Source organism: Megalobrama amblycephala, linkage group LG6 (genome assembly GCF_018812025.1).
Source record: "Megalobrama amblycephala isolate DHTTF-2021 linkage group LG6, ASM1881202v1, whole genome shotgun sequence".
Taxonomy (NCBI): Eukaryota; Metazoa; Chordata; class Actinopteri; order Cypriniformes; family Xenocyprididae; genus Megalobrama; species Megalobrama amblycephala.
In genome coordinates, this window is record NC_063049.1 from 13,127,148 (window position 1) to 13,199,236 (window position 72,089).

At 37.8% G+C, this 72,089-nt stretch overlaps 2 protein-coding genes across 5 annotated transcripts; both read left to right on the forward strand.

Annotated features, from left to right (window-relative positions):
• Nucleotides 1–4,158: 4,158 nt before the first annotated feature.
• On the forward strand, nucleotides 4,159–38,831 carry akap11 (A kinase (PRKA) anchor protein 11). 4 transcript variants are annotated; one of them, XM_048193006.1, is made up of 12 exons: nucleotides 4,159–4,296; nucleotides 10,741–10,837; nucleotides 10,940–11,050; nucleotides 18,586–18,639; nucleotides 19,357–19,488; nucleotides 19,961–20,201; nucleotides 20,848–25,006; nucleotides 25,140–25,295; nucleotides 29,205–29,315; nucleotides 30,990–31,036; nucleotides 31,410–31,591; nucleotides 36,179–38,831. In XM_048193006.1, exons 2-12 carry the CDS (start codon nucleotides 10,775–10,777, stop codon nucleotides 36,344–36,346), a joined length of 5,424 nt encoding a protein of 1,807 aa, XP_048048963.1. In that variant the 5' UTR covers nucleotides 4,159–4,296; nucleotides 10,741–10,774; the 3' UTR covers nucleotides 36,347–38,831. The 4 variants fall into 4 exon arrangements, with proteins under 4 accessions (XP_048048963.1, XP_048048964.1, XP_048048965.1 ...); XM_048193007.1 differs by having other exon boundaries at nucleotides 29,229–29,315; XM_048193008.1 differs by having other exon boundaries at nucleotides 29,232–29,315.
• Nucleotides 38,832–50,311: 11,480 nt separating this feature from the next.
• tnfsf11 (TNF superfamily member 11) lies at nucleotides 50,312–62,201 on the forward strand. Its single transcript, XM_048193011.1, has 4 exons — nucleotides 50,312–50,700; nucleotides 54,962–54,997; nucleotides 59,668–59,800; nucleotides 59,963–62,201. Exons 1-4 carry the CDS (start codon nucleotides 50,515–50,517, stop codon nucleotides 60,388–60,390), a joined length of 783 nt encoding a protein of 260 aa, XP_048048968.1. The 5' UTR covers nucleotides 50,312–50,514; the 3' UTR covers nucleotides 60,391–62,201.
• Nucleotides 62,202–72,089: the final 9,888 nt, after the last annotated feature.

Consider the following 72,089-nt stretch of genomic DNA (forward strand, 5'->3'; position numbering starts at 1 on the left):
GGTATATGATTTTATCATCTCATACTCTTTTGTAAGTGTAACCATAACCAAATATTGTCATTGAACCCTTTTATTACAAATGATGTGCTAACTAGTATTGATTTGGTATTAACTTTGAACTGCTACCAATTGCAATATAATATTGTCACACTATAGCAACGCTCTCCCTCATATTTTGCTATTGTAACCGTGCTTATTTCCGTCGTTGGTATAAGCAGCAGTGGGTGGTAATAGACAAGATCTTGCTGATAACGTTTCTTAAATCATTCGGCAACCCTACAGCCTGAACCCCTGTAGGCGAACCACCCTTGCAATATAAAGGCTATTAATTTGCCCATTTATACCTATACCTGTTCTCTGATCTCTTATCCATACTTTAGACACTTCAGCTGAAAACATTTCATTTCTGTACAAATAAAGTTTCAGATTAAACAGATTCATGTTAGAGATGGAGACATACATCTGGTAGAAAAATTAATGTAAGGAATAGTGCAATAGAGTGTAACAACTGGGTTCAGAAAGTAAGAAACCACATTATTTCTTTTTCTTCATAGACAAACTCATATTAAGGAAAGTATTAAGTAAAAGCCATTATGTTGATAAATAGCTTAAAGGGATTGTTCACCCAAAAATGAAAATTCTGTGATCATTTACTCACCCTCACCCTTAAGTATGAATTACTTTCTTCTGCTGAACATTATGAGGCAGTTTCCCAGACAGCGTTTAAATTAAGCCAGGAGTAGGCCTTAATAGTTAGTCGTGGTTTAAAATATGGCTTTCTGAAACACAGATTAAGTACAGATTACTAAAACCTGCATTATGGAGTCCTGAATTAAAATAAACCAGATTAATTTAAACCCAACTGTGCTAATCTGAATTAGCATGAGAGAAGTTGCCTGTAAAATATGGAATGAACCAAGAAAAGCTTAAAATTGCATTGAACTGAGAAGCAAATCCAAGGAAAACAATGGCAGCAGAAGAAGACTGCAATAATAATAAAAAACTTTACTAAACAAGAGACAGTTCTTTTAAAGCAAGCAAAAAACGTCAGCTGTGAATAAAATGCCTGAAAAAGAAAGAAAGAAATGCCTTGAAATCTGTTTGTAATGAATTATATATCTATAATAATCCTATTATTAATACTTCTTGTTTTGTCCGGTGATTTACATAGCAACAAACTAAATGTAACTAGAGGCAGTCTAGAAATGATACTGGTTTAATCCAAAGCACCATCTTAGTGGTTACTTTATCATATATATATATATATATATATATATATATATATATATATATATATATATATATATATATATATATATATATATATATATATATATATATATATATATATAAACGCAAATATAGTTAGCAGGTCCTTAACCCAACCACAAGCTCTACACTTCACCACAACAGTACATAACCACAACACTAACATAACAGGAGCTTTTAAATACCTCCATAACAGAACATTAAACATTAAGAATTTTCTCCTCTTGCTAAAAATGCATGAAATAACACTTTATTTCAACATTTACCCTCCCAATTCAAAGCATAATGGGAAGTGAAAGTCCTGTTTGATTGGGTTACTTGATTGCAACATGTTATTTCATAATGAAAACATCAAGTTAAGTCAAATATTAAACATTTCAAGTCAATTTAACATGAGTGAGGCAATCACATTTAATCCATATATATATATATATATATATATATATATATATATATACACACACACACACACACACACATACACAGTGTATATCAATATTGATATTTCCTACCAGTTTAATTTAAGCCTCAATTTAGTCCTGGAGTAGCTCTACACTGTAAAAAAAAATCCCAGTAAAATTTACGGTTAAAAAAAAGGCAGCTGTGACTGCTAGAACTTTACCGTAAAAAATACGGTAGCAACATTTTAGGTTTTGCGGGACAGCTGTCTATTTTACAGTTCAAATCCGTATAATTTAAAGGTTTATATTGTAATAATTATGGTTCATAATTGTTTATTTTACACACTGTAAAAAAAAAATTCTGTTAAATTTACGGTAAAAAACTGTATTTCATGAACTGATATAATGATAATTTTCCAACCAAATGAAGTACTAATATCTGTTTTGTACCTTTGTAATACACTGACAACCACCAAACATAGTGGTGATGAGAGTCACATGATGAATCAACGTTCATCACAAGCAGCTTTTCCACAAGCTGAGAAGGACAATACTAATAAATAGAAGGTGCACACAGTGTCATTCACACAAACACTAAACACCATCATGGTAAAACACATGCAATTTTAAAAATGCAATAAACATTAATTTAACAACATTAGATATAACATAAAACCCTTATGTACATAAAACCCTTCTATGTACCCTTATGTACATATAAGAAATAGTTATTTCAACGAAAAAGTGTCACGTAGGGAATTGTGGCAATGTCAATTTACGGTTTTTCATGCTTCAGGAAGATTCGGAGCACAAATGAATCAGTGTATCGAATCATGATTCGGATTGCGTGTCAAACTGCCAACGGCTGAAATCACGTGACTTTGGCGCTCCAAACAGCAGATTCGATACGCTGATTCATTTATGATCCGAAGCTTCCTGAAGCAGTGTTTTGAAATCAGCCATCACTAAATAAGTCGTTATTTTGTTTTTTGTTTTTTGGCACATCAAAAATATTCTCGTCGCATATTGAACCACTGAACTCACATGAACTGATTTAGATATGTTTTTAGTACCTTTATGGATCTTGAGAGAGGAAATGTCCTTGCCCCCTATGGAGGACTCACTGAGTCATCAGATTTCAACCAAAATATCTTAATTTGTGTTCCGAAGATAAACAAAGGTCTTACAGGTGTGGAACGGCATGAGGGTGAGTAATAAATGACAGAATTTTCATTTTTTGGTGAACTAACCCTTTAGTCTAGGACTATTTAAAACCATGATAGAGAAAGCAGATTTCTGTTAATCTGGTTTAAAGGAACACTCCACTTTTTTTGAAAATAGGTTCATTTTCCAACTCCCCTAGAGTTAAACAGTTGAGTTTTACCATTTTCGAATCCATTCAGCCAATCTCCGAGTCTGGCGGTACCACTTTTAGCATAGCTTAGCATAGTTCATTGAATCTGATTAGACCGTTAGCATCTCGCTCAAAAATGACCAAAGAGTTTCGATATTTTTCCTATTTAAAACTTGACTCTTCTGTAGTTACATCATGTACTAAAACCGACAGAAAATAAAAAGTTGCGATTTTCTAGGCCGATATGGCTAGGAACTATACTCTCATTCCAGCGTAATAATCAAGGAACTTTGCTGCCGTACCATGGGTTCAGCAGGTGCAATGATATTACGCAGCGCCTCTCACTAATTTAAAACTCAACTGTTTAACTCTAAGGGAGAGATTGAGTCTATTTTCAAAAAAAAAGTTGAGTTTTCCTTTAAAGAGCCATTTTATTCTAGGACTAGGCTTAATCTCTGTCCGGGAAACCGCCCAAAAAGAAGATATTTTGAAGAATGATAGTAACCAAACAGTTGATGGGCCTCATAGACTTCCATAGTATGGGGAAAAAAAATACTCGGACAAGAAAAAATGTAGGACAGGACTTGATTTTGTCCATGGGGACAAAAACGATTGGATCATTGAATCATTACCTCATGTGAGTGACAGGTTGTGCCGCCCTCGTGAAGGGATGTCACTGCAAGAACGAGGGGAAGTTATTTTGATTAAAGAATTTGAGGGCACATGAATTATATATATATATGCACCAATAAATCATTTATAATAAATACTGCAATTTTCCATAAAAACAAGTATGTGGTTCCATTTTGATTTCATGGTAACTGCAGAACTACAATACCCATAATCCTGAATAAAGTTCAACCAATAAGAGAAGCTGGTGTTACCATTACATAAATCGATGTATTTAATTGACAAGAACGTAACTTAAATTTTATAGTGGTCATAAAAATTGTTTTTGTTTTTTATAAAGCAAAATATATCATAATTGTCCAGTACATTCATCAAATTGTTACCTCATATTTCATCATAACCTCATATGGTAATCTATCCCAAAGACAAAGTGAAACGACGGAAAGGATATTAAAATAATAAAATACTACATTAAATTGTATTTATTTATATTTTAAATGCGTATTTTACTGCCATCAGTGACTCTGCGCTCAACTGCCCCGCCGCTCGAGGTTTGATTATTTCTCCTGCTCGTCTTGTTTTCATGAAATGAACGGACGTAAGAGCAGCTAGCTGCCCACTGCACGGCTCTGTCACTACGAGGTGAGGCGCGCTTCCTTTTCATTTGCATGTCATTTTCCAGCAAAAATAACTTATCACGGAGCAGTTATAAACCCATCGATTGGTGTCAAAGATGCGGATCACGACTGATGTTATCACAGGCCTGATGCTAATGCGCGAGCCAGCTGCGTCTGTGGTGACATCATCAGGCTTTAGCATTAACTGCACATAAACATATGACTAATAATGCTTTTACATGCTTTATTACTAAATAAAGTCTGCGGTAATTCATAGAAGTCATATTGCCTTTTCTGCGACGATGCCTGAAAACGAAAACAATGAATCATCAAAACAAAAATGACAGAGAAATATCAGATATGACATATACGTGACTGCAGATCAACTGACATCGTCAAGAGCTTTAAAACGTGTCTTATAATAGTCAAATGGCGGTTTGTCATGGTAAACTGCGACTGTCAGAGCTGGAGGATTGTGTTGGGTCGTATTTTAAGACGTTTGAAGCGTTAATGACAGTTGCAGATAATGAATATTGTGATCAGTGTATTATTAGCAAGAATGATGTGCATGAAGTTTTGTACACAGCCACTCCCCTTTATAAGCTGGGAACAGTGTGTGAGAACAGTGAGATCTCATAAACATCTGTTGATTTCAGGAAATCATTTGACCCTGCTGATGCTCTCAGCACAGATCACATGCAGCAGCAGCCAAGCCATCACTTGCTAATGTTAAAGTCACCATGAAAATTGACTATTCTTATTTCTTATGGAATATTGCAGTATTTATTGTAAATGATCTGTGCACATCATTTCTTTTTAAATTCATGTGCCCATCAAAATAACTAGCGACATCTCTTTCTCTGATGATGTGTTTACTGGCGTTGAGGACGGGACAAGCTGTCACTCACATGACATCACAGCAATAGCAAACCATAACCAATCCAATTCCCAATTGACAAAATTCTGTTCACTCAGATATATGTCACAAGTAAAGGAAGAAGAGACTAACACAACTTAGGTTTTGTGTCAACTTTAATGTTCTCTTTCTTTTAAAGCTACCGTTAGGGTTCAGGATTGTAGTAAACTTGTTCTTTTTGTGTGCTGAATTCTTAGAAATAATGTTTACCTTTGCAGCCCCCACCCACGCACAGTAATGCTGAAATGCATCAAAGTCTGACCTATTTCAGCATTCAGGTGTGAAGCTTGTTTAGTGAGAAAGACTAACTGTGCTAAGCAGTCGTTTCAGTCCTGTGGAAATGCTCTGGGCCAATAGAAATGAACTCATTTTGCTTTTATCAAAGGCCTGCAACCAGTTGCAACACAACTCTTAAGATAGAAGGAGTTTTTCTTTCTTTTCATTATTTACTCACTCTCATGTCGTTCCAAACCTGTATGACACAGAAGAACATATTGTGAAGAATGTTGGTAACCAATTTTTCCTCAAAATATCTACTTTTTAATTTTTGTAATTACCATTGACAATAATGACTATTGGAAAAGAATGCAAATAATGCATCCAGTTAGAATTTAATCATCTTGTCATATTAGTTTTTTGTTGTTGTTTTGAGTTTGTATATTTTTACCTGGATTTCATGATGTAGATAACCATGTAAACAGGTATGAAATAGTGTGCAACAGTCGGGTTCTTCTGGACGTAAAAATACCATTAATTTTCTCCATAGGGAAGTTGATTTTTAAAGTTAATAAGTAAACCGTTAAAGACAGAACTACTGTGAGCTATGAGATTGTCAATTGATGGTATTTGTTTCTGTTGAAGCCATCAGTCTGCATTATTTCAGCTTATTTTTAAAATAACTGTTTAACAGCAGAATTCCTGGTGAGAAACTACATTACCTATAATTCTGCAATTATATATATATATATATATATATATATATATATATATATAAGAATCGTGACAAGCAAATTGCAATTGCAACGTTACTTCATTGTGAAAAGTCATTTAGTGCTTTGGAGTACAGGAGAATATTGCAGAATGCCTTGCTTCCCACAAATGAAAAGTTTCTATCTAAAGAGGAAAGATCAGATGTTATTTTCCTGTCCAAACTGCAAAGACAACCAAGAAGTGGTTTGAGAACAAGTCAATCAGGCTCATGTTTGGGCCTGGTCAGAGTCTAGATTTGAACCCTATGGTGAATATTTGGTCTCACATTAAACTGGGAGACAGATTTCAATCACTCATGAACTGTTCAAAGCCATTAACATTGAGTGAAATAACACTATTGGGAAATGATAATTGGGAAGTGACTAAGAGGAGGGCTATTCCATGCTAAGTTACTGTAATATCTACTGTATATCTACCCATTTTCAGACCAGTGATTTGTGATTAAAATGGTTAAGACCATTAAAATACCACTCATATATATATATATATATATTTTTTTTTTTTTTTTTTTTTTTTTGTGTGTGTGTGTTTGTGTGTGTGTCATATATACACTATATACCTTTGTGTGTGTGTGTCATATATACACTACCATTCAAAAGTTTGGAAACAGTACTATTTTTAATGTTTTTGAAAGAAGTCTCTTCTGCTCATCAAACCTGCATTTATTTGATCAAAAATACAGAGAAAAAAAAACAGTAAAATTGTGAAATATTATTACAATTTAAAATAATCGTTTTCTATTTTAATATACCTTAAAATATAATTTTGTTTCTGTAATACAAAGCTGAATTTTCAGCATCATTACTCCAGTCTTCAGTGTCACATGATCCTTCAGAAATCATTCTAATATGCTGATTTGATACTGTTACAGTTATTATCAAAGTTGGAAAGAGTCGTGTTGCTTAATATTTTTTGGAAACTGATACTTTTTTTAGGATTCACTGATGAATAAATAGTCAAAAAGAACAGCATTTATTCGAAATAGAAATGTTTTCTAACAATATAAATCTTTACTATCACTTTTTTATTAATTTAACACTTCCTTGCTGAAAAAAAGTATTAATTTCTTCCAAAAAAAGGAAGAAAAAAAATACTGACCCCCAAACTTTTGAACAGTAGTGTATATTGTTACAAAAGATTTAATTTAAATAAATGCTGCTCTTTTTTTAACTTTTTATTCATCAAAGAATCATGAAAAAAAAGTATCACGTTATAAAGAAATATTAAGCAGCACAACATTTGTAATAAATCCTCATATTAGAATGATTTCTGAAGGATCATGTGACACTGAAGACGGATTTAATGATGCTGAAAATTCAGCTTTGCATCACAGACATGAATTATATTTTAAAGTATATTATTAATAGAAAACCATTATTTTAAATTGTAGTAATATTTTACATTATTACTGTTTTTTTCTGTATATTTGATCATGTATATATAATTTGCGATACCCATAAAATATATTGTTTCTATATTTATAATCAACATTTAAAAAAAAATAGTTTTATGTTTCTCTATTATTTTTCATACATTTTTTTGTTTTGTGTAGTTTTGTACATTTGTCTTTTTGTTCTGATATTCAATTACTTTTTTGCTTCAAATCAAAGTGTGCAATGTTGTGATTTACCTCGAAGCTGGTTGGTGCGGTTCATGGATTATATCACTTTAATGAAGACTTTTTTAAAATTCTTATGAGGAAATGATTGGGAAAAATGCCTCTGGAACCAAGGCTGCTATGAACTGATGGCATTTGTGTTTTCTAGTAAAAACAAACATGCTGTCAGTTCATAGGCCTTGAACAAACTTGTTTGTCAGGCCGTAAACAAACGGTGTATCATAATTAGTCTGGGCAAGCATTCAGGGAGAGATTTAGTTGTTAGGCCTTATTAACCCACAATAACGGATGGATACACTTACCTAAAGTAAAACTGCTACTCAAGAGATAACCTTCTGCATGTGACACTTGTTCCTTATTTGTTGTTTTCTATAGTTTATCAGATTCTGTTTCAAATCCCTCTTCGCTTCTTTGACACAAGTTTCTGCAGTAACTGATAAGATCTCATTGCTAAAGCACACTGTTTCGGTTCAGGTATGTGAGAATGTGATAACAGCCTGACATTGGGCCGTCATATAGCCTTGACCTACATTTCTCCATCATATTGGTGTACCGCACAAACACAGATGGCCCAAGATAATTTGCCTGCAGTATGCTGTATAACGTTAAAGATACGGACTGTTCAACTTTCACTGTTTAGGTAGTTTTCAGGCTTCTCATATTTGCCCCTGTGTTTCTATCTTACTGGAGTAGCTGGAAAGCCCTTATTTTACCCACAAGTCATGTGATCTCCAACATAACCCAACTTAAAGGCATAGATACCTCAAAAATGAAAATTCTGTCATTTACTAACACTCATATTGGTCCAAAAACTTTCTTTCTTGTGCAAAATGATTAATTTGGGGTACAAATCTTCATTACACTTAAATTTTTTAATATTGCAAACCTTGTTTACACTAATTGTTTACATGCACTAATTTTTGTCTGATTTATCTGAATGAATCCAATCTGATTTCTATTTATATGAACCATAAATGCTGTGAATGGAAAGCCACTGTGATGTCATTAGTGTAATTGTTTTTTTGTTTTTTGCCTTGATGACATAACTAAAAAAAAAGACAGATATATACAAACCCGATTCCAAAAAAGTTGGGAGACTGTACAAATTGTGAATAAAAACAGAATGCAATGATGTGGAAGTTTCAAATTTCAATATTTTATTCAGAATACAACATAGATGACATATCAAATGTTTAAACTGAGAAAATGTATCATTTTAAGGGAAAAATAAGTTGATTTTAAATTTCATGGCATCAACACATCTCAAAAAAGTTGGGACAAGGCCATGTTTACCACTGTGTGGCATCCCCTCTTCTTTTTATAACAGTCTGCAAACGTCTGGGGACTGAGGAGACAAGTTGCTCAAGTTTAGGAAAAGGAATGTTGTCTCATTCTTGTCTAATACAGGCTTCTAGTTGCTCAACTGTCTTAGGTCTTCTTTGTCGCATCTTCCTCTTTATGATGCGGCAAATGTTTTCTATGGGTGAAAGATCTGGACTGCAGGCTGGCCATTTCAGTACCCGGATCCTTCTACGCAGCCATGATGTTGTAATTGATGCAGTATGTGGTCTGGCATTGTCATGTTGGAAAATGCAAGATCTTCCCTGAAAGAGACGACATCTGGATGGGAGCATATGTTGTTCTAGAACTTGGATATACCTTTCAGCATTGATGGTGCCTTTCCAGATGTGTAAGCTGCCCATGCCACACGCACTCATGCAACCCCATACCATCAGAGATGCAGGCTTCTGAACTGAGCGCTGATAACGACTTGGGTTGTCCTTGTCCTCTTTAGTTCGGATGACATGGCGTCCCAGTTTTCCAAAAAGAACTTTTTGATTCGTCTGACCACAGAACAGTTTTCCACTTTGCCACAGTCTATTTTAAATGAGCCTTGACCCAGAGAAAACGCCTGCGCTTCTGGATCATGTTTAGATATGGCTTCTTTTTTGACCTATAGAGTTTTAGCCAGCAACAGCGAATGACACGGTGGATTGTGTTCACCGGCAATGTTTTCTGGAAGTATTCCTGAGCCCATGTTGTGATTTCCATTACAGTAGCATTCCTGTATGTGATGCAGTGCCGTCTAAGGGCCCGAAGATCACGGGCATCCAGTATGGTTTTCCGGCCTTGACCCTTATGCACAGAGATTGTTCCAGATTCTCTGAATCTTTGGATGATGTTATGCACTGTAGATGATGATAATCCTCTGCCCATCTTGACTTCTGAGAGACACTGCCACTCTGAGAAGCTCTTTTTATACCCAATCATGTTGCCAATTGACCTAATAAGTTGCAAATTGGTCCTCCAGCTGTTCCTTATATGTACATTTAACTTTTCCGGCCTCTTATTGCTACCTGTCCCAACTTTTTTTGAATGTGTAGCTCTCATGAAATCCAAAATGAGCCAATATTTGGCATGACATTTCAAAATGTCTCACTTTCAACATTTGATATGTTATCTATATTCTATTGTGAATAACATATATAAGTTATAAATTATTGCATTCCTTTTTTATTCACAATTTGTACAGTGTCCCAACTTTTTTGGAATCGGGTTTGTATGTGAGAGAAGATTTTTTAGCAAATAGCAAATATTCAGTCTCATCCATTGACCATTTCGCAAGACATGAGACATGAACATGCTCATATTCGTATGACATAAAACGTATGTAAACACGCACATCATTGTACTGCGTGTACAGGCACGTTTGAATTTACAGGCATGTTTGAAATAGTCAGATTCAAGCATTTACACTACATGCTTTTTTTTCCTGTATCTACACCATCCTTTTCAATCTGATCGAAATTCAGTCGGGTTGATTGAGGTTTGAAGGCTTATCAGTCCTCTTTAGGTGCATGTAAGGGTAACTACTATGTGGAGTGGATTGAATTGTTGGTAGCTAAAATGAAAATGGTAAAGACATATTTAATTTTCTCTTAAAGGAGAGGATAACCTCCTGTCCAGCCCTGCAACATCATGGATGCCTGTGCACGGATCAGAGGGGTCCCTTTAAAGAGCCGTGCCACTATGAAGAAAGAGGTATAATGTTGTCTACTGTTTTTCCGCTCAAACATTTCTGTTGCATTCGTTTTTTTTTTAATCTCCTGCAATTTACAACAAGCTTTCTGTTTGTTTGAGCAGACCATCCGTGAGGGCTCAACCCCGTGCCTGAAGAGTCTGTTGAAACACAAGAAGGAGCTATGCAATGTTGTAGTGGAGCTGCATAATAAAGAACCACAGTGTTTATCAGAAGTAAGAGTCACACACTGCCATGCATTTCAAAGTTTCATATGCATGTTTTTATATGCATGCATGGGGAATCTATGTAACATTTAGGGTTAGTTCACCCAAAAATGAAAATTCTGTCATCATTTACTCACCCTCATGTCGTTCTACACCCAAAAGACTTTCATTCATCTTTGAAACACAAATGAAGATCTTTTTAATGAAATCTAAGAGCTCTCTGTCCCTCCATTGACAGTCTACGCAACACTTTGAAGCTTTAAAACGTTCATAACAAGAACGTAAAACGAATCCATATGAATCGAGCGGTTTATTCCAAATTTTCTGAATAGACTCAATCGCTTTTTGAGATGAACAGATTGAATTTAGGCTTTTATTCACAAACATTAATCATACACATCAGTTGTGGTAAACAGAAGCTCAAGCATGTTTGCTTGACATGCAAGAACCATTGAGGTTCATTCTCGTGTTACACAGCATGTTTGAGCTTCAGCAAGAACCAATGAGGTTCATTCTCGTGTTACACAGCACGTTTGAGCTTCCACAAGAACCAGTGAGGTTCATTCTCGTGTTACGCAGCACATTTGAGCTTCCACAAGAACCAATGAGGTTCATTCTCGTGTGTTGCGCAGCACATTTAAGCTTCTGCAAGAACCAATGAGGTTCATTCTCGTGTTACGCAGCACGTTTGAGCTTCCACAAGATCCAATGAGGTTCATTCTCGTGTGTTACGCAGCACGTTTGAGCTTCTGCAAGAACCAATGAGGTTCATTCTCGTGTTACGCAGCACGTTTGAGCTTCCACAAGATCCAATGAGGTTCATTCTCGTGTGTTACGCAGCACGTTTGAGCTTCCACAAGAACCAATGAGGTTTGTTCTTGTTACGCAGAACGTTTGAGCTTCCACAAGAACCAATGAGGTTCATTCTCGTGTTATGCAGCACGTTTGAGCTTCCGCAAGAACCAATGAGGTTCATTCGCGTGTTAAGCAGCACTTTTGAGCTTCCACAAGATCCAATGAGGTTCATTCTCGTGTGTTACGCAGCACATTTAAGCTTCTGCAAGAACCAATGAGGTTCATTCTCGTGTTACGCAGCACGTTTGAGCTTCCACAAGATCCAATGAGGTTCATTCTCGTGTGTTACGCAGCACGTTTGAGCTTCCACAAGAACCAATGAGGTTTGTTCTTGTTACGCAGCACGTTTGAGCTTCCACAAGATCCAATGAGGTTCATTCTCGTGTTGCGCAGCACGTTTGAGCTTCCACAAGATCCAATGAGGTTCATTCTCGTGTGTTACGCAGCACATTTAAGCTTCTGCAAGAACCAATGAGGTTCATTCTCGTGTTACGCAGTACGTTTAAGCTTCTCCAAGAACCAATGAGGTTCATTCTCGTGTTACGCAGCACGTTTGAGCTTCCGCAAGAACCAATGAGGTTCATTCGCGTGTTACGCAGCACGTTTGAGCTTCCACAAGATCCAATGAGGTTCATTCTCATGTGTTACGCAGCACATTTAAGCTTCTGCAAGAACCAATGAGGTTCATTCTCGTGTTACGCAGTACGTTTAAGCTTCTACAAGAACCAATGAGGTTCATTCTCGTGTTACGCAGCACGTTTGAGCTTCCACAAGATCCAATGAGGTTTGTTCTTGTTACGCAGCACGTTTGAGCTTCCACAAGATCCAATGAGGTTCATTCTCGTGTGTTACGCAGCACGTTTGAGCTTCCACAAGAACCAATGAGGTTTGTTCTTGTTACGCAGCACGTTTGAGCTTCCACAAGAACCAATGAGGTTTGTTCTTGTTACGCAGCACATTTAAGCTTCTGCAAGAACCAATGAGGTTCATTCTCGTGTTACGCAGTACGTTTAAGCTTCTGCAAGAACCAATGAGGTTCATTCTCGTGTTACGCAGCACGTTTGAGCTTCCACAAGATCCAATGAGGTTTGTTCTTGTTACGCAGCACGTTTGAGCTTCCACAAGATCCAATGAGGTTCATTCTCGTGTGTTACGCAGCACGTTTGAGCTTCTGCAAGAACCAATGAGGTTTGTTCTTGTTACGCAGCACGTTTGAGCTTCCACAAGAACCAATGAGGTTCATTCTCGTGTGTTACGCAGCACGTTTAAGCTTCTGCAAGAACCAATGAGGATCATTCTCATGTGTTACGCAGTACGTTTAAGCTTCTGCAAGAACCAATGAGGTTTGTTCTTGTGTTACGTAGCACGTTTAAGCTTCCGCAAGAACCAATGAGGTTCATTCGCGTGTTACGCAGCACGTTTGAGCTTCCACAAGATCCAATGAGGTTCATTCTCGTGTGTTACGCAGCACATTTAAGCTTCTGCAAGAACCAATGAGGTTCATTCTCGTGTTATGCAGTACGTTTAAGCTTCTGCAAGAACCAATGAGGTTCATTCTCGTGTTATGCAGCACGTTTGAGCTTCCACAAGATCCAATGAGGTTTGTTCTTGTTACGCAGCACGTTTGAGCTTCCACAAGATCCAATGAGGTTCATTCTCGTGTGTTACGCAGCACGTTTGAGCTTCCACAAGAACCAATGAGGTTTGTTCTTGTTACGCAGCACGTTTGAGCTTCCACAAGATCCATTGAGGTTTATTCTTGTGTGTTACGCAGCACGTTTGAGCTTCTGCAAGATCCAATGAGGTTTGTTCTTGTTACGCAGCACGTTTGAGCTTCCACAAGAACCAATGAGGTTCATTCTCGTATGTTACGCCGCACGTTTAAGCTTCTGCAAGAACCAATGAGGATCATTCTCATGTGTTACGCAGTACGTTTAAGCTTCTGCAAGAACCAATGAGGTTTGTTCTTGTGTTACGTAGCACTTTTGAGCTTCAGCAAAAACCAATGAGGTTTGTTCTCACGTGTGAATCAATTACGGTTGAGCTTCTGTTTATATTTGCTGATCAATGTTTATATGTGAATAAAAGCCTAAATTCAATCGGTTCATCATATAAAGCGATCGAGTCTCTTCAGAAAATTTGGACTAAACCGCTCAATTCATATGGATTACTTTTATAATCTCTTTATGAACTTTATGAAGCATCAAAGTGGTAGATGTCAATGGAGGGACAGAAAGTTCTTAGTTTAATTTAAAAGTGTGTTCCAGAGATGACCGAAAGTCTTACGGGTTGAGGGTGAGTACATGATGACAATTTCATTTTTGGGTGAACTAACTCTTTAAAGGGATATTACGGGTTCAGTACATGATTAGCTAAATCTTGTCCCTCTTGTTCCCCTTTTTCTTAAAAAAAAAAAGAAAAAAGGAAAAATCTGGGTTACAGTGAAGCTCTTACAATGGAATTGAGTTAAGCTGATGTGAGCATAATGTGTTAACATATTAGTGTGAAATAAAATCGCATACTGTCTTCTGTGTAAAGTTATATTCAATTTGACAGCCTTGTTGTCATGACAGAATAACTCCATAAACCCTTAAAAAGGATCTTTACAGCTCAAATAATACACACATTTTAACAGAAGAATGAATGTAAGTGTTTTTATAAAATTATAAGCTCCACATTTCTTCATTTTAAAGGGTTAGTTCACCCAAAAACAAAAATTATGTCATTAATGACCCTCATGTCGTTCCAAACCCGTAAGACCTCCGTTCATCTTCGGACCACAGTTTAAGATATTTTAGATTTAGTCCGAAAGCTTTCTGTCCCTCCATTGAAAATGTATGTACAGTATACTGTCCATGTCCAGAAAGGTAATAAAAACATCATCAAAGTAGTCCATGTGACATCAGTGGGTCAGTTAGAATTTGTTGAAGCATCGAAAATACATTTTGGTCCAAAAATAACAAAAACTACGACTTTATTCAGCATTGTCTTCTCTTCCGGGTCTGTTGTCAATCCGCGTTCACGACTCCGCAGTGACGCTGCTGACGTGTTATCTGGTGCGCCCGAGCTTCGTTTACTAGGGCTGTTCGATTCCGGATTTTTTGGAATCGATTCCGATTCCTGTTTCTCGAATCGAAAAGAATAGATTAGACGTATTGCGAGTGCTGCTTGTTCATAGAACGAGGCATTTACTTAGGGGATTTGTCACGTCGTGCTTCCTGCCTCAGGTGTAGACAGTAGACACAGTGTAAAGACTAGGAATATGTTCACCATATACATATATGCGGTAGATTCTATTTACATACCTACCTACCTACACACACGTGTATATATACACTTATGTATGTGGATAGATAGATTTTTATTTATTTGTGGTACATATATTTCACCCAGTATCATAAAACTATAGCTAAAATTCCTGTTAAATTCCAAAAGCATTTTGTTCAGGAACCGACTCATGCACACTTTACACATCTAAACTTTTTTTTAAGGCCTTTACACATATAAATATTCTTTGCGTGAGTGTGATTGATTGTTGTTGTCGATTGATTTATTCTTCTCGTCCTAAACTACAACGAGTAAGATCAAACCCTGCCCAGCAACCGATTCTAAAGATTTCATTGGGTCAGTCATTGCGCTGTTTGCCTACACAATGCTGAAATAATCATCCTACCCTAAACCATACTCTGTGTCACGACTGGATCCATTTATTTAGTCTGAACTTTATTTCTTTACATGTGACGTGATTGTGTTGACAAATGAAATCAGCTACAGGACGCGGTTTGTGTTAAAAAAAATTAAAAGGGGAGTCGATTCCCCTTAATGGAATCGATTCCAACCTTTGGAATCAACTCTCAATTCCCAATGCCTCGGAATCGATTATTTTTGGAATCGATTCCCAGCCCTATCGTTTACAGTCTGAGGGAGACGCACGCTATAAACAAAACAACCTTCGCAAACATGTCTAAAGATTTCGACACAGAGGAAGACTTGTATTTTTTTGCTCCGTGTATTCGGGTTCAAATAAATATGGCTGAGCAAAAAAATACAAGTCTTCCTCTGTGTCGAAATCTTTAGACATGTTTGTGAAGGTTGTTTTGTTTATAGCGTGCGTCTCCCTCAGACTGTAAACGATAGGGCTGGGAATCTATTCCAAAAATAATCGAGTAAAAATAAAAGAGAAGACAATGCTGAATAAAGTCATAGTTTTTGTTATTTTTGGGCTAAAATGTATTTTTGATTCTTCAAAAACTTCTAACTAACCCACTGATGTCACATGGACTACTTTGATGATGTTTTTATTACCTTTCTGGACATGGACAGTCTACCGTACATACATTTTCAATGGAGGACAGAAAGCTCTCGGACTAAATCTAAAATATCTTAAACTGTGTTCCGAAGATGAACGGAGGTCTTACGGGTTTGGAACGACATGAGGGTGAGTCATTAATGACATAATTTTCATTTTTGGGTGAACTAACCCTTTAAATCCTCCAATAATGGCCACATTTACTTCCATTGTAATTGCCTCACCATAATCTCAATTTTTGTTTTGTTTGAGAAAACGAGAGACAAGTGTGTTAAATCAGCAATAATTTGCAACAAATTAAACCCTCAATATTCCTTTTACAGTGTCAGTTTAAATGTTTTGTGACCTATTTTTGAGCTGAGTGATTTTGAAAGCCACCATGACACAAGATATTGGCGATAAGAGAGCGTTTAGAGGCAACTGGGACAGTGCAGCAGTATGACTGTTGCATCTCACCTCATTATATACATGAGTGCATCTCACAAGGCTTGGGTGAATTGTCAAAAAAAGAAATCGCAGATTGCAGTTGCGGTGCAGTTTGTTTTCTTTATGTTGAGGTGGTTTTCATCCATGTGGTAATTCTTTGTAATTCTCATGAAGGGGAGTGAATTGCGCCTACTAATAATTTAGTTTATTTGCACACACTGCCTGCATTGTTAATTAAAGGAAATCTGGTAATGCAAACCCATCTAAAAGGTACACTGTATTTCCTGGGGACGGCACAACATCGCTCCACAGGGCTGTACAGTGCGACATATGTCGTACATGCTATGAAAAAATAGGTCTGTGGAATAAAAAAATGTATCAGTAGCATGCGTGTAATACAGTTTGCATGTATGTGAGACAGAGCCGCTTGTTTGTGTGAAGTGAGAGTTTGTTATGTGCTTGTTTGTGTGTGAGATTAATCTAGGGATGCACAATTAACTGAAATTAAACCATAATCAGGATCTGGCTTAGTGCAATTATGAAATTGCAAAGTTTTAATTAAATAAGTACATGCGCAGTGTTTCATGATGAATCGCAGCACTCTGATCAGAGCGGACATGTTCGGTTCACTTAAGCTGTGTTTGAAATCGCCCCCTATACCCGCATTTATTATTCCCTACATTACTCCGCTAATATAGTCCACTTGAAAACAAGTAAGTGATTTCGGGCACAGAGTGTACCGGAAGCTTGCTGTTAGTCAAGTCAAGTCACCTTTATTTATAAAGCGCTTTTTATAATGCAGATTGTGTCAAAGCAGCTTTACAGTGATAACAGGCAAATAATTTTGGCTGCACAAGAAAATGGTGTCATTGTCCAGCTTAAATAAATTCAGTATTGATTCATTCCTTTGTAAAAATCAATAGATATTAATTTAGGTAATTTATCTATACATCAGCACTGGAGAAAACAGTGATGTCATTGTCCAGCTCAGTTCAGTTTGTATAAAATGGTGTCAATGCAGGCAGATCGAAAACTTTGTTGAATATCAAGTGTCCCCAACTAAGCAAGCCTAAGGCAACAGCGGCAACTCCGTGACCAACATTTGAAATCAATAATTTGAAACTTGGCAAACTTGGCAGCTCTAGTAGTAATGAAAATGACGCTGTAGCCACATTGGACCAGCGGTTTGAAAAATAGCTGGATGAATGATTCAGCTGCAGGCGGCATCTTCTGAAGAGATGCGGGAATAATCCATCTATCCATTTTCCAAACCGCTGGTCCAATGTGGCTACAGCGTAATATAATACTGGTATAAATTCCTTTTTAATTGATTACTAAATTGTTTGATTAAGGTTTTACATGCTAGTTTCCATGACAGAGTGACAGTTTGCTAAGTTTCAAATAATTATTAAACAGCAAGCATAAACTATGCAAAAGCGGCAGCCCTTCTGCCGTACTCGGTGTCCAAATTCACTCACTTGTTTTCAATCACTCCTTCAAGTGAACTATATTAGTGGAGTAATGTAGAGAATAGTAAATGAGGGTATAGGGGGCGATTTTGAACACAGCAAATGAGTCTCATTTATGGACTTTCTGCAAAAAGTTGCCCTCCGCCTACAACTATGAATGAAACAGACTTTACAATATATGTGTGTATTGACTAATGCTCACAACACCCTGTTTTGGGTAAAAAAAAAAAAAAAAAAATTAAAAGAAAGAAATACATTTTAAGTAAACGTATGCAAATCCATAAATATTTCTCCAGTGTAGAGCATTATAGTCTTTTTTTTTTTTCGAAGTAGATTTCCATCACAGATTTTTATCATAAGAGTGACTTCAGTTAAATATGCATAGTCAGCATGCATTGCACCTGTTTTTTGAACATTTTTATGGAATCTATATTGTAACCTTCAATATAAATATGATTGGCATTATTGTTTCTTCTCTTTCATAGGTACATTATGTATGCTTACCTAGTCATGCTGAGGGGGAGGATTTCACTCTACAGGTAAGTGCATTTTGTGCTGATAACACTAACTTTCAAAGGTTTGGGGTCATTAAGATATGTTTTAAAGAAATTATTATAATTTGTTTTTTTTATTTTTAGCAAGGATGCATTAAATTGATCCAAAGTTACAGTTAATATTTATAATGTTACAAAAGATTTCTATTTCAAATAAATGCTGTTCTTTTTAACTTTCTATTCATCAAAGAACCCTGAAAAATGGTTTCCATAAAAGCAGCACAAAAGGTTTTAAAATTGAAAATAAGAAATGTTACTTGAGCAACAAATCAGCATATTAGAATAATTTCTGAAGGATCATGTGACACTGAAAACGGGGGTGATAATGCTGAAAATGTAGCTTTGCATCACAGGGATAAATTACATTTTAAATATATTTAAATAGGAAATAATTATTTTAAATTATAATAATATTTGACAATTTTAGTATTTTTACTATATTTTTGATCAAATAAATGCAGCCTTGCTGAGCATAAGAGACGTCTTTCAAAAACATTAAAAAAAAACTTACCAAACCCAATCTGTTTTTTTAACTGTATAAACTAAAGCACTCTTAAAAAGGTGGTTTATCTTATATAAAAAATTTTTTTCATTAATTTCTTTATAAAGAATAGAGTGGCTCACCAAAGATCACAAAATAGATGCAACATTAGAGTCATCCTTTATTGGCTGCTAAAGTCATGTATTCTTTGATGCCCTCAGGCTCTGACGTCCCTCTCCACTGAGATGATGGAGTTGCTTAGATCACTACGTGTTCATACTCTTAAAGATGAAGAGATTCTGCTCCTCAAAGACCCCAAAAGACCCTTTGAGAGGAAAGACAGTGTTTCTCAGGTTAGTTTTTTGTATATTTTGATTGAAAATTTGAGAGTATGTTTTTTTTTGTTTGAGGCGTGTGTTTGCTGCTGTCATTTTGAGATCAGGTGTCCTTCAATGTTTTGTTTGGGTTTCCGAATTCGTGATATTGTTTTGTGTGAAATTGGGTCTAAACAGAACTAACCTTGTGGAAGGCAGTCATGGTATTAAGTTTTGTACTCTGAACATTTCGTCAAACCACAAGTGTTTCTCAGACATAACAAGAGATTTCATGTTTTCTTTCACGTTTGTCAGGGAAAATAAGAGTGCCGTGAGAAGTCTAAATATCGTAACTTCTCAAGAAATTATGTCAGTTCAGGAATTGAAAGTTTGCAGACTTAAGTGAATTATGTTTATCTTCCATTAACATTAAGTTTATCATAACAATTTATCTTGATGATGTATTATGACGTAAAGGCATTTTATTCTCTTTTTTTTCTTACACCATCAGGCCTGTTCGAGAGCCTTGTGTATATTGAGACATAGCCCCACTCCTCAGATTAGTGTTTGCACCATGCTGGGGTTGTTGGCTCGATACACAGCTGGCATAAGGTATGCCCTGGAGTTACAGGTTCTGCAGAGAGGCACTTCAGAAGTATGTCAAGCTGAGGATGATGACACCAATCAGTCTGTCTCTTCTATTGAAGAGGACTTTGTTACTGCTTTTGAACATCTTGAAGAGGAGGATACAGGTAATTAAAGCAGAACTAGCAGCTGTTCACAAGCATTTTGGTCACTAGCTATCCATGCTTCTCATTCAAAATAGCTAAAAGCTCGATTTTTTTTTTTTATTAAATGCGCTACTGTTCAAAAGTTTAGGGTCAGTAAGATGTTTTTAAAGAAATTGAAGACTTTTATTCAGCACGGATGCATTTAATTGATCAAAAACAAAAGTAAAGATATATATTTCTACATGCTGTTGTTTTGAGCTCTCTGTCCTTCAGAAACCAGAAAAAAAATGTTTTCAACATTGATAAGGATTCTTGAGAACCAAATCAGCATGATTTCTGAAGGATCATGTGACACTGAAGAATTATGCAATAAAAAAATAAATTAAAAAAACATTTATTTTAAATTTGCAATAATATGTCTCAATATTAATGTTTTTACTGTAATGCAGCCTTGGTGAGCATTTGAAATACTTCTTTGAAAAACATTGTAACAACCCCAAACATTTGAATGATAGTGTAAATAAATAAAATAAAATAATCTATATCTTTTATTTAAAAACTGATTTTAAAAGAGGACTTTGACCTTTAGATTATTATGTAACCTTCTTAAGAAGCTGCCTATGTTAATAACAATTCTGTTCTTACAAACTGTTCTCTGATCTTGCAGGTGCCCATAGTCAGAGGAACCAAAGGGACGTGGCATCCCAGACAGTCCCTTACACTCATTTAAAAGACTTAACTGGATCTCGTATTATTATAAGTTCCATACCCAGGAAGTCAGTGCGCAAGGGAAAGGCTGCTGCAAAAGTATCAGAAACTGTCCTGAAGTCAACAGCGTGGCCCGAAATTTCAGAGATCCCATATGAACTTAGCAGTCTGCCAAAGGGACGTGCTACTTCCCTCACAGAGTCAGATGAATCAGACTGCTCAAGTCCCAGTCCTATTATATTCCTAGATGAAGTTGGATATCAGAAGAGTCTTAAAGCAAAACTTGACATTCCCCAGATCCCCATTCTAAAGGATGGAGTAGAAGACTCTGACTCAGAAGTCAGTGAATTTTTCGACAGCTTTGATCAGTTTGATGAACTAGACCAGTCCTCTGATTCCAACATCAAGGTCCTTAAAGAACAGCCCCTCCCTGGTCAGACAGAGAAGTATGTTGACAGCTCTGGATGTAAATTTGTATCAAGGGGGTGCTCGACCACAGCAATGAATCCTCACAAGTTTGATCATAGGGCTCTTCCAGCCAATGTCAAGAAACCAACTCCACTTAAACCAGGATCACCGTACAGTATTCACTCTGATGCACCAGATTCCCCACGGCCAGCGAGGACTCCCTGCGAGGAAAGTGGGCCGCTCTTCAGTCCAGTTCGTTCATCTGCATTTAGCCCACTGGGAGAAGGAGGGTCCTTAGAGTATTTTTGGAAGGCCGATGGTGATGGCTCAGAATTACGTAAACCACAGGACCTTTGCTCACTGTACAAAACATACTCTGATTTTGCCAACAACCTGTCAAAAGAAATCCTTGGATCGGTCTGTGGGTACTCCTCCCCTGTTGATTTTAACATTAATAAGAACTTGAGCTGTGTATGTCATAAGGAGTTCAAAAACACTAATGGGCATCTAATGAAGCTTTCAGACATCCAGGAGACAGTCACCATCACTAAATCCCAATCACAGACTCTTAAGGATGGGATTCAGAAGTTTGCTACAGACTTAGTCGAAATGAGCCTTGGAAGTGCCTTAAGGGACTTGCAGAAAGGTGTGTCCTCCTGTACCACTACACTTTGCCATTTGGCTGCAAGGCTGACATCTTCAGTATTTCAAATGGCCTTTCATGAGATAGGTATGCGCCATGCATATGTGTTAAAAGAACGTGCCATAAATGGTCTGGCTGGTTTCTTAGTAGGGGAAGCCATTTCTGGAGCCCTCAAAGAGTTTCTGTTTGTGAAAAAGCAGATTTTCAACAACACTGTCACACGATTTGCTGCAGATCTTGCTGAGGAATTAGTGTTTGAAGGAATTATGGAGGTTTGCCAGTTTTCACATCCCTCGACGCCACTCACACCAGGTGACTGGTCGTTTGAGCAAGATGAGGAAGTGGTTTCATCCTATGCCTCTGATCTGTCGGAGTCCGTTCTCCAAGAGGCTTTTATAGAGCTGTCACAAGCTGATGTGACATTCACTACCCAGGCAGCTATCAGTGTGTCAGTAGACAATATTTGCTATGTGAGTGCTGAAGATAGTTCTCTCATCACAAAAACCTGCAGTGCCCAAACAAGCTATCTTGGATCTCAGGCCGTCGCAGAGGCTGCAAATCAAGAGCCTGATCCTGGTTGCACAGTGAAGAAAGCCTTGTATTGTGTGTCAGGTATCGCCAGTTGTGTTCCAGTTCCTGTGGCTGGCAAGGTCATATCCCATGTACACAACTCCGATGAACCTTCTCAGTATAAACCCAGTATTGGTCACGTGTGTCAGACCAGCCCTAAAAGAACCATCTGTTGCCAAGGGGAAGTTGCATCATCAACCTCAGATATGTCTGCAGCAACTCAGACTGAATCATCGCCAGGTCCTGCAAGAATCCAGGATGCCAGTGGTGAGGAAATTGTGGACGGCATGTCCACTGAAAGTGATTCTGATAAGCCCTCGATTGGAAAGACTTTTCAAAACTTCTCTGGAAATATGGTGGACACTATAGTAGGTGAGGCATTCGATCTAATGCATTCTTCTACAAAAGTAAAGAAAAAAGTAGAAGACTGTGCAGACTTTTTGAGCAAAACAATAGCAGCTCGCATATCTACTCCAAGCCATGGAATTGTTAAATCACATGTGTCGACTCAGAGAGGTTCCGCTCCGATTCCCTTTCACTTGGTGCCAAAGGGCTCTAGTGACACATCCTCCAGAAGTGTATGTCCAGTATCCAAGCTCACCCCAGAGGTCCGTTCTGTCGTGAGAAGGGACACGCTGGAAGTACCCAGTTTTGAAGTTGCCTCCTGTGGTGGTAGAAAAGTAGGTGCAGAAGATTTTTCAAGCAGCAACTCTGGAACGAAATCAGTTGAAATCCCTAGCACTCCACCCTCAAGTCCTCAGCAGCCATTGGATCAGTATAGTGAGAAACAGATCAGACAGTTCTCGAAGAAGCTCAAAGGTACGCTTGCAAAAGAATTTTCTCCTGCGACTCCTCCGCCCACCCCTTATTACCCGCCTGCCACCGACACCAAAGAAGCTGGTTCAGTTACAGACAAGGCCGATTTCATGCTGAAACTCATTAGGTCTCTCTCTGAAGAAGCTGGCAGCAATGAAGACGAGGAGGAGAACCAGAAAGATGGTCCACACACTAAAAACTGCCAGTCAGAGCAGAGTCCCAATGTCAGGAGCAGAATGATCGAGAGGAGTGCGCTCCATTATGCAGAACGTTTAGCGTGCCACATTGTTTCTATGGCAACTGAGATGGACACACTAAGTCTCGGCGATGTGAAGAAGCCTGTGGGTGACGAGAGCAAAGGCAGTGTTGCCTTGCATAGTGCACAGTTTTCTGAACAGACTTTGAATTCTTTGTGGACATATGCTGGAGAAGTGGCTGGAGAAGTCATCAATGATGTCAAGAGGATGATGAGTTCAACCCACTGTCGTCACAAAACGATAAAAAGAGGATCTGTAAACTCTACTGACAAGTGTCAGAGTGGAGATGGCCTTTTGGGAAGTTTGACTTGTCAATTGACTGGTGACGTCCAAGCAAGTGGAATGTCATCAGAGTATCCAAGTTGCGAAAGTGTCACTGACGAATATGCAGGATACCTCATTAAGGTGCTCAAGAAAGAGGGAGGTAACCGAGAGCTTATATTGGATCAGTATGCCACTCGTTTGGCATATCGATCTATAAAATCTGGCCTGGCTCATGCGGCACGAAAAATAAAGCAGAGATCTCCTTTGAGGCTACACTCCTCTAGGCGTTTACACCATGATCGTAGTCCTGATGTCTCTCAAATTCCCATATCCAAGTCATCCCACACTGCACTTACTGATGGAAAAGATGGATCCTCTTGTGAATCTCTGCCATGTGCTTGTCAAGACGGTCAAGACATGAGCAGTAACGAATATGTAGAACTTGTGAACTTTGCCGAGTCGCTCGCCTACAACATCACATGTGACGTTACGAGAAAGCTGAGAATGTCATCAGTTCGACTGCCTAAATCGCTCACTGATTCTTGCCTCTACAGGAAATCCAGTGTCGAGGACATGCCTGAAAATCTCATCAAAAGTACATTTTCATGTTCTCTTTTAACTTATACAGAAACTAACAGGCTGTATCATAGTATGAGCAGTTTGAATGAGAGCAAAAGCAACAGCAGTGTCATGCAAGTGATTGAACATTATGCCAAGAAAATTGTTGATGACACTTTGGAAATGACACTGGGGCCGGCATGTGTTCAGGCAGCTGGGGACAGGAGGGCACTTGAACCTAATTCCTTCACAGAAAAGCTGGCTGAGGCATATGGAACCTGCCGATACTGCCAAGGTCGAGAATGCCTGTTTTGCAGTAGAGATGGTCGTCGTGGTTTCCAGGGACTGAAAAGAAGGCAGCAAGAATCCGATGCAGTGACTGGATTGGAAATTCCTAGAATTCACATTGATTTGGAAAAGAGAGCTACTTTTGCTGAAGAAATGGTGTCTAGTGTCATTGAGAAAGCCAAAAAGGAGCTGAGCTGCACCAGCTTGAATGCAGACAGTGGGATTGGTCATGATGGCGCAAGCTTTGCAGAAAGTCTTACCACAGAGATTATGACATCTGCATTGTCCAACGTCTGCCAAACCGTCAATTTTGGGTAAAGTGACACAGATTTCACAGTCATACACACAGTATATCACTTAAAATTGCTCATCCTGTTACTAACGATACATGGATTTCCTAGATTTTGAAACTTTTTTTGTATTTCCTGATGACCTTCTGTGTTTCAGTACTCCTAGAAGGGATGGCGTCAATGTGACGGAGTCAACGGTGAGTCAACAGCTTAGTTTGAGTGTTGGTGATGACAGTCTTGGAAGTTGGTCCAATCTGAGTTTTGAAGAAGACCACCCAGATGAGAGCAGCAGCTTTCACCATCTAAGTGACAGGTGAACAAGTCCCACCACACTTACAAGCAATACACAAGCTATAGAATAGTTCAATTAAACATTAAATGAAGCATTGCTGGTCGACTAATACCACACTCAAGTTCAAAGCACTTTACTTTCTTTTCTTCTGCACCTTTCACAAGCATGTGGTTCTAATCATTGTGAAAAGTAGGATTTTGTGAATTAAAAGTGGAAGGACTGCATTTGTAGTGACCTAACCATTGCAAACCCTCAATGCAATATGAAAAGTAGTGTCAATGTCAGATGTTCCATACGTTGCATAGACGTCTTTTGGTGTGTTTTTCAAACCATTTGCAGGCATGATTGGTTTTCAGCTAAAACATTTTGACTATATTCGCATGTTGAGTCTGAGTTTTATCAGTTTAGGTTGTAGACTAGAAGAACCTACTGTATGACTCATTGCTGAAGAACGTTTATTGTTCTTTTATACACAAACCATTTTACAATTTACTTGAAACCAGAGTTGCTGATTATCTCACCATTTTCCAAAATTGCTTAGGAACACCTAAAGCCTTGTCCAGATGAGCGTTTAGGGATATTGTTTTTCATTCTCAGAAAAATGTACGTGTCTTTGGCTTCAAAACATGACAGCTGACTCACACTGTATTGTCTTTCAAAGGCAAGCATTGTTGAGTATTGTTTTTGGCTGCAGTGTCTCAATAGAAGCAATTTCTATCAACATTTTAATATCTCCCAAGAAACTAAAAGTTTGAATGTATGAGCAATTTTTGTTTTGAACATCCCAAGATACCATGAAGGTATCAAAATATTTGTGAAAGGTGTGGTTGTCAGCTTGAGGCAGTGTTTCTCGAGTAACCTAGAAACTCCATAAATTCTCAGTGTGTCCAAATATAGATGACAGTTAACAGTTTTCTTTTTTTAGTTTCATGTGCTCAAGTACTGTATTAATTAGGTAATTTTTACATAACATGGTTAGGGTTGGGTAATATATATTTTTATGTTGCTGGTGATACAAAAATGAAGCAACATTGTATATATGTTTGATTAGACTATTATGAGTATTAATGAGTATGAGTGTTTCTACATTTAGAGCTTCAGTTACAGTGAATTGACTCATCAAAACTTGTCATCACATCTCTGCGTGGTAGCAAGTTCTTTTAGTTAAATGCCTTGATTGTATTTACAGTTCTACTAGAGCTGCACGATTCTACATAAATTGAGAGTCACGATTTTAGTTTTTAAAATAGAGTTCACGATTCTTTATAGTCGACTAAACAAAATAACATGTAATTTACTAGAGGTTCTGACAAAATGTTAATTACTGCAGTCTAGTTTGAATGAATGATTCAATGACTCACTCATAAAGACTTAACTTGTTTTATTACTGGATGAATAAGCGTTTTTGAACAAATCTCTTGAATGAATGATTCAATGACAAATACATTTTTTTAACAGTCACTTGTTGCCACCTACTAGTGTAACATTGTAATTGTTACAATCTTTATTTGAAGTGTCAATTTTTTTTCAAAAGGTGATTTACACTATTTTGATCTCTGCCATAGACATCAATGTTTATATCTGAACTATAAACTTTAATCCCAGATGATCTGAATTATTGTAACACAAAAATGATGATACTATGTATTTGAAAAGAAGCTGTTTGTGAAGCTGTTTCATACCTATACATGACAACTACTCTCTCTGGGTCAGCAGCAGCACCAAAGCAGATCTGAATATTCGCTGTAATCGTACTAGTCAAAGGTTTAATAGACACTAGCGAATTTTTTTTTTCTTTTACAAGATGTAAAGCAAATATAGGCCGTTTATGTGTGTGTCCCTTTAAATGCAAATGAGCTGTGCAATGCAAATGCAAATGAGTTTAACAGTCCGCGCCTTACATTGTTCAAACCGGAGTCGGACACTGATGGAGAGACTCAGGAAGAACTTACAACTTTTAGAATGCGACTGGACAATTCTGAATGGATAGTGGAAAAATGTATGTAGTTGCTGTGGAGTTGATTCACTCATCGACTAGCATGTGCTGTCATGTTAATCTTTGCGTTGAATTGACCCGTTTGACTCATTTGTGAAGCAGTCCGGCGTAAAATGACGGCATGAAAACACTTGACTACAACAACTCTTCCTCTTCTCTAAAGCAGCCCGACATGGCCTCACCCCTTTTGTTGCTTGTTCCCGGGGGCAGGGTTAATGTAAATTTTGGGGTTTGTGATGTCACCAACCCAGGAAGAAGCTCGTTGTAATCCCTAAGAGCCTTTTGTTGTAGTCCTTAAAAAGCGATTTCTGTAAATGAAAATATCTACCTTTGCATTGAACTTTGAGTGTCGTAATTTTGCAGATGTTGTTTATGCTCAAACGGCAACATTACACACTAACTAAAGTTAAAAAGTGAAATCGTAATCAAGGACCCCTTTAACAATTAATTGTGCATGAAACATTTTGAAACTAATGGCTACAATGGACCCTTCGCTAAGCCCCGCCCTCCTTAGTTACTGTTGCTACGCCTGTCAAGCTTTTGAGCCTGGCAAGTCATTTACAGTGTGTATGCACCGGTGTCAGACATTTTCAAGGAGATAATTAGTCATTTTTGGCGAACAGGTGAAATATCTGTGAGAGTAAGACAAAAGGGACTGCAGTATGCATTCGAGGGATATATCCACGACATAATATGCAACCGATTAGAAAATAATTTGATCAAAATTGAAGCTAAAGCTCCGAGCGCGAGCAGCAGCCTCTTCATACGCTGACCATTCAAATGGGAAACACACAGTTTATTGAGGAAAAGCTTTGTTCATCCACAGCAGGTTAAGTGAAATTTGTGAAAATAACCTAATAATTATAAATCAAACAGCTTATCCATAAATCTTGTGGAATAAACACAAGACGTTAGCCTGACCACTTTGCAATGATAACATTCTCCCGCTTATAATTTTAGCACGCCAGGCTAACGTTACTCCGTCTTGCCTTTAATCATATTATTTCACATTAAAATACATTATATGCATTATGAACAAAGAGCCGTCATTATTTCCAAGCAACGATGTGCTGAGTTAGCTAGCTAGCTAACCTACCCGGGCTTACTGCATATGCATACATCAATATTACATCATTGTCGTCATGATAAATAACACACAATTACTGTACTTGCATTATTGTTAAGGGTAGGTTTAGGGTTGGGGAAAGTGTAGATGTTAATAAAGCCATAAACCACGTTAATATCACGCTGGAAGCACAATCTGATAGGTAACGTTAGCATTTTTCAGATTTTGCTAACGTTACCCACTGTTTCAATGGGAGGTAGTAAAATCTGACAGGGTAGCACAAATTGTCAGAACACCGGCACTTCTCCCCTTGGGTTTTAGGTTTCGAGAAGGGAAAAAATTCCACCACCCCGTCTAAACTCGGGTATCAGATTAACACAATCCATAAGCACAACGCTTCGGCATGTTCCCTCGCTCGAAAGCTTGACAGACCTCCCGCGCCTAGTAACGGTTGCTAAACCACGATTGGCCTGTGGCGGTTTTCGGGCGTGGCTTAGCGAAGGGTCCATTGGTGTTTGGTTGAAATTCTGGTTCTTCTAAATTAAAAAAAATAAATAAAACCATCCTTTAAACCAGTGGTCTCAAACTCAATTCCTGGAGGGCCAGTTTTGCTCCAACCCTAATCAAACACACCTGATCCAGCTAATCAAGGTCTTCAGGATTACTAGAAACTTCCAAGCAGGTGTGAGTTGGAGCTGGTTGGAGCTAAACTGTGCAAAGCTGTGGCCTTCCAGGAATTGAGTTTGAGACCACTGCCTTAAACCCTTTCAGAGCAAATAGATTAATATCAAAACAAATATCAAATGTATCAAAAATATCACAAAGCTCCTGGTAGGTTTTCTAGTTTTGCATAGAAATGATTTTGTAGTGTTTCTCTTTTTCTCTCCCCCAGCAGTAATGGAAACAGCAGTAGCTGGAGCAGTCTGGGTTTAGAAGGCGAGGTTTATGAAGAACATTTGTCCTTCTCTCCATCAGACAGGTTGGTCTATGGAAAGAGGTGTAGCATAGCCAGTGTGTGCGGCTCTAATTATTGCATGATGTCATGCAACTCTTTATCAGCAAGTGCTGAAAACGTGTCTGACATTACCTATTAGAAACAAAACTTCCCATTGTTGTTCTCCATCCTGTGGCTGGAATTAGTCAATTGAATCTTTGTGTTCATGTTGGTAGAATTGTGGGTGTAGGAAGTGTTGGGGTTGGGTCATTGACTTCATAAGTGTTTTGTGATGTATTTACTAAAGAATGAACTATCTGTCCTTACTGCATGCTTCCTGTTTGAGTGAAAAAAGGATTTCCCAGTCCCTAATTCTCATTAGAGTTCAGGTCCACAACATGAATCATGTGCATTTGAGTTCAAAGTGACTCACTCCATACAAAAGTAACAGAGATCACTTTATAAATCATTACATCATACATCGAAAAAAAAAAAACATCTGAAAAGCATATCTGGGAAAAAAAAATCCCTTCAATTTACAATCAGAAACGGATATCGCATCTTGATTGTTTACTTCTTGTTAAAAAAAAAACCAGCTCACCCAAATCAGAGCTGGTCAACAAATATTTATAATGTACTGCTGATTTATCTGGCAATATTGCAAGTTATCATTTATAAATAGTTTATAGTTTAGTCAAATTCAGGTTTTTCCTTAGGTTTTTTTCAATTTTATTGAGACCTTGGAGACATATTTAATATTAATTATGTTTGCAGTGAATTTGCTGGCGATATTAATTAATCAAAATCTCTGAATATCACAATGTGCCTTACACTTGGCTATTACATTTTCTAAAGACTTGTGAGTATGAGTACATTAAAATAGATTTAAAAGAATTTTAATACCATCTCTTATTTAATAATATAACAGTATACAGTACAGTTACTGTTTTGTGTCGATAATTTTAAGTTTTTGAAAGAAGTATTTATGTGCACCAATCCAGCATTTATTTGATTAAAAATACAGTAAAAACAGTAATACTGTGAATTATAATTACAATTTAAAACAGATATTTTCTATTTTAATGTTTTAAAATATAATTCCAGCAAACTGAATTTTCAGCATCATTACTCCAGTCTTCACTGTCACATGATCCTTCCGAAATAATTCTAATATATTGATTTGCTGCTTAAGAAACATTTCTTATTATTATTATGTTAAAACAGATGCTTAAGATTTTCGTGGAAACTGATACATACCTTCAGAAGCCATTGCAATGTTTATTCTTGCTCATTTCATTTTAACTTATGCTAGAAAAATGTCCATCCAAATCAGAACTGGACAACAAATATTTATAATATACTGCTGATTTATTTGCCAGTATTAAATTAAGCAATATTTAGCTAAATGGCAGTAGAAAATGTGGTTCCTCGGATTATGTAAATATGCAAATCTGAAAAATATTGATAGATTTTTTTTTGCTTTAATGCCCCACACCAAATCAGCTGAAAAAAAAAAAAACTATTGCATCAATATCTGTTAGCATGGGCAAGGCATAAATATGGCATGAATTCTAGCTGAAACAGTAGTGGAGCTGGGTTATATGAGAAATGGGAATGCTGGGAGCTGCTGTCACTCTCTCTTGCATGTGGTTCATTGTGTCATTCCCTTTAGTCTGTCAGTAAGACTCTCTTACACCTGTACTATTTTTCACCTTACAGTGATTGTGCTGAAGAGAAGGAAGCAGAGGCCAAAGAGGATTCAGGCGGTAAATGAAAACTATATCTCTTCTTTGTATTTTCCTCCAATGCTAGTGTTTATTCTGTGGTCTGATGTTAAACCTCAACTGTTAAACTAATTTTAGCCTTTTATTTTGCTGCCACTCATTTAAAGTGGTCTTACTTGGCCAAGCACCTTCAGCGCGCCCCTGTCAAAGCCACAAGACTATTTATCCTCGTTCCTAGCAGTCTAACTGTCAGACCGGCTCCATGTGGGTCAACAGATGAGCTCAAGCAGAGTTCTGTGTCTGGCCTAGTTAACAGAGAGCGTGGGAAACTGGTCTGCTGAAGTAGACTATTTTGCTGTGATGGTTTTTGTGTGTATGTATGAGCTGAACGTGTGTGTTTTATATGTATGTGCAGGAGCGGTGCGAGTGGAGAGGGAACATGGGCAGGCAGAAAGAGCTCTGCTGGTGGTCAGTACCGATGTCCAGGGTGGGGCTGTGGACCCCCAGCTGACGGCTGTGCTCCAGTGGATCGCTGCCTCTATTGCTGATCTGTCTTTAATGCAGCTTAGCCATTTCTCAGGCCAGGAGCTCCAGCAGGTGAGAACACAGACTATGTTCACACTGTCATATTATTTGTGCATCCGATTGGAATATGATCAAAATTACTGACTGTCCTCACTGTTTATCGCAACTGTTCAGATCTGATTCGTGCGTCCCGTGGAACTTTTTCATTTTTCGGAATATCTGCATTGGTTTCAGTTTGGGTTCCGCATTGGTTTCGCACATGTATATTAATAAGCCTTATAAATCATAATAATGAGCCTTTAATTGCCTATATATAATACATAGCCTAATCAGCGCTCAAGCACACGCATAAAGCTTGCAACTGCATGCCGGCAAAACTAATAATTATTCAAGGAGACTGTCGAAACATTTTAATGATTTATTAAAAGATTTCTGTGTTTTTGGCTGCAGAGATTAAAGGATTAGTTCACTTTCAAATTAAAATTTCCTGATAATTTACCAAGATGTCATCCCATGTCATCCAAGATGTTCATGTCCTTCTTTCTTCAGTCGAAAAGGAATTAAGGTTTTTGATGAAAACATTCCAGGATTTTTCTCCATATAGTGGACTTCAATGGACCCCAAATGGTTGAAGGTCAAAATTATAGTTTCATTGCAGCTTCAAAGCATTCTACACGATCCAGACGAGAAATAAGGGTCTTATCTAGAGAAACCATCGCTCATTTTCTAAAATAAAATTCAAATTTTATACGTTTTAACCATAAATGCTCATCTTGAACTAGCTCTCTTCTTCTTCTCTATTTGAATTCCAGCACTGCTAAGTGTATTACTGCCCTCCATAGGTCAAAGTTTGAACTAAATTGTCATACAATTGTCATACAATATGCTAGTGCAAGTATATTACAATTAGTTCAAATTTTGACCTGTGGAGGGCAGTAATACACTGCCGGAATTCTAATGAAGAAGAAGAAGAAGAAAGCTAGTTCAAGATGAGCATTTATTGTTAATACGTATATAAATTTGTAATTTTTTTTTTTTAGAAAATGAGCGATGGTTTCTCTAGATAAGACCCTTATTCCTTGTCTGGTATCGTTTGAAGCCCTTTGAAGCTGCACTGAAACTGTAATTTTGACCTTCAACCATTTGGGGTCCATTGAAGTCCACTATAAGGAGAATAATCCTGGAATGTTTTCATCAAATCCTTAATTTCTTTTCGACTGAAGAAAGGACATGAACATCTTGGATGACATGGGGGTGAGTAAATTATCAGGAAATTTTTATTTGAAAGGTGACTAATCCTTTAAGTCAACAGTGCTGACTCATCATCTCCGCAGTACTGGACGTGCCTATATGCACGTTTCATACGGATTACATAATCTGTAAATATTTGTGAATAATGTTATACACTGAGTTTTGGTTTATTTTTTTGACGTGCTCAAGTTCACAGAGACGGCAAAAAGCGCATCCTGTTTTCTTTATTTTACAAAGGCACAACGTTTTCTTGTTATTGTGAGTTTACACAGATAAAAGTAAATAAAGGACCCTTTACAGTTTTGAATGGTGTTTCACTCTTATCTGTATGACCAAAAATGACAGAGTATTTTTAGTTGTTTCTGCTGTTATCAGGAAAGATGCAAGTGATTGCACCGGCACCTCCATGCCTTGCAGTAAACACACTTTAACTTCCACACTTCACATGAACACTTAGATATGCGTCTAATAATAGCGCATATTTATCTAGTTTAAAGCTAGAGCGAGCTGCCGTGTAAAGTTGGTACTGATTACATGTTTCAAATGATAAGCCACATTTGAGGTCGATGGAGGAGAGGCGAACGTTTGGACATACTGTAATTACCACAAGGACCCACCATCAACGATATGTCCCTCACAAAAACAACAACAACAAAAAACGTGGAGGAGTTGCAGTATGGATGTTTTCTTATTTACAACTTGACAATATGTAGCCACTGCGCTAGACTACTACATCTTCTGAGGCAGCGGCAGAAGGCTGGTATGCGTAGCTTTAATCCGTGCTGTCGTCTCAAAATATGTCTCCATTGTATTGTAACTTTCTTCTCGACCATCTCAACAACACAACCTTGTTTCTGCAGTGACTTTCAGCATGTTTCCTATAAGAATGTCGGACATGTTTACATTTTACGTGGCATAAGTGACATAAACCACGCAAAATCAGATTAGAGCGTTCAGAATGAAACAGGTTTCCAGAAATGCAATTTGAATAGAATTTTAAACCACGTATGAATGGAGCTCAAAACATATTTGTAAAAAATTCAATTTGTGTGAACAGGTCACAATCCTGAACTAACCGTATGTGCAACAGAACAATAACTAAGACACACGCTGTTATACGGAAGTAAACACGGAGGTTACAAAAGTGAGCATTTATGCATTAGTTTATAAGGCGATAAGCCACGGAAGCCAGTGAATTTGAGTGCAGGTGATATAGAGGATGAGGAGAAAGAGCAAAGTTTTTCTCGTACAGTTTTTCTTTAAGTTTTGCTTGTATAGAAATGTCACCATAATACTTATCAGTATAACAGCTCACCAATCCTACACTGACTAACTTCGCTGCCGTCTTCCATATTCACTGAGTGACCAAAAAACTACCGGTATGTAAATTCTTTTGAGTGACTCCTATCAGCGTGAACTGTGATGAATCTAGAGTGACCTTAAAGCCACATGAATTCCGATGTGACTGTTCAGACTGAGGTCGCATTGCAAAACATCCGACTTGTGGAAGTGGCCCAAATCAGAATCAAAAATATCAGATTCCATGTGGTTTGTGCTGTTCACACTATGAGAAAACAAATCTGAGTCATATATGAGCAAAAAAATCAGATTTGGGACACTTTTTTTGCCTGCACTCTGAAAGTAGCCTAAGCATGACCATAGTTATGAACTATATATTGCAAGTTATCAGTTAATAGTTAACCATTTAGGTCAATTCAGTAAAGTTTCCTTAGGTTTCTTTAATTTCATTGAGGCCTAGGAGAGATGTATTTAAAGGGTTAGTTCACCCAAAACTGAAAATTCTGTCATTAATTACTCACCCTTATATCGTTCCACACCCTTTAGACCTTCATCTTCGGAACACAAATTAAGATATTTTTGATTAAATCAAATGGCTCAGTGAGGCCTCCATTGCTAGCAAGATAATTAACACTTTCAGATGTCCAGAAAGCTACTAAAGACATATTTAAAACAGTTCATGTGACTACAGTAGTTCAACATTAATGTTATGAAGCGACGAGAATATTTTTTGTGTGCCAAAAAAAACAAAATAACGACTTTATTCAACAATATCTAGCGATGGGCGATTTCAAAACAATGCTTCATGAAGCTTCGAAGCTTTACGAATCTTTTGTTTCGAATCAGTGGTTCAGAGCGTTTATCAAACTGCCAAAGTCACACCACCCAGTGGTGAACCATTGAAAATTTGAAACATAATGACGTAACAAAGCCTTGTTTACTGAAATCACGTGACTTTCACACTTTGAGCCACTGATTCGAAACAAGAGATTCATGAAGCAGTGTTTTGAAATCGTCCATCACTAGATATTGTTGAATAAAGTCGTTATTTTGTTTTTTGGCGCACAAAAAGTATTCTCGTCACTCCATAACATTAGGGTTGAACCACTGTAGTCACATGAACTGTTTTAAATATGTCTTTAGTAGCTTTCTGGGCATCTGAAAGTGTTAATTATCTTGCTGGCAACGGAGGCCTCACTGAGCCATCGGATTTCATCAAAAATATCTGAATTTTCATTTTTGGGTGAACTAACCCTTTAATACTCACTATTTGCAGTGATTTTCTAGTGATATAAAATTAAGCAAAGCTGTGAATATCACAATGACTTTGTCATTAGTTTGATGAGCTCTTCTTGTCTCATATCTTAAGAGTATGAGTACATTAAATATAGATTTAATAGAATTTTAATACCATCTCCTGTTCAATAATGCAACAGTATACAGTACCATTACAGTTTGGGGTTGGTAAGATTTTTTTTTTATTGTTTTTGAAAGAAGCCTCTATGCGCAAAAAATACAGTAAAAAAAAAACTTGTACTTTAAAATAGCTGTTTTCTATTTGAATATATTTTAAAATGTAATGTATTCCTTTGATGGCAAAGCTGAATTTCCAGCATCATTACTCCAGTCTTCAGTTACATCTAATATGCTGATTTTCTGCTCAAGAAACATTTCTTCTCATTATGGAAATGGAAATATTTTGCAACTTTATAGATCAATTTAATGCGTCTTGGCTGAATACAAGTATTCATTTCTTTCAAAGAAGAATCATACTGACCCCAAACTTTTAAATGGTAGTGCATTAGTTTATAAAATAATAAAATATAATTGGCTAATATCACAAAATATAAACTTTAAATGATATTTTATATATTTCTTTTAAATAAAGTGCCACACAGAGTCTTCAATGAACATTTTTGAGTGATGATGCAAATTGAGTAAATAGATTCACAGTTAAAAATATTCAAATGCATAAATATCCAGAGTATCATCAAAAAGCATTACGTTAATTAGACTTTAATGTTTTATCACCCAACTCTAACAATCTATCAGGATGATTCCGATCCAAAAGTTAAGCTTCGTTTCATGTGTGTTTTTCTCTGACTCCAGCTGCCGGCAGTGGCCCAGAGGCTGAGGGAGAGAGAGTTCAGGGTCGCCGACCTCCTGCAGGCTCTGCTGAGATACTTTGAAGAGTGTCGCACCGAGGAAGAGCCCGAGGCCGGCGACACAAGGCGCGGCCACAAGAGCCTCTTCCAGTGGCTCCTAGAACAAGCGTAAATCACCATCACACACTGACAGCTGTCAGCCATTAAAGATGAAGTTTCCTGTCACTTTACAGTGATCTGCAATGTATCTGCCAAACTTAGAGGCATAGCCAGTGGAATGTGTTTGTGTTGTGTATTGCTTGTGCACCAGTGGCCACCCAGGGGGCGCCATAGAAACAACTGAAGTAATCTAAGAGCCGTTCGTTCAAGTGTGTGTGTGTGTGTGTGTGTGTGTTGCATGCCGTGACCGAGAGTCCCTTTTGCTTGCTTTCACCTCTCTTTTTGTTGTCACGTTGTTTTCTTTAAGATTAGACTGCATATCACACGTTTGGCGCGCAATGACTGAGTTTAGCTTACACGCCCTGCCACAACACAAAAAATAGATGGGTTTTATGAGTTGGTTTCTTGTTAGGGGATCCCCATGGCTGCAGGAAAGCTTATGTCATTTCCATACCTCTCCTTTACGGTGATGTTTGCACTTGTCGAAGGGATCAGCCATGCGATCCAGCAGAGCTTCAGGTCAGCGGAAGGTGTTCCATGACACATAACTCATAAGAGAATCACAGTCTGAGGTAATTAGAACAATTACCTAATTATATTTACCCTGTATAGCACATTTGTTGGCAACAACACTTGGCAGTCATAACAGTCTAAAAATATCATTTCGTAATTAGACACTAGATAGTTTCTGTTGAATGAATACATCAATAAGTAGTAACTTATACATTCCCCTGTTGTGACTCAGACATGATTCCAGTAATTTCTGGATGCTAAAAATTCTTTAGCTATGTACATTCGTATTGGTTTAAAATGAATAGGTGTATACCTGTAAATATGCTTTTCTAGAAGATAAAATTGAACTGAATTGTTTACACCAGAGGCTGTAATTAAGACTCCACGTGATCCAATGCCCATAACGAATCGAAAATGTTTTGGATCACTAAAGAGTGGAGTGGATTTGTGTTGCCAACTTACAGAAAAACACAAATACACTTTTAAGCCTACTTTAAAAAGCTGCTAAAAAAGTTAACCCCCTTTGCCAAAAGAGGAAACTCGCGGTAAGCTTGTAAAATTATTGAACGTTCTCTACAGGGGACTTTTCTCTAAATTCCTCCTGGCGTTGTCCACTCATTGGAGGTTACTGTGACGCACTTGTAGTGCATTACTAAATGAGGACACATCTGCAGTGAGTATATCTGAACTAGTCACCTCCTCTACGTGGACCTTCTTACTCACTGCCTGCCCTTTAGTGTGCACTACACAGAATATTGCACTTTACTGAGGAACGGTCAGACAGGCCTTTCCCTATATCTTTGTTTAGACCTCAAAAAACAATCTTTATTATAGCAATGCATAAACGATAGATTGCCAACTGTCAGTAGGTGTTTGGCACGTGTAACTTATTATGCCTCAAGGGACCTGTATGAAAAAGTATTTTCACTCTGCAGTTTTGTGCTTGAAGGAAAACTTCAATTCAGTCATGTCAGTCTCAATCTATATGTTGCTTCCTTTTCTTTTTTTCTTTTTGGAACACATACATTTTGGAAGAATCTTACCACAGCTATTTGCATACAAACTGCCAAGCTCCAAAAAGGCCAATAAAAAAATGACTTGTGAGCAGTATTCTTAATATTAAAGCCTTCGTACAATAGTATCTAGCCCACATTTGTGTCCAAGATTTAAATAATTGTGTATTATGTTCAGTTATTACACAATCACAAGATAATTTTTGAATGTATGAAATGTAGAAGAACTTTAGCAGAGTGGATGATACATGTGATATATTGGTTAAAAAAAAAAAAAAAAAAAAAAAAAAATCATATGGCTTCAGAAATCTTGGAATATACCACACACGTTTTGTTTGTTTTTTGGTCAATATGAAGTCATGTTGTATAGTATAGAGATATATTGAGATTCCTCAAAGATTCTGCTTTTGCGTTCCACTGAAAAATAAAACATCTTATGGATTTGATATGGAACCCCGCACATGACATGCTGGAAAAAATATGTATATTATGGCCAACAATTAGTTCCCACAAATTACTAATAATATGTCAGCATGTTTAACTTAAATCATGTGAGCGATATAATCATTTGTTCCCTGGATTTACTCAGTCATAACCACATTGTAATAATTTGTTCCCTTGTTTTAGGTAAATCCAAACAAAGGAACAAATTAGTTCAACATGGCCACGATTTACTAAAACGAGGGAGCGAATTAATTAATCGTGGAGTCTGGCACCTATGGCCTAGTGGTTAGTGCGCTTCCGGTGACCCGTGTTCGAATCCAGATTCTAGATCCTTTTTCGATCCCATTCCCCTCTCGCCACCCTGTACTTTCCTGTCAATCTCTACTGCCCTGTCCATTACAAGCACAAAAATAAATAAATAAATCATGGGAACGAGTTCTTAATTCATGGCCATGATTTAACTAAAAGCAAATGTACAGAAGAGGATTAGGGCCAAGCAATAATAAAAAAAAAATAAAACCATTTCGAGATTAAAGTTGTTAAATTTCGAGAAAAAACTCGTTAAATTTCAAGAAAAAAGTCGAAATAAAACGTTGAGAATAAACTCGTTAAATTACGAGAAAAAACTCGGTAAATTTCGAGAAAAAGGTCGAGATAAAATTTTGAGAATAAACTCAGTAAATTACGAGGAAAAAAAAACGTTAAATTTCGAGAAAAAGTTCGAGATAAAATGTTGAGAATAAACTCATTAAATTACAAGAAAAAAAATCGTTAAATTTCGAGAAAAAAGTCGAGATAAAATGTTGAGAATAAACTCGTTAAATTGCAAGAAAAAAACTCGTTAAATTTCGAGAAAAAAGTCGAGATAAAATGTTGAAATAAAGTCATTAAATTATGAGAAAAAAGTCGTTAAATTACGAGAACAAATTAGTTAAATTACGAATTTGTTCTCATAATTTAACGACTTTTTTCTTGTAATTTAACGACTTTTTTCTCATAATTTAACGAATATGTTCTCGTAATTTAACGACTTTTTTCTTGTAATTTAACGACTTTTTTCTCATAATTTAACGAATTTGTTCTCATAATTTAACGACTTTTTTCTCATAATTTAACGAATATGTTCTCGTAATTTAACGACTTTTTTCTTGTAATTTAATGACTTTATTCTCAACATTTTATCTCGACTTTTTTCTTGTAATTTAACGACTTTTTTCTCATAATTTAATGAATATGTTCTCGTAATTTAACAACTTTTTTCTTGTAATTTAATGACTTTATTCTCAACATTTTATCTCAACCTTTTTCTTGAAATTTAACAACTTTAATCTCGAGATGGTTTTATTTTTTTATTATTGCTTGGCCCTAATCCTCTTCCGTACAAATGATTTAATCATGGCCATGATATATATATATTTTTGTCCACATCATGTGCAAGGCTCCGTAGTTTCGAACAAAAATTGGCGCGAGTAAATAATGACAGAAGTTTGGGTGACCTGTTCCTTTCAGTTTTATTAACATGATCCTTCTTAGATTTGTCTTCTGAGATACTGTTACAGTGTGATTTGATGAGAAGAGAAACAGTATGGAGGCAATCAGAGTTTTAACAGTCGTTGTTTCTTTCATGTCTTTGATAATAACACGCATGATGCGCTTTCAGTCCATGCTTCATGTATTTCTCTTTACGTGTGCATGATTTACCCCTCAGTGCTGATTCATTATCTTGTGCATGGTTTAAATCTCACTACCTACTACAATGAAAGAAAAAAAAAATGCATTTCTGTATTCATGCTGTTATAACATCAGCGCTGCCAAATATGTTTGGATCTGCACTTACACAGTATTTGTTCATTCTTTTCAAATGTTTTTAAAAAACCTGCCATATGCTGTTGAGTTGGACATTTTCATATAATAGCAGTATCACTTAAACCATACTGTGGGAGGGGCAAAAGAAGTTAAATATTGTATACGTACATTGAAGCTTGATTTGAAAACGAGCTGGCTGCCTCATTTTTAGTGGGATTGTACATGCATCCGTGTTCTTGCAGTAATTGTAAACATTAATGCTGTAGATGTTCTGCTCTTGTGTTCTTATTCACCTTATTTTTGTGTACATTCCTATCTTTCACAAATGATCTATTGCTATTTTGTTATGTAAGGCTACATGTATAATGCAAAGTACACGCCATACTAAACAGATGAATATTTTGTTACTTGTGCAGTGTTTCTCCATTCTGTCTCATAGTGTAGTGGGCATATGATACACACTGACTTCTCGATTTTCTTCCTGCCCATTTGTATAATCTTGCCAAATAAGATATTTAATAATTTATGTAAGTATAAGTTGCGATGGTGAATACACTACTTGTCCCCCCAGTGAAGTTGCTGAGTAGTTTACACATTAAAGCTTAATGCACTACACCTGTACACTGTAAAAAAGCTGTGGGTAATAAAGCTTTTCCATTTGAATCGTGATGTGTGCTTATTTACTTTTCACATGAAAGGACTTGTGTAAGAAGGAATCACATTTTTCTTGATTAGCATGTACAGACGTTACTGGAGTGAAAATTACATTGTGCACTATCTACAAGATCGGAGCGGAACACGGACAAAAAAGTATTCTTTGGGCCTTAGGGTCCAATCACATAGAACATGTTTTTGCATTTAAAAACGTGAGATGCAACTTGAGCACCCCATTTTTAGAATGCTGTGTCATGTGCAAGACGTTGAAGAAAAATTGCAAGGCATGAATGCAACAGTCAAACGTGTCTGTCCAGTGCATTTTTACATCAAAGAACAATGGAAAAGCTGCACAGTGGAATGCAAAAACACATTCTGTGTGAATGGCCCTTAACAGTTCAAGAAATGTGTTTGCCTTTGCAGTTACAGTGATCGAGCTACAGTGGACTATTGCGTAGTCGAGCTAGTATAAAAGGCACAATGCTTAACTGAAATGCAATTAACATGCATACTTGCTGGATGAAGCCGAGGTACAGTTGCTAGTTAGTTATGTTAATCCTTTTGTTAGTCCAGAAATTAGACTGGGACAATTTATGTCTGACATAAGCATTCATTTTAGACTGACTGACTTTTAAAGTGTTAGTTCACCCAAAAATGAAAATTCTGTCATTTCTGTCACCCTCATGTCGTTCCAAACCTGTAAGACTTTTGTTCATCTTCGGATCACAAATGAAGATCTTTTTGATGAAATCTGAGAGCTTTCTGTCTCTCCATTGACAGCCTATATAACTACCACTTTCAAGCACCAGAAAGGTAGTAAAGACATTAAAGTCCATGTGGTTCCAGTTGTTTAACCTCAATTTCATGAAGCGACGTGAGGCACGTCTTGATTTTGCTGAGTTAGATGCGTTCCTGGGTCAACATTCCAGTCTGAAAATTTAGTGTTAACCCTATTCCTATCCCTAAACCTAACCCTACCCATAAGTTATCCCAAAAATCAGAGGGAAATGATAGATGAATAACACTGATGTAGAAGCACCAATTCATGATTTTAAGCCTAAACTTGACATAATCTGTAAACTTGTCCTTCAAATCTGATTGGTTGATTTAAATGTTGTTCCAGAATCAACAAAAATATTGACCCAGGAACATGTTGAACTCGGCAATATCAGGTTCTGCGCGACGTGAGCGAGTTCAAAAAAAAAAAATTACCACTTTATTTACAAAATATTAATCTCCAACAGACGTTCACGAGAGCACCATGATGAGTGTTGTGTTGACAGAAGAGCAGACGTTACGTGAACATGATAGAGATTAATATTTTGCATAAAATAAAGGTTAAACCACTGGATTACTTTAATGATGTCTTTACTATTTTTCTGGGGCTTGAAAGTGGAAGTTGTGAAGGCTGTCAATGGAGGGGCAGAAAGCTCTCAGGTTGCATTAAAAATGTGATTTGTGTTCCAAAGATGAACGAAATTCTTGGGTTTCAGGTTTGGAATGATATAAGGATGCGTAATTAATGACAGAATTTTCATTTTGGGGTGAACTAACCATTTAAAAGTGCATGAAAACGCACTTAATGACACCTATTCTGTGTTCAGAAACTCAGCTCATTCTGTCACAGCGATATAATACAGAGGAAGTAGGATAGAATATTAGCATCTATCCTCTATCGCAGGATAGATGTTAATATTTCTAAGATCTAGAATTAAGAGTAAAATGAGAGAACATTTATGTCAAACCTTGATCTTACGAGTTTGAGCAGCTCATTATGGTGCAGATTATTTTTTGATTAAAAGTTTTCAAACCTGTGAGCCACAGCTTGCAAGTAGAGTTGTATTTCAGTTTCAAGACATTTGTGACCCTGGACCACAAAACCAGTCATAAGTCGCACAGGTATATTTGTAGCAATAGTCAACAATACATTGTATGGGTCAAAATTATCGATTTTTCTTTTATGCCAAAAATCATGTTCCGTTAAGATATTTTGTAAATTGCCTACCCTAAATATTTCAAAAAAATATTTTTGTAAGTGGATATGCATTGGTAAGGACTTCATTTGGACAACTTTAAAGGTGATTTTCTCAATATTTTGATTTTTTTTGCACAATCAGAATCCAGATTTTCAAATAGTTGTATCTCATCCTATATTGTCCTATCTTAACAAACCATACATAAATGTAAATCTTATTTTATTTAGCTTTCAGATGATGCATAAATCTAAATTTCAAAAATTGACCCGTGTGACTGGTTTTGTGGTCCAGGGTCACATTTGCATAGTAGCAGCAAAAAATAACCATTTAATACTTAGGGTTAGTGAGAGGGAGGAAAAAGGTCTGGAAAAACACAGAAAAACACTTTTCTAACATTATAAGCTGACCTCTAGAGGGAAAAAAAGAAATATGATAATATCCCTTTAAGCAAAAGCTGTCAAGTATTGTTTTTCACCCAGTACCGCCACTCCTTACTGTAACTAAAGCTGGAAAAATGTGCTATCCTCCGGAGCTGAAACAACAGAATTGATGTTTGTTAGGCAGAAATGAGGTTCACAGTAATTTCAGGTTTTGTAATGACATGCTGGCAGAAGAATGCAAAATGGCAGCAAGTCTTACAATAGAGCAGATTCAATGAATCGCCCATTAACACACTGATGAAAGCCCTCTGTGCCGTCATCCCCACCCAGCCCTCGCACCATTACACAAGGTGGCTCTCAGCAGCGCTCAGCCAACCCAAGCAGAGACCCATTGACTTTATTAGGTTGGCCTCACGTCCCAACTGGTGTGGTCTGACATCAGAGGCTTAGTCTTAGACTGGAATCCCCCCTTTGGGTCTGCCATGATTCAGGCTATGATATCACTTCCTTCCCAACCCGAACACAATGGCTGTGTTGCTGGGTGAATCCTTTGTGGAGGAGAAGCAGCTCTGACATTTATGACATATGGTAAATAATCTCCACCTATACCTCATTCTTACTGCTTTCTATTTTGTCTCCCCAATAAAAGAGACTTAATGACTGTTTTGTTCAAAATAATACTTCGCTTAACCACACACAGTTGGAACGTGCTCAGTTTGCATCACCGGCAGCACCAGATGTATGTTTTCTTAATGGATTTTGACAAATCACATTTGGCTATGCGCTGACTCGCAATAATTAGCACGTGGTCCAATGCGACGGTCAAACTGCCGTGATTTATCGCCGAAATTCTGATGACAGCTGGGTGTAGAAAGTCTTTCAGATTCATTTCCTCCACTCATAAAGGGTATAAACAGTCATAAAAGTTATTTCTCATGGCACACTACATTTCATTTCGACATAAATACAATAGCTGCCACAAGAAATCCGGTCAACAAGGTCAAGTCAGTGCAGTGGCGTCTTTCGCATTAGTTAAAGGTTGATGGGAAAGATAGATAGCAATGTCTTGAAGAGATTCCAACAACCACCCGATTTGATTCAGCCTTTCAGAGCATGAATCAGATGACATTTGACCATCGCAATATGGTCGTCACCCAGCACCTTTCATGAAAGGAGCGGACGGGAGTCAGCGACTCGGCAGGACGGCAGTAAGCTAACACCCGGTGCCAATCTCTCTGAATCTATTAGCAGTTCATTTCCATTCGTGACCACAGGCCATTGTTTTACCTCACAGCAAGGAGTATCAAGTGGCTGTAACCAGGACGTCTCAGACAACACGACGACGCACATGGCAATGGTTTCAGTTGTGTTTGTGGGCTGAAACAGAACTCTCTGGTGGGTGGTAGAGGGCTCTCCCACAGCCCTGAGCTAGCAATGTTTGCCCTATTTACCATGGAATCATCCCACAGTGGGAGAGCATCAGCTTCAAGAGGTCTTCAAGACCCCTCATTCACTCAAGGAGCAGCTGAGTCATTTCAAAATATCAGTGTTTACTGGGGCTTTACATGAGAAAGTGACCCCTTGCTGCTGTAGAGAGGACTCAGTGTTTCCCATGGTTGAACATGTTTTTATTCAAGTGACTGAAAACACATTAATCACGTGGGTGAGACGAGGCAAACCTTGTCGTAGACACCGGACTTACATCATTCTGACATATCAAAATATCAGTCCTTTGATATTGATGCTTCCTGTCTCCTGACTCATACATGTCATAATATGAAAAACAATCGTCTATCCCCTTCCATGACATCAACTTTCCTGTAGTCGTCCCAGTCGTAATTCCAAAGAACAAGTACCTCCATATTGACATGGTAACGGGATTAGTTTGGGGGGAATTTCAAATAAATGGGGAGTCGTTCTTAATCACCATGTATGAATCATGTCTTCAAAAATTCGAGTAAATAACCAGGAACACATTATGCGGCAGCCGCAAGTTGTACCATCTTCACGCTGGTCAGTAGGGCAGGAACTCTTTGCCAGCTGGAAAGCTCTAGAGACACGGGCTGGGAAAAACTGTCAGCGGCTTAAATGGGCAGCGCTGTGGCTACTTGAATTAGGCCTTAACTAACGGAAAAACAAGCAGGAAGCTGTTTGTGGGGAGTGCAGGAAAAGGCAGGGAGGCAATGCTAAACTGGTGACATGCTGCATGTTTCGGTCTTGAGAGGAGTCGTGGATGCGGCTGTGCACTCACTGAGGAGCCAATTGCAATTTATCTTGGGATAATGAGAGACTGGGCAGCCTCTAACTGACGGTTTAGCTGTAATGGTCTACCACTGCCCTATTCCGCACTGTTCATCTTAAAATCATCGCCCCATGGTGATACAGCAAGCACCACCTGAATTTATATTAGCGCTGTCTGCTGTCTACATAGCCAACTGCCTTCTAAATCGTGAAACCTCACAAGTGACGGATCCATGTGCAATGCAAAAAAAAATATTGTTTATAGTAATATCTAGTGGACTTTTCTTTTTCAAACACTCAATCACTCACACGTACTTTTGTCCATGTGGAAACGGACTGCATGCGCACCATTTGTGCGGACTGTGATGACAGAAAATGATGTCATGCGGACTGGCTGTGAACCGAAGCAAAACATCGACAAGGGAAAGTATACTTTGGGCTTTAGCGTCGAAGCATGCCTATGATGCCTTAAAATGCTGCCTCTGTTGGCAACTCAGTAAGATTTGAAACAGAGCAAGTATGTGATATCTGATACGATCAAATTTCATTTTATTCAATGTTTCCTTCCAGCGGTTTGTTATATGGTCCATATATTTTCCAAAATGATGAACAATTGGATTTTGTCCCAATGCTCACTGAACAATATAATGTGGACTGTGACCATGCCAGATCGTTGAAAGCTCTTGTACTATATTAAAGCCAAGATTTCTTAGGAGCTGCTTTCTACAAACCATAACAATAGATCGCATATCAAAATAAGAGGATATGCTGGCCATTTCCCCCCTCCAGAATGGTAAACCTGATCACAGTGCACGCTGGCTGGCATGTCGCAAGTTTTGTAACAGTTCCTAGAAATACTAGAATCGATTAGACATAATAATCCCTAGATTGAGTTTAGAGAAGTTGTGATTTCTCTGGCATCACACCAGTCTTTGTCTGGCAAACCATTGATGCTTACTCTAATAATCTGCATTGTATTCCAACAATTTCTTCTAAACTGAAACTGAATATATGCATTAAGCCTGAATATTTTTGGCACGTTTATTTTGCAAGTGATGTTTTGAAATCAGTGCTTGGTCAAAACCACATTCCCCCTTGACTTCGAGTAGCCACATTTTTTTATTACCAACATAATGTCTAGTCCACTTTGCACTTTAGAAGGCCAAGAACAGCCCACTTAGACAGGAAGTGGCCGTCTGACCGACATGTAAGGGGACCAATCTCCAAGCGAATCTATTTTTAAAGACTCAAATCAATAAACGTTGGCAAATCCTTATTGTAGCCGCATGGAGACTTCGATTTCGACATCTGATGTCAAATTCCCTGAAAAACTGTTAAAAAAATCCTGTAAATCCTGCACAAAGCCAGTCAGTCAGAATGGAGCATGGCAAGTTTGTGTGCCATATGCATGTGAAGGTTCGTGTGGGTGTACCACAATTATTTGTAGCTATGTAGGTTGTTGCGCAATAATCTCCGTTATACCGATGCAAAGACCGAGACAGAGAGTAGAGCTTAAGTGTCCTTCTCAAGACCTCTTGTGTTATGGTGTATAAAAGAGAGTGAGGAAGGAGAGAGAAGGAAGAGGCGGGTGTTCTTTGTGTGCTCTGGGATGACTTACCACACAGGATGTGGCGGAGAATGGAAAGGACAACACTGCACTCTTTCATGTCCCATTTCTGCAGTCTGGAACGTGGCGGCTTCTTAATTCTGTGCGTATGCAGGCCTGACACTGATCACAGATTAATATGAGCAATGACCGCGTTGCTGTTTTCTCTGTTGTTAAGCACCGTGAGAGCTATGCATATGTAATCTTACAGGCTAAAAGGACAATGAAAATTTCCATGGGCTTCAAACTCCCATGAGCGAGGCTCTGCGGTGATGCTAATATTTCAAATCGAACTTCCTGCCTCTCCTTGAGTGCTGAAATATGGTGAAGTTTATGCAAAAAAAAGCAGTCGGCCTGAGACACTTGAACATAGCCACATGGAGTCTGCAGCCAGAAAAAAACATCCTCACGGTGACTCCACAGTCTGCGAAACATGGGAAGGATTCTGGCTTGGTGCTCTTGCTCATCCTGTGTGTACAGTACCACGCTTACAGGAGAGCTAATAATAAGCTCCCGGGGCCTGCTCAGCACTGAGGAAAGTGCCTGCCAGTGGTTTCGGCTGCTTTGCTCTCAACACTGCCTGGTTTTGGCTGTCTGTCATATTCTGATGGAGTGCTGGGTTCGGCGTATTCAACTACCTTCTGGCTTGGGCAAGAACAGCTCACATGGCAAAACAAAAGGGTATAAATACCACCCAAACCTTCCTGCCGCAGCGCCTGCATTCTGTGGAAAATAGCTGAAGGCACGAGAAACCCACGGCAAAACAAGGGTTCTCACGGTATATTAATGACTCTCGAGCGAACGTGGCGTGCTGCGGGATGGCGGTCCCTGCGAGGGCAGCCAAGTTCATAAGGTTATGGAGTGTGCTCGAGCTTTTCTGGCCTTGCCCTGATTTCGGAAGGGGAATGCAGGTGACCTGATCGTCATCCGCAGGAATGCGGATTGCCAAAACACTGCGAACGGACACGAGTTACGCAGAAGTCACACAAACTCCAGCGTGGTGTATTTGCAACCAAAGTAATAATTGTGGTTCTGAAAAAAAGCTGATATAATGGTGAAGCATTACAAGCTTTCAGCGCTGGAGGCTAGCTGAGTGAATGGGGGAAAGCCAAGCACATGAACTCTGTTGACATTCATCAATTCTCTTCTGCAAACTCGCTTTTTCTCTGCAGCTGTCTAAAATAACTGCTTTAAAACAGGTTTCTCTTCTGGGATTTGTAATTGCTTGAGCATCAAAAGGCACATTCGTTTACACAGCTCTGTTCTTTTTTTTTTTTACATGGCTTTAGCTTGGCAATAACAAGAGGAATTTCAGTGTTTATAAGTTCAGATAAACACTCAGTGACTCATTGATTTTCTTCAAGAATATCATGGATGCTGATCTGAAAAGAGGGCGTTATTTGGAAAATCTGTTTTTGGACTGTAAATACTAAATTCATTGTGACTTGTTATAGATTGTGTAGGAGCCAAAATGTTTGTTTTAGCAGCACTGATGTACTTCTCACTGGTGTCTCAAAAGCTGCCTTTTTAAAGGGTTAGTTCACTCAAAACTGAAATTTCTGTCATTAATTACCTTCATGTTGTTCAAAACCCACTTTTGTTCATCTTCGCAACACAAATTAAGATATTTTCGGTGAAATCCGAGAGTTTTTTTTTTTTTATCTACCATAGAAAGCAATGAAATTACCACATTCAAGGTCCAGAAAAGTAGGAAAGACAACGTTAAAATAGTCAATGTGACTACAGTGGTTCAACCTTAATGTTATGATGTGACGAGAATACTTTTTGTGCACAAAAACAAACAAAAATAACAACTTTATTCAACAATTTCTTCTCTACCCTGCAGTTGACGCAGTGCACCACTTCCATGTTTACGTCCAAGCGCCGACTCAGTATAGGCCGACGCAGTTCACGTGAGCAGCACGACGCATGATGCAGGAGCCGGTCAATACAGAGTCGGCATTCTGATGTAAAACACGGAAGCTCTGCAATGTGTCTTCAATGTAAACTGTGTAGGAAAATGAAAGGGTAGAGAGGAAATTGTTGAATTAAGTCTTTTTTTTTTTTTTTTTTTGCGCACAAAAAGCATTCTCGTCGCTTCATAACATTAAGGTTGAACCACTGTAGTCATGTTGACTATTTTAACGTTGTCTTTACTACTTTTCTGGACCTTAAATGTGGTAATTTCATTACTTTCTATGGGAGATTTAAAAAAAACTCTCGGATTTCATCAAAAATAGCTTAATTTGAGTTCTGAAGATGAACGACATGAGGGTGAGTAATTAATGACAGAAATTTCATTTTTGGGTGAACTAAATTTTAAGACTGGAGTACACTACACGACTTTTAAAATCTGAACAGATCCCGACTTTACAGAGAAAAACTGGGCATCATACACTAAACCACTGAGGATCACACACCACCATCAGAGACTGTGCCTATCTTATACTACGCTATTTTCTGTGAATTCTGTCAAGTCCGATTGCCCAAAATCTGCAGACTGGCGCAGACTTCAGGCAACTATTTTCAACTCGTCCAGAATGCAAATCAGGGCAAAAATCTAAGCAAACATTATGTAGTGTTATCCAGCCTTTTTGGATTATTTATTTATTTATTTATTTATTTTTGTCTGTCTACTTGGGCAGCTCAATAGGTATGACATCCAAAATGCTCTCTAGGTAGTGCCCACTATAGGCATTATTCCCAAAAATTCTGTGTAGGAAGGCAGCTCACTAGGGATGATGATCCTGGTAAACCGCTTACTCAGCATGATGCCTAAACATCATGCCAATGTCTAGGTAGGCAGCTCACTATGATGTCCAAAACTGATGTTCACATAGGCAGCTCACTGTATATGATGCCTAAAATGGTTGTCTAGATAGGCAGCTAACTAGACATGATGCCCAAAAAGTGCTGTCTAGGTAGGCAGATCACTAGACATGAAATCCAAAAATGCTGTCTAGGTATGCAGCACACTAGTTTTTTTTTGACACTGCCACACTCTTGTGTGGTCTCAGTATTACAACAGACAGGAGCCAACAATATTACATCACTCCAGGAAGTAATGGCTCTTATAAAAACACAGAGCTATTACAGTGGGTTTAAAGTACAAGTGGTTTATTATTATTCACTTGTAATGTTAATCTTACTGGTTTTAGGAAGCTATCAGTTTAATTTCATTACAGTTTGCATGCTATTTTGTGCCGAGAAAGAAAATCAATAACCACAAATGCCTTGATTTTTTTTTTTCAAAACATTTATAAATAGAAAGTAAGGTCACATGACCAGAATCTCAAAGTTAGTGTAGTCCTCCTATAGTAAATCTGTTTAGATAGAATTACTCCACCAACCTGCTCTTGACTGAACTCATGCAAAAAGAAGTGAAGGAAAGAAAAAAAGACGCCTGAAAAAGCGAGATCATCTGTGTCTATTATCTGATTGGCTGTCTCCGAAGCCAACTGCATTGCCCACCCCCATGTTTATATGAATCGTTGATCATTTCTCGAGTCCTCCCACTGAGAGAGGATTTGTGCCGCGATCGAGCGCTCATGGCAGCTAATGATTATCGCGCGTACCTGCGGAATCATATCGATATGGAAGAGGCTCCGGCGCGCGCTCCGCACACGGGCTCCACGCACAGAGCGCTCATATTCGGCACCCTCGCTGTCATGGGACTGCTGCAGGTCGCGTCGAGTGTGGCGATTTTGTTGCACTTAACCGGTTATCTCCGTGAGGTAAGAAAACTATTACCCCTACTTCATGAACTCTTTCAGTAAACCGTTTTACTGCAGTTGTCACAGTTTTAGTGGATGAATCTTAAGGTTTTACATGCGTTTCAGCAGTTTTGAGGCCAGGTTCTGTTTAACCTGTTGTGAACTCTGAATGTCAAGCGTTGCAGGACGGCTCAGAGTGTGAAACGCGCCTCTTCAGTTTAAGCGCGTTTGAACATCAGAAGGAGCGCGCGCTCGTTCGCAGAAGCGTCTTGTGCCCACTCAGTGCTTTTTGTACCAAGTGGGGTTTGAACGTAACTTTCAAAAGAATTGTTTCTATATTTTACACGCTGCACGATTGTTGGAAGTAAAAGTGTGTGACTTAAAAAAAAAAAAAAAAAAAAAGTATGAATTTGGTCCGTCTAGTAGAGTCACCTTCAACAGGTCATCATTTATGTCGCTCCAACTGATGGCTTTTGACATTTGATTAAAAAAAAAAAAAAAAAAAAAGCTGTAGTTTTCATTGATTAATGTTGGTTTAATTGGTTTATTTAAAAAATAAAATAAAATAAAAAAGCCTATATTTCGTGGGAATTTGAATCTTTGTGTCACTGCACGCGACACGTTGAAGTGTTTTTTTATACTTCACTTAATTAGTGAGACATTACTGCTACTAATATCACCTCAAATATATATTGATAATAACGTATGAGATAAAGTTTTGTTTGTAGATCTCACAGTATTTACTCTGAATGCACGCGCACATGCACGTCATTGTCGTAAAATTTGCTGGTTAGTAAATATTTAGATTAGTTTTGTACTCTAGGTTTGTTCTGGGATAGCTTTATCAGTCTAAACCAATTGCTGATGCAGGAAATGTTGGTTTTTGGCAATGCTGATTTTCACGAATGTGTTGTTGCTCCAGCACTGGTTTCCCTTTTTCCGCATTTTCCTGAAATCTGGAGAAACAGACATTGACCAAATATTGTTGAGGGTCTCACACAAGTGATACAAAGACATACAGTGCCAGTCAAAAAGTTGGACATGTCTGCCCATTCTTTTTTCAGATATTTTAGAAAAATATTAAAGTTTATAATATTACTATACAATAGCGCAAATGGGAAATATAGGTAGTGCTATAATACATGTTGAACGAACCAAATGTTCTTTGTCAAGTTCTCAGATCTACTTACCCAAGACAAACATTTACTTAACCAACTTTATGAACTGCATCCTGAGATACTTTTAAAGGGCATTGAACATAATTTCCTGGAATTCAAAAAGTCGGCACTTTGGACGGGTAATAGTGTCTACAAAGGACTTATTTTTCCCTTTTCCTTTCTTTTTCTTTCTTTTTTTTTTTTTTTTTTTTGGAAGGTTTTTCGCTGGTCATGTCAGATTTGCACTTTCACCCTGGTTCTCCAAAACATTCCCTCTGACTTGATTTGCTCATCTGGTGGTCTGCTTAAATGTTTGGCAGAGCTGCAACACGAATGGGATGCTGAGAAACAGCTCTCACATGTTGTCATGCCCAGATCTCTCTCCTGTAGTGTGAATGCTGTGGAGAATATTATGACATCTTGTTTTATGAGGTTTTGGCCCAAACACAGTGGTGTATGTCGGAGGCTTCTTGTGCGCTGGTGGGGGGCCAAAGAAACAGATGCAAGGCAGGGAAAAAGTTGAATGTCAGTTGTGTTTGGCGTATGGTTCATGTTGTCCTCAGAAATGGATGCAGGGACAATCCTCAACTGAACCAAACCATAAATGATAATGAAATGCTTCTCATTCCTTTTTATAGTCCATGAATTTCAAATGCAGTTCAGTTTATCAAAGGAGAGGAATAACATCACACACTGCATCACAAACTGTTGTTACTTGCAGTTACAGAACTTTTACGTTTTTTGGTCAAGAATTTTGCAGTGTATCATATTACTTCCTGACTGAGAACCTGCACCCTTCCTAGTTTAAGATGGGTTCTTTACGCTCTAGTTTTACCTTATGAACTGTTAATCATAGCCCAGGATCTGTGAAATCACTTCCAGAAATGTGGCCAGTGTAGAAATCGCAGTAAAAACTTGTTTGTGCTTGAGGATATTGAGGAAGAAAATACTTCAGTGTTCTTCCTTCTTCATTAGACTCAAATGCAAATAGGGTTTCACATTTTCTGAACTTATTTTGAAAGATTGTTGGCAATAGATTTTACTTATTTTTTACATTTTACTTATTTTTACTTATTGTAAAATGTGTGATCTGAGAGGCCTATTCGGACAGGATTAGTTAGATGTAGTAATGTAATTTTACCACAGGACGTCTGTAAAATAATGGCCAATTCACACGGGATAAAAAAGCTCAGTAAAACGACCAGAAGTGAGAGGGGTAACTTGATTTATGCACCGCTGTCACCTACCTGTTGTCAGGTGTATTACGATGCTTCCTGATATCACGTGTACAAACACACAACATGAACAAAAAAAAACACTTTAGGTTTGCTACAGACTTGTCCCGCCACCAGGAACGCAACTGAATGCTTCTTCATGCGCCTCCATACTTAAAAAAAAAAAAAAAAAAAAAAAAAAAAAAACACGGAAAATTACTTTTAAACAGGAAATGATGGAATATTTATGTACATATTTACAGTTGGTCCATTCGTACAGGATTAGCATTACCTGAGGTAATTTTTCCTGACCTTACAGAAGGTAAAAGTCGCCGTAATCTTTGCTGGCATTGTCCATAATGATTATTGAGATGGCACATTCGGATGTGCCATCTCACCCTAAAATCTCTGAGAAGCTCTGGTAATAATTACTTTGGTAATAATTAATTACCCCACCTCTCAATGTAAATCTAATCCTGTCCGAATAGGGCTTTATAGTTTTAAAAAAAAAAAATAGTCAAAACAGGCAATAAACAAAAGCACCAGTACTGGGAGATTAGTAGAATTTTATGAATGGCAAGCATTCCAATTTTGCAGAAGTCTGGAATTGTCTGCAGTGTTCTGCAGGTGCAGATTATATGTGGGCCTGCTGCTTATCCATCATTTATAGCTATAATAATGTAGGTATATATGCAGCTCATTTAAACCCCATTTGATAATATTATTCTGTTCTAACCAGGATGTTTTACACATTTCTGTCATGACAACTCTCAGAGTGTTTGGCATGGTAATGAATATGACAATGTTGATATGTTTGGTCTTGGCGGAATAGATCTGCTATGCTGCTGCTGTTATTGCTTCTGCTACTGCAGATCAAGTACAGGACTTACTACTGCCAATACATACACAACACGCTGCTGTGAGCAAGTAAGACATGCTGCTGCTGTACAATATAGTGTACATGAATTACCCGTAGCAGATCTACAGAGCTGGGGAAGGGGAAGGGTTTCTGAAAGCGCGCTGCAACTGCTACAGCAAATGCTGACCGAGTGTATGAAGGTTGAGCAGCGAGCTCATTGGCTACTGATACTGCAGGAACCAATCAGCTGTGCCCTATAGAGAATAATGTGATTGCAATCAGATTGAGTTAATGAAAATTCTGTCATTAATTACTAACCTTAATGAGACCCGTAAGATCTTCGTTCATCTTCAGAACACAAATTAAGATATTTTTAATGAAATCCGAGAGGTTTTTTATCCTCCAGAGAACGAAATTGCCTCATTCAATGTACAGAAAAATACTAAAAACATCAATAAAATAGTCAACATGACTACAGTGGTTATGCTTGTTAGGAAGCGACGAGAATACTTTTTGTGTGCAAAAACAAAACAAGAATAACGACTTTATTCAATACATTCGTATCTCCCCTGAAAATCTATTACTCTATTTACGTTGCAACACTTCCTGGTTATATGTCAGAACGCTGGCTCATTATTGGCCGGCTCCTGCGTCAGCATCACACACATGCGTCGTGCTGCTCACGTGAACGGCGTCGGCCAATACTGAGCTGGAGTGACGTAGAACCTGGAAAGTGTCTTACGGGTTTGGAACGACACAAGGGTGAGTACTTAATGACAGAAATTTAATTTTTGGGTGAACTAACCCTTTGAGGACCTAACAGCCTGCGCCATCTAGATTTTCACGACAGAACTTTGTATTAGCTCACACTTAATTGGATAAAGTAGTTCTTTTATCACTTTTGTTCTTTGGGCATGTCAAGCACAGTTAAATGCCTCTATAAAAATGATGCTGCTTTCCTGTTAGTTCATTAAAAGCATGTAGAGTGTGCAGTGGTACCTGTCCAGCTGGTTGCATTTGTGTAACTGAATTGTGTTTGTTGTTTTTTACAGGTCGACCTTGCTTCAGCCCAGCAGAGTCCTAATGAGGTGAGCTAATAAACTTCAAAAGATGAGTTTTTTCTGATGTTTGTGTGCTTTGGCTTAGACTCAGAAACCGCATCAGTTTACAGAAACATTCTTTTCCTCATTTTACACAACACAGTTTGAGCTTTGGAATCTTTTGAAAGAAATGAAATGCAATGATTACACCTTAAATCTCATTTGATCCTAACCCTGACTCTTTGTGTTTAGACATTTTATATGCTTTTTGAGGTTGTTTTGAGCTGATAGTTGCTGTTCAATGATACTCGACATAGTTGACACTCAGAATTATTTCGGGAGGTGATGGGATGGGGTGTGATGGCAGTTGTAACACATTATTTGTGTAGCTATTTAACATTATTTATAAATAGTCTGCAACCGAGCCATTAACAGGAGTGCGGGCAGTGGGCCCTCATTTGAGGATGCTGGATTGCTGTATTTATAACATCAATTACTGCTTTATTTGTTCAGAAATTGAAGTTATTTGTGTATTGTTCTTTTTATTTTTTTAGTATAGTACAGCAAAACTACAGTGCTTCCAGTAGGCTATTTTATAGAGCTGTCAACACTTGGAAACTCCGAACACCCCATGCATATATAAAACTATGTTATTAAATTGTATATAAAATGATTTTATTCATAAGTTTTGTACTTGTTTTTTTTTCCGTTTAATGCGCCCGATTCTGAATATTGCTTCATTTAAGTTGTCTACACTAAAACGGTTTGCTTTCCCGATGGGGAACCAACTAATCACCTGCACCCTCCAAGAGGCGGCTTCTACTAAAAAATCCTTTGGGCTAATTTGTCATTCATTCTTAGCATTATAGGCATTTCACGTGCTCATATAGCATATCATTTCCTCCTATTAGCAGCACAAAGACATTCCAAAACTATGACCAGCAAATAGTATTTATTGGACTGATAGAATGTGCTTCTTGCATTAATAGTGCCAGTTTCATTGTTAAACATGGGTTCTGCATTGGTATTTTGCAAAAAATTAGTTTGTTTACAGACAAGGATAAACACACCACAGAATACCATGGTTGCTGTAAAACATTTCCTTAATCATGATGGTGTAGTCGCTTGTGAAAAGTTCAAGCCAAAATCCCTGGAACTTTTCTTTGTCAGGAACTCAGTTTGGATATTTAACCATGTCTCGTGGCTACAGGCAACATAATTACAAATGACCTGCTTAAACATCTATATATGGTCCGAGTGGATGCTGTTCTCCTGTTCGCCTGTTCATAGAGTGGAATTTGAAGACATTTGGTTGCGGTTTAGATATGGATTTGCCACAATTAATATCATAAACTGTGATGAGAGATTAGAGGATAAATGAAGTGTGTTGACTTTAGTTCATAAATGTATTTACACACTTTTACAGAGTCTTTTGAGGTTGTGAGTGCTTGTTGTTTTATGGCTATAATGCTATATAAAATTTCTATTCAAGATCTTCTGGGCTTTATGAAGCATTTTTCTGGCTTGCTTTGCCAGGTCATGAGAAGTAAACTGTTTTTATCATTAGCCTGGGACAACTTATTAAGTATTTAAATATATGTTATATCTTGGCTTTTTTAATGCTGCTCAAATGCTATTTAGTTTGAGAGCGTGTTTATGCTGGCCTACTTTGTTTGCGGTGTACCAAAGTTCTTAAGAAGGTCAGAGCATGGAACAAAAACCAAAACTCGGTACTTGAAAGGCCTAATTATTATGTTTGTTTGTTATTTGATGCTAGTCTTGGACAAAATGCCTAATATTATAATATTTAGATCATATTTCATAAATATAGCTTTTACTTGGGCCTTAATTTACTACCACTTATATAAATCTCTTTGTGGTATGATACTTAAAATGATGACATATTCCCATATACCCACAAATCAGACTAGATTTCACACAGTTAAAGTTGTATTCTATTCAGTGTTTTCCTGAATCGCTGGATTTGCTGGATTGTTGGCTTCATTTTAAAGACACCTTGCAATCTGAATACCTTAGCAGACATTTTATACTTTCTGATTTTTTTTCTTTTTTTTTTTTTTCAAAAAACACTTGAGGCATAGAGAACATTTCCTTCATACCTGAGCAAGTGAAACTGCAAAGAGGAAACCGCACAACAGAATTATTACCTGTTATGTTGGTAGTGTTCTTTCATCCTGGTCTTCTCTGCATATTCATATTTTTTTATTTGATTTTATTGCCATTACCTATCATGCACGGTGCACATATATGAAGACATAAATGATATACGCATATATGATCACATATATTGTATGTTTAAAATAGTTTCTTCTACCACATTCTTCCTATCTGAGTAAAGGTCACATTAGGGAAATTTCAAGAGCATACATTGTCCATTATCAGTAGTGTAGTCAATGTGATGCATGAAACACAACTCACAAAGAAGTTAGTTTCTAACCAAGCAGCTTTTTGTTGGTCAGCTTGGAGAATTCACCAGAATCAGAAAGAGCTTTACTGAACCTAATGCAAAATTTGCGTCAAGGAACTCTTTCACCCTCATGCAAAACTCCTGATTATGTGGATTACTTTTGAAATAACTGGATTTTACCCATGAAAATGGTAAAGGTTAGTTCACCAAAAATTAAAATTCTGTCATTAATTACTCACCCTCATGTCGTTCCAAACCTGTAAGACTTTTGTTCATCTTCAGGACACAAATGAAGATCTTTTTAATGAAATCTGAGAGCTTTCTGTCCCTCCATTGACACCCTACTCAACTACCACTTTCAAGCCCCAGAAAGGAAGTAAAGACATCATGAAAGTAATCCATGTGACTCCAGTGATTTAACCTCAGTTTTATGAGGTTAATCACGTAATCTCCAACATGAGTTCACATTTAATGTTTTGTTAAAAAGAGCTTTCCGAAGATGAACGAAAGTTTTACGGGTTTGGAACGACATGAGGGTGTAGTCCCAAACTAGTTTTTGTTAATAGAATAAAGTTAGTAAGTTGGTATGAGCCACCACAGTCATGAAAAATGTAGAAAATAACACAAAGTGGAAAATAGTGGTATTTTGGATTAAGGTTCAGTTACCATGATAAATGCACAATGCTAACATGAATTGTTGATAAAACATATTGACACTGATCCTGATGAATAGAATGAGCATCATACTTGCATGTAAATCCTTCCCAGCTAACACACAACGTACCAGTTGCATAGTTTATTGGTACTTTTTGGTAGTTTTCAACAAAACTACAATGTTGCAACGCTCATGATTTCTTTGACTCTTTACATATAGTGAAATGATATACAGCGTGCGCCTCCGCATTTGCACATGCTAACGTCTGACAGGACAGTAAAGTTCATTTTTCATAGGTACTGTTTACTTATGCTACGTTGATTCCATGTCATAATTACCGAAGTCTCGAGATGACAACACGTGATGTTATATTTGGAGCTATTCACATCCTCGGACTGGGAATTATGGGTTTCTATGGCAACACTATCACTGCCTAAATGAATCTGCAGTGGTCAGATGGTACAACGGTCACGTGATACAAGTAGGAGCTCTCCAAAAATTCCCATCTTACAAGCTGTATTTATGAACCCTACAAGGACATGAACGGTTTTACTAGTTGAAATCTCATAATTACGGGTAATTACAATATGGCGTGAACGCATCTTTAAACTGCATTTGACAGAAGAGTCAACAGCTTTCACGCATGTCTTTCAAAATAAGTCTTGCATTTTTAACTACACACTCCACAACCCACTCAAAACGGTCTTGAAATCCACTTTTGGGTTGAGAAACACTGCCTTAAGGAATTTTTAGGCCGATACAAACAATGTTCATCTAAACCAGCCCAATGCTACAATGACTTTGAGAGCATAAATATCTGTTTGTTCAACAAATGAAAGTTCTGGAAACCTGTCATAACTTTTGCAGTTTTATTTAGTGGAGCTATTGACAGAAATGATTTTTAGGTAACTTTTGGTAACAAAGCACATACTGGCAGAGTCATGAGATCCAGTTGGAGAAATGTAGCAATGTAACCAATATTCTGAATTCTGCTGCTTGTGTGAAAAAAGGAAGGACACATTTGGTCACAACAGTGTGTTTCCTTTTTCTTCTTTGAATTAGCAAGAATAAAATGAGCTGTTAAAAAATGCTATGCAGTAGAGGGTTAATGTGTCATATATATGAGGAATGTATACCTTTCCACCAACTTCAAGCTACTCAAGCTACTGTAGATCTAGCCACTCTGAAATATCATTGGTCCAAAATCCTACTCCTCATAACTCTACATTAAATATCTACAATAAACATCAAACATCCAATGCTTAAAGCATGTTCACACCAAGAACGATAACTATGAAGAAAGCAATAACGGTTACTATATTAGCATTCACATCAACACATGATAACGTTCTGATTGGCTGTCAATGTGTTTCTCGTTCATCAGCTGGAAAAAAATCGCACTGAAAGTGATTCCAATGATATAGTTTTTCCATGCCATTATCATTATAGCTGTGGTGTGGACTCTGCTATTCTTTAATATTTAGAATCATTTTTCAGTTGTTATCATTATCGTCCTTGGTGTGAATGGACCTTTATTCTGTACATTTGGTTTCTTATTGGAGTCTGCATGTTCATAAGAATCTGCTTTGTGATTGATGGATTCAGTCATTAATGTGTTTGGTTGTTCTTTCTCAGGAAATGCACAGTGAAACTTTAATAGCCGATCCAATCAAAAGTTTTGAGAAGAAGGAAAGATGTCGACAAAAAAAGGATACACGCATGCCATCTGCTCACCTTCCTATCAAGACGCCCACAAACTTTTCTACCAGTAAGCATAAGCTATTTATTTCAGAATCACATGACATGGTTGTCAGAAATGTTTGCTGAAATTTTAGACACTTGTGACTTAAAAAAATTGAGTTGACCTAAATTAAGTGATCTTGATGTAATGAATATCCATATTAATACCATGTTACTGGTTCTTTTGCAGAAGATCGAAATGATTTAACCATGATCCCCTGGGATGATGACTTTCATGGGTCGAATTTGAAGAAGATGAAATATCGCGACGGGCGAATTTTAGTGGTTGAGCCCGGCTATTACTACGTATATGCCAAGACCTGCTTTCGATATGCTGAGGTACACGACAGGGACAAAGAGGACGTCAGCAATTTACAGCTGTTTCAATACATTTTCCACGAGAAGCACACGCAGTCTGTAATCAAGCCTGTTATCCTTACAAAAAGTGGCGGCACACTGCAGTGGAACATTGCGAATTACAACATGTACTGCGTGGAGCAGGGCAGAGGTGTCCAGTTGACAAAGGCAGATGGTGTTTTTGTCAACGTATCCAACGCATGGCTGCTGGACCCTGCAGCTGAAGGGACATATTTTGGTACTTTTAAGATAAGCGATTGACTTGCATCTTTTTTGCTACTGAACGTGCACATTTTGCAACCTTACGAACTATTTCAAAGTGATTATGAACCACTGAGCACTTGTTTTTGATCACTGACTTTTGAATTTTTGTTCAATATAGAAGACATTTAAGGGCACATTAACACTTCTCAGTCGCACCGATACTGGCAATAGGTATCAGTCCAATATTGGTACTCATGCTCTTAAAATGCTCCAATACCCACAACCATGCAGAGAATCGCAGCGGTGGAATGATGCTGGACAGTCCCAGTAAAGTACGCCAAATCGCAGTAGTCTGCTGCGACCTCCACGACAGAGGACAAACATACTAACTAAGTGATCAAATTTAGTTCAAAATGTAATATACGCAATACGAACTTCTTGTTCATTGAAGTGTTTTATAAAAGCAATATCACATTTGCGGCTTTAGCCGTTGTGACATTTTGTTATCGGTGAGTATACCAAAAGGGAACAGCCTTAAGAGTGTAATAAAAGACGACATATCAGTGCATCGCTAGTTTAAGAGATTTTACATTCAACTTTTCATCATCATCATCATCATCACATTGATTGGATCAGAATGTAAGAACAAAACTGTCCAAATACCAAAAAATGTTTCTAACACAATGTTAAAATGATAGCTACAGCCTATGGGAAGGTTTCTTTCGGATGACTGAAAGAATAATTGATTGAACTCGTTGTCAAGGATGTCAAGGAAATTTGAATTGTGCCAAACTGGTGAACAAGTACTGCCTGTCTCATCAAGAATATGTACTGATGCTTTACTGATTGATGAATTTCACTGTTGGATGTTTAGAGCTTCCTTTCAGATGATATTTTTAAATAGCGTTAAAATTTCTTGAACAAAACGTATACAAACATTCAGCAAAAATCAAGGCAGCTGGACTGTCTTTGAGAAGCGATGTGCAGAACCAAACTGAGTTTGGTACGATCTAATTTAATTTTGTTTTTAATGCACTAAGTGTATTTATTTATTTTCAATAATGATGGAATGTTTGTAAAATGTTCTGTCTGATGTACAGTTTTGTACAGTGTATATAATTGCCTTTAATCCATTCTTCAAGAGGTTTTGGACGAAGGGCATTGACTTTAGGTCTGTTATTCATGCGCTTTTGTCCCAGGCACAGGGCTCCTGTTTAAAGCTTAAATGGATTGGTTTCTCACTAGGAAACTTTGTATTTAAGTATAATTAATTTGACAATTCTGTGTGCAAATGTTTATGGACAGCAGAATATATTGTTCCAAACCCAAAGCAAACCTAAAAATGTTAAAGTCTAAGATTTTTTTTTTGTTGTTGTTTTTTTCATATGTTAGCAAAAGTTCTGTTTTATAATGTTTATTTATACTATTCTGCCTAATAAAGATACTTTTCTAAATAAAATACTAATTCTTTAATGAAAATGCTTCATTTGATAATATGCCATATTTACCATGTTTTCCATGCGGTTCCATGTTTCCACCTCCTGAGGCCTTCACCTAAGCATTCATAGTTTACATATGCATTAAGTCTATTTTCATATTACCTCGACAACGAAAAAGTCCAGGCAGTTCCCAGCGTTAACTGGCTCCTCTCTGGATGTGACAGCTAAAAGTAAATGTTTGGTCTTTCCTTTCTTTGTGGTATTGTCAAGCAAACGGGTGAATTACACTGGCTGTGGGGTGGGAACATGGTCATCCTTAAAATAATATCCACACGTTAGTGGCGGTTGTTTTAGCCTCTAATTCACTGCAGATATTTGGACCATAATTTTGCTTGGACTTAGTTGCTGAGAGAATAAAAGCAGGAGAACCAAAACAAAACAGTGTCCCATTGTGTATTTCTCAAGTCTAACTCAAGTTAGTAGATTCATTTGAGAGGAACTCACAGCGCTATAGTGCTTTTCACTCAACACAGCCAACCATTAAAAGCACTGTGGTCTGTGAAAATCCAAGTGTGATGGAAATGGCCACATATGAAGTTTGACCACAATATTGCAATTGTTAAAAAAAAAAAAAAAAAAAAAAAGACAAATAAAGAAGTCTAAATAAAAGGAGACTAGGATAAGATGTTTTGACAAACATTGTTATGCTTTTTTTTTAAAGGTGTTCATGTTACAGTGTAATTATACATTTAAGTACTGAGTAATAATAATTAACTCCATGTACTTATTATAGAGTTAAGATTAGATTTGGTTTAGGGTTAGTTGCATGTAATTATGCATAATTTTTAGTTATTACTACAGTAAGTGTAACAAGGACACTAAAATAAAGTGAAACCAAAAATACTGTTTTCTAAAATAATAGTAATAATAATGTAATGACAATAAAATTGGGGAAAAAAATGTCTTTGCACTTTGAATATAAATGTACACAATTAAATGACAGTTTTAAAACCATTTTTCATTTTTTTTTTTTATTCAAATATTTTTTGATTCATGGGTATTTTTATTTTAATATTTTAACATTTAATAAAACAATAAAAAAATATATATATATTTGAACCAACATTTTTTCAAGAGTTTTTGCTCCTAATTATACTACAGACCCGGTTTCATTTTGAATGCTAGCGCAGCAAACTTTGCTCTGTCTCTAAAAGTTTCATTTTTTGGAGCAATTACATTTCTCAATACTTTCTTGGCACACATGGGATACCATAAAAATGTCAGGATGCTTGCCAACTGTACTGCGCAGTGCGCACACATACTGGCTTTATGTCCCCTATATAACATGTGGGCTCTGCTTCACTGGAATTGGGTTTTGTTTTGTTTTTGTCTTTTCTTTTTTTCTTTCTTTTTAGACTTTATTGTTTGCATGTGTAAAAATAAAGGTTTCGGGTTACTGGTTTTCAAAGACAAAAACGTAGCATTGCAGCTGAACTGATTGTTTAAAGTTTTTGTTTCAAGACAGTTGAATAGTCTATCCATTATCTTCTCATGCAGCCATATGTGTGAATGTCGGTCCATTTACAGCTCAGTCTATACGGCACATACTTCACCATAACACATTTCTGTGGCCGTCAGATGTTAGCAACCCGGTGTGAAAGGTAATGGGCTTGATGTGGAATGAAACGTTTTGTGACCTAATTTTGCTTTTGTAAGCATATATCACAGGCATTGATATATTATTAGATTAGCTATAACTCCGAGTGCCTCATTTAATGGGATTCTGTGGTGAGAGGGAAATAGCTTCAAGGTTAGATTTATGGAGCAGCTGGGAGCTTTGTTATGCACATTAAAGTTGCTTAGCAATTTGCACGCTCATGCATTCTTCCTTTGCTGACTAAGCTTCACCAGTTGTTTTTACTGGTTGGCACGCTCTACATAGCCCTTTGACAAGACAGACTGAATATTAACATCTTTAACATGGTAACAATACACAGCTATGCTGATGTTACACTATGTTTGGAGAACTACAAGATATGTGATAGTTGGCTATTGACATCATTAGCAAAAATGAAAATGGCTAAACCCATTACAACCTACTGCACAAATAAATAACATATAAGCGAATAAAAGATATTTCTCAAATAAGCATCAATACAAAAAATGCCCCCTGCTGATGTCCGTTTGTGTTTCCACAAGTTTCAGGACCTTGGACAGCACAATTCCAATCAATGTCCAAATTTATCAGAGGAGACAGTGGCCACTGCAGATGACCCAGTCACATGACCACGCACATGTGTTCATGCCAGTTACCACATTTGCACAAAGCAGAATATACAAGTACTACTTAGTCACAATGTTTAAAGTCATGATGAAAAAAATAGTAGTAATAATAACGGATTTTTGATAAAGAAAAAATTTTTCTATGCATTGGTTGTTGATTGGATGGAGGCAGACCTAAATGTGAGCTTGTAGTTGACTGTAATAAAGGGGTGGGTTTAAGTGGACTCAATGATTGGAGAAGTCCTGCATGCGTCAACAAAGAGAAGTCTGTAATTTCACAGGAAGTTTCAGTCATGATATGATTAAACGTTACAAGGTCAAAACATTAAACAAAGAAAGAAACATGCATATATTTGTTCACAGTAATATCAATGACATGAATTTAGCAAGTAGATAGGGTGAATTTTCATTTCATGCTGACTTTAATGCAGGCAATATTAAAATTGTATATAGAAAAGAATGTTTTAATTATTATAGTATGGCCAATTTAAAGGAATTAAAAAAAAAACAGAGGCAAATATGTCATACAGATGTTACATTTAAAAGGACGAACTGTTATGACCTCTGTTATCAGATGAAAAAACACAATTTGAGCACCAAACAGGAAGGGTTGAGGTTGAGAATAGGGAATACCCTGCTGACTCATATGAAGTGATCTTAACCCTTTGTGATGAGATTACATACCTTTAAAAAAAGTTTCTGTGTTTCTGAGGTCATCAGTTTATATATGGATTGAAAAATGTTCAGTCTAACCAGCCATCTCTCTAGATCTCAAATGAGCTTGTTTAAGTAGATGTGAACACTGGTTAAACTATAGAGTTCTGTAATACCTGGAGAGAGCTGTCCTTTAGCATTCCCATTCATCTCAATGGTAGCTGCTTGGCTGTAGCATGCATTTCTGGAAGCATGTAACCTGGGTACTTTTTTTTAGTCCTTATTTTTTTTCTTTAAAAAGCAAGCAAAAATCTTTGGTTGAAGTGAATGAGGCCAATTCATAAACATTAAAAAACGGTTATTAAAAAAAATAGTATTAGCTACAAGACAAACAATATGTGATTTGAATGTAAAAAAAAAAAACCCTCTTTGTTTTCAGTGTAAAGTTATATCCATAATGTCGCTAACCATAACCAATAAAATGAATTTAAAAATGACTATTTAAACAGCCCAAATAATACACATTTGAATAGAAAAAATAATGTAAATGGTTTAATAAAATCACAGGCTTTGCATTTCTGCTTTTAAGTCATCCAAAAATGGGTACCTCACCGTAACCTTGTTTTCTGCTGCTTTTTTTAAAGGGTCGTAGACAGGAATTCACTGACAGGGATGTTTATTGATACCAGCAGAGTAAAACAGCAGTGCAGGTCAAAGTAATGGTGATAACTGAAGTGTAGATAAGTGTCCTTTTGTGGTTGTAGAAGTGAAGATCTTGAATGGCATTGGAGAAGTTGGACGTTGGAGACAGAAAACACTCACATACAGACTGGAGATCACATGAGGAGAACAGGAGACGCTGGAGACAGGCAAGTAGATCGCTAGGAGTCATTAAGGTAAGCAAGCAGGTAAGTTTAGATGCAAACGAGACCGTACAATGTGGTGGTGTGTGTGAGTGCTCTTTATACTGGTGATTGACGGTTGCAATGCACTCAAGTTCGCCGGTGGCAACGCACTCAAGTTCACCGGTTGCAACACACTCAAGTTCGCCAGTTGCAACGCACTGAAGTTTGACGGTTGCAACGCACTCAAGTCTGCTAGTGTCTACGGACAAGATGGCCACTCCACCTGTGTCTACGGACCAGATGGCCACTCCACCTGTGTCTACGGACAAGATGGCCACTCTGCCAGTGTCTACGGACAAGATGACCGTTCCGCCAGTGTCTACGGACAAGATGGCCTTCTCCAGTCTTTGCCGAGCCCGCTCCAGACTCTGCACCCAAGCCCGAGTCAGCTCCAGACTCCGCACCCGAGCTCCTTGCCTTGCTGGCACCATCTAAGCTCCTTGCCCTGCCGGCGCCACCTAAGCTCCTTCCTCTGTTTGTTGTTACTTGGGCTGTGAACAATATCTGCCTGTCCCGATCTACTGCCTGTGTCCTGACCATGATTCTGCCTGTCTCTTGCTGTTCCTGTCTGCCCCTGTTTGACCCTGCCTGTATAACCATGCTCTTTTATAACAAAGCTTGCAATTGGATCCCTGCCTGAGTTAGTTCCTTGGTTACTGATTGTTATGCACCTGTTTCAGTTTATGTTGATTAGCCTCATTTGTGTATTTAAGCCTTCAGTTCTCACAGTTCTTTTTTCTGTGTTGATTGTCATTTGAGTTTACATGTTTGTTTGATTTATTTCCTGTGTTGGGAGTATTCTAAATTGTTGTTATTAAAGACTGTTCTTGCTGGATTCTCTTGCGTCATGGCAAGGCAATTTTATTTGTATAGCACATTTCATACACAATGGTAATTCAAAGTGCTTTACATAAAGAGGAATAATAAAAATAGAACATAAGGAATAGTAATAACAGTAAAAACAGAGAATTTTGCTATCTGGATGGATGAGCTAGTAAGTCTTAGGGAGTTTTTTTGTTGTTGTTGTTGTTGTTGTCCGTCAGAGTGGATCTAAACGGATCTATCCATCAGAGGAAATCTAAATGGATCTTCCTCACATGACAGGACTGCTACCTGTTAAGGCACTTCAAACTGATAAACAAAGTTTCAATCTCCCCTTTTGCCAAGACACCTCAAACTGCACCACACAGTCCTAATCCCCCTTCTGGAGATATCTCATCTATGCAACGCAGTTCAAATTTCCCCCTTTGGAAAGTGTCCTGACTGTAAGTAGATCGCTAGGAGTCATTAAGGTAAGCACGCAGGTAAGTTTAGATGCAAACGAGACCGGACAATGTGGTGGTGTGTGTGAGTGCTCTTTATACTGGTGACTGACGGTTGCAATGCACTCAAGTTCGCCGGTGGCAACGCACTCAAGTTCACCGGTTGCAACGCACTCAAGTTCGATGGTTGCAACGCACTCAAGTCTGCTGGTGTCTACGGACAAGATGACCATTACGCCTGTGTCTACGGACAAGATGGCCATTCCGCCAGTGTCTAGGGACAAGATGGCCTTTCTGCCAGTGTCTACGGACAAGATGGCCTTCTCCAGTCTTTGCCGGAAAGCATCTGCATCTGGATGGATGAGCTAGGAAGTCTTAGGGAGTTTTTGTTGTTGTTGTTGTTGTTGTTGTCCGTCAGAGTGGATCTAAACGGATCTATCCATCAGAGGAAATTTAAATGGATCTTCCTCACACGACAGGACTGCTACCTGTTAAGGCACTTCAAACTGATAAACAAAGTTTCAATCTCCCCTTTTGCCAAGACACCTCAAACTGCGCCACACAGTCCTAATCCCCCTTCTGGAGATATCTCATCTATGCAACGCAGTTCAAATTTCCCCCTTTGGAAAGTGTCCTGACTGTAATCCAGAGATATGATGAGATATTAACCATGCACCACAGCTCAAATTTCCCCATGGTTTGTCCCCTTATCCAAATTTACCAAGTTTTAACCTAATCACAAATGCTTTCTTCCTAATTCTCCCAGCTCTTTCAACCAGACAGCAATATTTAAAATGCATTAAAAGTCAGAAATAACAAGATGATACATAAAAGATATAAAATACATTAAAAATGAAATCAAAACAGGAAAAGGAATTAAAAGAATAAAAAGATAATACGTATAAAATAAAATGCAAACAGTTTGGACATAACACAGTGCTCAATCAGCAAATGCATAGATAAAAAGATATGTTTTGAGTCTGGATTTGAATGTGGCTACTGTTGGAGCACATCTAATCTCTTCTGGAAGCTGGTTCCAGCTGCGGCTAGCATAACAGCTAAAAGCAGACTCTCCTTGCTTTGAGTGAACCCTTGGTATTTCTAAATGACTTGATCCTGATGATCTGAGTGATCTGTTAGGTTTATATTCTATGAGCATATCTGCAATGTATTGAGGTCCTAGGCCATTGAGTGATTTATAAAGTAACAGTACTTTAAAATCAATTCTAAATGCAACAGGAAGCCAGTGCAAGGACCTGAGGACTGGTGTGATGTGTTCATGTTTTCTGGTTTTGCTCAGAATCCTGGCAGCAGCATTCTGTACGAGCTGCAGCTGTCTTATGGTCTTTTTGGGAAAACCAGTGAGGAGCCCATTACAATAATCCACCCTGCTGGTGATGAAAGCATGAACAAGTTTCTCCAAGTCTTGACTGGAGACAAAGCATCTAATTCTTGCAATATTTTTGAAATGATAATATGCTGATTTAGTTACTGTCTTTACATGGCTACTGAAACTCGGATCTGACTCCAAAATCACACCAAGATTCCTGACTTGATTTTTAGTTGTTTGACCCCTAGAGTGAAGGTACACGTTCACTTTGAGAACTTCATCTTTGTTTCTAAACGCAATGACTTCAGTTTTGTCTTTGTTTAACTGAAGGAAGTTTAGGTACATCCAATTTTTAATTTCATCTATGCAATGGCACATGGAATCAATGGGGCTGTAGTCGTTAGGTGATAGGGCTAGGTAAATCTGGGTGTCATCTGTATAGCTGTGATATGCAATTTGGTTCTTTCTCATTATTTGGCTCAGTGGCAGCATATATAGGTTGAACAGGAGGGGCGCAAGTATTGAACCTTTAGGGACTCCGCATGTCATGGATGTCCACTCAGACTTATGGTCACCGATACTCACATAATAACCTCTCCCTTCTAAGTATGACCTGAACCATTTAAGGACCATCCCAGAAAGCCCAACCCAGTTTTCCAGCCTGTCAAGAAGTATGTTGTGATCGACAGTGTCAAATGCAGCACTGAGGTGGAGTAGAACCAGCACTGATAATTTACCTGTATCTGTGTTTAGGCGAATATCATTTATTATCTTTATGAGTGCTGTCTCTGTGCTGTGATTGAAACCAGATTGAAAGTTGTCAAAGTATCCATTCAAGGAAAACAACTTTTTCAATGATCTTGCCTATGAAAGGAAGATTTGAGATTGGTCTATATTTGCTCAATATGGTGTTATCCAGATTGCTCTTTTTCAGGAGGGGCTTAACAACTGCAGTTTTCAGGGATTTTGGAAAAGTCCCAGAGAGAAGTGAGGCATTTACCACTTCTAGGAGATCTGCTTCTAAACAGTTAAACACAATTTTGAAAAAAGATGTGGGAAGTGTGTCAAGGGTGCAGGTTGATGTTTTAAGGTGCTGTACTGTTTCTTCCAAAATTTTACCATCAATTGCTTCGAAAACAGACATAAAAGCTACTTTCAGAGGTTGTGATCTGATCTGTGCGGTCACTGCAACCACCTGTTTGTGACAAACACATGCTAACTAGACAAATCTTGTCCTATTGATGTCACACCAGGCTCTCCCTCACTCACTGTTCTCCAGAATTCTAATTGTGCACACCTGTCCCTCATCCGCCCTTATCTATGTGTGTGTGTGCCCAGGGCCTCTGTAAGACAAACCAACAGTTATTCTTGCAGTCAAATATCCATTCTGCAATTATGATGTTCACACTGTTCTGCCACCCCAATGCACCTTGCATATGTTGACAGACGGATAACTCCTCTGCCAATCACCACGCTGAAGCAGATATCCAGTTCACTTAGTTTAATGGATGACTGGAAGTAGGGTAAAACTGAAAAGAGAATATGATACAATAAACATGAATTTAAGTATACAGAAGGAGGAATTTAACATATATTGCTAGCATACAATGGGCACATATGAAATAACAGTGCATACATGGATGTGAAATAAACTGACATCTCAAACTGTATACTGGATCACTTCAAATTATATGTAGTGATTTTTACTTTTTCCATCAAAGGACGCGCAGTAAAATAGGATTGGTACTCACGTCACCGCCAACGTAGTGATTTTGGACCACACGTCTCTTAAGGTGTGGTTATGAGTACATCAGATGACCACTTCCCCCCCTTTTCCTAGTTCAGGGCACCAGTCAAGGTGTTTTACCTTGGCAGTATGAGAACACTCTCAACAGGGGCTTTCATTCATTTAGAATTAACGTAAAGTGGTCAGCTGATTTATTTGAAAGATTGGCGATATTGCTAACTTGTAGAACCTCTTCTGTATTATCAGCACAAGGAAGACACAAGTGTAATAAAATAAATTTTATTAACAAAAAGATAAACAAGAATAACTAACACAACTACTAAATGAATACCATGAATAATAAAGGAATAAAGTGCATAAGATACGTAGAATACAAGTGATTAAGCTGAGTGTGGCTATGGAAGAGTTACGTTATCTTATGGAAAGATAAACTGTTTCTCTGAAAATAATAAGGTGGAGAACCTTATTATGCACCAAAAAAAAAAAAAAAAAACCCCAAAGATTATTTGTTATTAACTAACATCAGCTATATTACATATAATGGGAATTAGGAAATTATATACTGATAATATACAACAATGCCAAGGTCTCTGGAAAAGGTTTGGTTAAGTGATATTTACGTTTCACATGGTTGAGTCCGATGACGGTGACGTCTTCCACTGGTTGTACTAGGTGACAATGCAGTGGGGAGAGTAGCCAGAATCTGTTTCAACAGTCTTGAACACGAAGCTCTGCAGGATTCTGATCTCCTGGAGCACCAAAGGGTCCTAAAATCTGGAACACGCAGATGAAGGTACCTTGGATTGAAGGTTTGCTCTCCTGAGCTTAACCTTGTTGCAGATGTCGTTACTGTCTCGCTGGACGGAAACTCTGAATGTAGTGTTTGTTAATGTCTTTTTCCTCAAAAGCTGGAGGCTTAGAACATGGTTGTCTCTGTTGCTGCCTCACAAGCTATAGACTCAGATCATGGGATCTGTTGTTGTCTCTCTGGATGGACCAGAGGCTCAGAACAGTGTTGTATCTGTTAATGTCTATCCCCGTACAGGACAGACTCAGAACGGTGTATCTGTTGTGTCTCAGCTTCGCAAGCCGGGACTCAGAACAAGGAGTGTCTGTTGAAAGGGTACCTTTATCCCTTTCCGATGAGGAGGAGATTGCAATTTGGCGCTTCTCCATTTGTGTGCTGTGATTGGCTGCTGGCATCAGAGGATGGCTGTGGAACTCATTTGCATAAAGCACAAAGTTGGAAGTCTTTACAGTGTCTTTAAAGTTTACCAATGCATTTCTCACTTTCCAAACCACCACCAGAATACCTTTGGCAATATTCTAAACCAATAGAGACTAAACATGATGGAAAAAGATTAAACTGTCATGCATTCATTCAATTGTACATTAACAGCTGAATTTGTTTCAGATGTTGGACTACAAATAGCTGTCACTGAGAATACTTATTTCTGTGAAGTTTGCATCAGTTCTAAGGTTTTCAAACATAGTTTTGAATGGATTTGGATGGATCTTTGCGATCTCTCTTTGTTTCACCCATTGCTGCTAAGGTCCCAAGGGATTTTTATGGCGGTCTGTGGCCAACCTTTGGAAGTAGTCTCCAGATGGGTGAAGGGCTGAAACTGCTTGTGGACCAATAAGAAGTCCTGTCCTTCCCTTGGTACAAGCTTGGTACAAGAGGTCTTCTTCTTGCCCTCTAAGAGGTGTCTGGATGTTGTCCTTACATCTTTATCTGATGGCGTTGGACAGTTTGTTTGTGTTAGTCCACCAAGATCCAATCAAAACGTAGCAAACCTTTATCCACTGTTATGGACAGAGAGGGGCCCGGCCATAAACTGGGCCTTGGAATGTGCTGTTCACTACAAAGTACAAAGTGGTTAAAAATAAGTAATTGCAACATAGACAAAACGTGTGTGATAGTTAATGCATAGTAAATGCACAATACACATCAGTATATGGATCTGAATTAAATCTTGCGCTAAACACAAAATACAATCAAATATAGTTGAATCACATCTTAACATAAATTTAAATACCAACAATAACTCCCAGAAGACCAGAAATGTAGCAGATGGTTTAAGATACAACACAATAAAAGACTCCCATGCAGCAGACTGAAACAGAGATTGTAAA

Coding starts and splice junctions, on each gene's coding strand:
- akap11 (XM_048193006.1), top strand. CDS start 10,775: ATGGATGCCTGTGCACGGATCAGAGGGGTCCCTTTAAAGAGCCGTGCC. Junction 11,051..18,585: donor AACCACAGTGTTTATCAGAA/GTAAGAGTCACA, acceptor TCTCTTTCATAG/GTACATTATGTATGCTTACC. Junction 29,316..30,989: donor TCCTTCTCTCCATCAGACAG/GTTGGTCTATGG, acceptor TTCACCTTACAG/TGATTGTGCTGAAGAGAAGG.
- tnfsf11 (XM_048193011.1), top strand. CDS start 50,515: ATGGCAGCTAATGATTATCGCGCGTACCTGCGGAATCATATCGATATG. Junction 50,701..54,961: donor TAACCGGTTATCTCCGTGAG/GTAAGAAAACTA, acceptor TGTTTTTTACAG/GTCGACCTTGCTTCAGCCCA. Junction 54,998..59,667: donor CCCAGCAGAGTCCTAATGAG/GTGAGCTAATAA, acceptor GTTCTTTCTCAG/GAAATGCACAGTGAAACTTT.